This window comes from Rhinichthys klamathensis, unplaced genomic scaffold (genome assembly GCF_029890125.1).
Source record: "Rhinichthys klamathensis goyatoka isolate OS25496 unplaced genomic scaffold, OSU_Roscu_1.1 h1tg000109l_1, whole genome shotgun sequence".
NCBI classification, from domain to species: Eukaryota; Metazoa; Chordata; class Actinopteri; order Cypriniformes; family Leuciscidae; genus Rhinichthys; species Rhinichthys klamathensis.
This window is the reverse complement of record NW_026606647.1, coordinates 1948034-2008981: the sequence shown is the minus strand read 5'-3', so window position 1 is coordinate 2008981 and position 60948 is coordinate 1948034. Positions and strand designations below refer to the sequence as shown.

The following is a 60948-nucleotide window of genomic DNA, read 5'->3' as shown; positions in this document are numbered from 1 at the left end:
ATTAGTTTTTGTGAGGGTTTGTGATTCTGTGATGTGAGAGATAGTTACTGCAGTGGATTCCTCAGACACTGAATCTAAACTAAATGATGACTGTATGAAAGCAGATTCAGACCCTTCAACAGGACCAACATCATTCTTCTCACATATTTCCATCTCCTGTTCTTTAGCTCCATCTTTTGAGCTTTGTGATGTAGATTTATCTGGACTGGGTTCATCCTCCGAACTGAATGTTTCTTTCAATAAATTCACCGTATCTTCACTGTCAAGTGTCTCATTTTCATCGTGATATTCTCTTCTTTTTCTTTGCCCTGTATCTCCTCTGAGAGGTCTTCGAGTTGAGCCCATTTTCCGCTTGTGAACAATTGGACTCGATTTTGAGTGTGCCTCCTCTCTGTGAGTATCTTCAGGAATGGAGTTGGTGTCACTTTTATCAGGAATTGTGTTTGTCTCTCCTGATCCTTCAGTGGCATCATCTTGCACAAGAAGACCAGTATCAGTCACAGAAGAAACATTCTCAACATTTTCAGATACTTTCAATGTTTCCAGATTTGCAACAGTGACAGTATCATTTTGAAGGAGATCAGACTCAGTCATGTTACCCTCTACTGTAACTGAATCTACAATAAACTCAACTTCTTCAACTAAAACAGTAGCATGACGGATGCTTTCTTCTGTTCTTTCTGCTTCAGATGTCGTTAAGTCTGTTGGTTTGTTTTCTGTTTGAATTTCTGAGTGTGATTCTGTATCTCCCTCTGCTGTCCCTCTTTCAGCATCTCCAGTATTTTCCTGGGAATCTACATTCATTTTTGTGAGGGTTTGTGATTCTGTAATGTGAGAGATAGTTACTGCAGTGGATTCCTCAGACACTGAATCTAAACTAAATGATGACTGTATGAAAGCAGATTCAGATCCTTCAAAAGGACCAACATCATTCTTCTCACATATTTCCATCTCCTGTTCTTTAGCTCCATCTTTTGAGCTTTGTGATGTAGATTTATCTGGACTGGGTTCATCCTCCAAACCGAATGTTTCTTTCTCTACATTCATCGTAGCTTCACTGTCAAGTGTCTCATTTTCATCATGATATTTCATTCCCTTTCTTTGTCCTTTATTCCCTTTGAGAGGTCTTCGAGTTGAGCCCATTTTTCGCTTGTGAACAATTGGACTCGATTTTGAGTGTGCCTCCTCTCTGTGAGTATCTTCAGGAATGGTGTTGGTGTCACTTTGATCAGGAATTGTGTTTGTCTCTCCTGATCCTTCAGTGGCATCATCTTGCACAAGAAGACCAGTATCAGTCACAGAAGAAACATTCTCAATATTTTCAGACACTTTAAGTGTTTCCAGATTTACAACAGTGACAGTGTCATTTTGAAGCAGATCAGACTTATTACTCTCCACTGTAACTGAATCTACAATAAACTCAACTTCTTCAACTAAAACGGTAGCTTCACAGATGTTTTCTTCTGTTCTTTCTGCTTCCGATGTCGTTAAGTCTGTCGGTTTGTTTTCTGTTTGAATTTCTGAGTGTGATTCTGCGTCTCCCTCTGCTGTCCCTCTTTCAGCATCTCCAGTATTTTCCTGGGACTCTTCATTCATTTTTGTGAGGGTTTGTGATTCTGTGATGTGAGAGATAGTTACTGCAGTGGATTCCTCAGACACTGAATCTAAACTAAATGATGACTGTATGAAAGCAGATTCAGACCCTTCAACAGGACTAACATCATTCTTCTCACATATTTCCATCTCCTGTTCTTTAGCTCCATCTTTTGAGCTTTGTGATGTAGATTTATCTGGACTGGGTTCATTCTCCAAACTGAATGTTTCTTTCAATACATTCATCGTAGCTTCACTGTCAAGTGTCTCATTTTCATTGTGATATTCTCTTCTTTTTCTTTGTCCTTTATTCCCTTTGAGAGGCCTTCGAGTTGAGCCCATTTTCCGCTTGTGAACAATTGGACTCGATTTTGAGTGTGCCTCCTCTCTGTGAGTATCTTCAGGAATGGTGTTGGTGTCACTTTTATCAGGAATTGTGTTTGTCTCTCCTGATCCTTCAGTGGCATGATCTTGCACAAGAAGACCAGTATCAGTCACAGAAGAAACATTCTCAATATTTTCAGACACTTTAAATGTTTCCAGATTTACAACAGTGACAGTGTCATTTTGAGGCAGATCAGACTCAGTCATGTTACCCTCTACTGTAACTGAATCTACAATAAACTCAACTTCTTCAACTAAAACGGTAGCTTCACAGATGTTTTCTTCTGTTCTTTCTGCTTCCGATGTCGTTAAGTCTGTCGGTTTGATTTCTGTTTGAATTTCTGAGTGTGATTCTGTATCTCCCTCTGCTGTCCCTCTTTCAGCATCTCCAGTATTTTCCTGGGACTCTACATTCATTTTTGTAAGGGTTTGTGATTCTGTGATGTGAGAGATAGTTACTGCAGTGGATTCCTCAGACACTGAATCTAAACTAAATGATGACTGTATGAAAGCAGATTCAGATCCTTCAACAGGACCAACATCATTCTTCTCACATATTTCCATCTCCTGTTCTTTAGCTCCATCTTTTGAGCTTTGTGATGTAGATTTATCTGGACTGGGTTCATCCTCCAAACTGAATGTTTCTTTCAATAAATTCACCGTATCTTCACTGTCAAGTGTCTCATTTTCATCGTAATATTCTCTTCTTTTTCTTTGCCCTGTATCTCCTCTGAGAGGTCTTCGAGTTGAGCCCATTTTCCGCTTGTGAACAATTGGACTCGATTTTGAGTGTGCCTCCTCTCTGTGAGTATCTTCAGGAATGGAGTTGGTGTCACTTTCATCAGGAATTGTGTTTGTCTCTCCTGATCCTTCAGTGGCATCATCTTGCACAAGAAGACCAGTATCAGTCACAGAAGAAACATTCTCAATATTTTCAGATACTTTCAATGTTTCCAGATTTGCAACAGTGACAGTATCATTTTGAAGGAGATCAGACTCAGTCATGTTACCCTCTACTGTAACTGAATCTACAATAAACTCAACTTCTTCAACTAAAACAGTAGCTTCACAGATGTTTTCTTCTGTTCTTTCTGCTTCCGATGTCGTTAAGTCTGTCGGTTTGTTTTCTGTTTGAATTTCTGAGTGTGATTCTGTATCTCCCTCTGCTGTCCCTCTTTCAGCATCTCCAGTATTTTCCTGGGACTCTTTATTAATTTTTGTAAGGGTTTGTGATTCTGTGATGTGAGAGATAGTTACTGCAGTGGATTCCTCAGGCACTGAATCTAAACTAAATGATGACTGTATGAGAGCAGATTCAGATCCTTCAACAGGACCAACATCATTCTTCTCACATATTTCCAGCTGTTCTTTAGCTCCAGGTTTTTCAGATACTTTCAGTGCTTCAGAAGAGGTTTGAATAAAATATGATTTGGTAGTCCTGTTACTCTTCACTGTTACTGTCTCTCCATTAACCTCAAATTCTCTAATTTTCTCTTCTGTTCCTATAGCTTCACTGGTTGATGAGTAAAACGTTTTGTTCTGTGTTTGAATTTCTAAGTCTGTGTCTCCCCCTACTGGCAATATGTCAGCATCTCCTTCATTTTCCTGGGTCTCTGAATGAAATGTTTTAAGCTTGTAAGTTTCTTGAGAATCTTCAGGAATGACAGGGCTGATATCACTTTCTTCATTAACAGTGTCTGTCTCTTCTGAACCCACAGCTACTTGCAAAATGACACTAGAATCAATCACAGTAGAAATGTTATCTGATATTTGAAATGCTTCCAGGTTTATATCAGGGGAAGCATAATTTTGCTCTTCTGTTAATATTTTGATTTGCTCTGGATTTTCTGTTTGTAAATCTGATTCGCTATCATTAAACACTGTGCTAACATTGGTTAGAGGTTTTTCCACATCTAATATCAGGACTGCTGCATCCATCCCCTCAATTCCTTCTGTCTCTTCACTTCTTCCAACACTTTTATCAAAAGCTGCATTCTCTGATTCTGCACTGAAAAATGTTACTTGCTTTTCAATTTCCTCATACCCACTTTCACTTAAATCATATTTATCACGAGATTGCATAAACAGTTGTTGGTTTTCATGAGATCCTGTCTCTGTTGCTGAGTCTTCAAAACTAAGCATTTCCTCTGACTTTGAGGTCACATCATTAATTACAATAGTCTCAGTCTCTTCTTTGTCTTCTCTAACCTCCTTATTTTCCAGCATCTTCCCAGCATTATCTTGTGGTGGACCACTTTGTGTTCGAGATATAGTTGATGAATATTCTTGTTCTTGTTCACACGGTTCCTGATTTGAAATCAAAATTGTCTCAGTGCTCTCTCCGTCTTCTTTAATATTTCTTACTTCCATTATTATTTGAGTTACATTGTGATCTTTTGCATCACCCCGGACTGTGATTTCAAATCCATTGTCCGTTTCAGATCCTCTTTCATCTTCATCACACTCTAAATCAGTCAGAGTATCACATGTCATTGAAGCAACATCACAAACATTATTTTCATGTTGCATTTTCACATAAATCTCTTGGCTTTTTTCAACAGCATCACTCATCTCATGTGGTGAGCTGGTTGTTGTGGGTTTAGCATGGCTAATATTAGACGCAGGCACAGCAAATGTGCTATTTCCTCCATCTATAAGTTGAGCAGTAGAATGGTCAAAGTTATTATTTTGGCTTAGTGAAGGAGATTTCTCACAATTTAACACAAGTTCCTCTAATTGTGCATCCTGTCTTGGTGATAAACTACTCGTTTTATTGTTTCTAGATGGTTCCTCTTTCTGCTTTAGAACCTCCTCGCCTTCTACTGTGTTTACATCTCTACAGTTGTGAGATGTGTTTGTATCATTTCTTGTATCAGGCACATGTTGATTGTCATCACTTAAATTACTTCCTGCTTCTTCCAAAACTTTGTTTGGAACATCAAAATCCTCAGTGTTTGAACCAAATTTAAAATCCAATCCCTTGTTGAGTAATGGAGTACCATGGTGGCTAGATGTTTCAGGTAGGGGCTTTTCTGGATCAACAAGGGGAAAAACAACTGATTGGTTCATAGTTTCAGTTCCAGCCGAAACATCAGGCTTGTTCAGCTCAGCTCTCTTAGCCAATAGAGACTGATTTGAAACCAAAGATGATTCTGTGTGGGACGATGGATCATCTCTTGCCACACTATCCCACGTTTGCACCATCTCTTCTGACATGCTGAACTTTGGTTCGTCTATGACTTCTGCTTTCCTTTCATTCTCTGTCATGCTTCTCGAATGTTCTCGCAAACCTACATTTTCACTGTTTTTCCCTCCGAGAGGCCTACGGGTTGATCCCATCTTTCTTTTTTGACCTGAGGTGCTGGCTGATGGGGTTTCTTGGCGACTCAATGTCTTTAGTTCATTAAACATGACTGAATCCTCCTGCAACAAATCACTTTCAGCTACTGTAGCAGCACCAGAATAGACAGATACCCCCATTGCCTTGTCTATAGGCGTATCACTAACTACCTCATATGAATGAGAGGTTATTTCTTGATGGTGTATTGCATCTTTTTCTTCATTTTCTGAAAACACAACCATAAGAGTTGCTCGAGGCTCCCCTCCCAACCCAGAACTTTCAGTTTGAAGGGATAAATTAGAAGAAAAACTTGATGACCTTGATTGCTCGTCTTCTGTGAGAGATGGATGTTGTTCTTCAGAGGCTGATGTGTTTGATTGAGTTCCATTTTCATCTAAATCTTCAGTGGTCCTCACCTCAAGTTTCCTATCAACTTTAAACCCACCAGCACTCTTGCGAGTTGATCCCATTTTTCTTTTCCGTTCTGGCAGTTCAGTCTCCATGAGCGAATCCTTTAGACTCCTTGCATGTGGAGGACATTCTAACACAGATGTTTGTTGATCAATACTTGAGCTTGGTGGAAGATCAAACTGGGCTGAATGGTAATCAGTGATGGTGTGAAATTCATTGTGCCCATCACCACTCTCTGCAATCTGCTGAAACCCATCATCTTCATCATCATCTTTCTCAATATTTCTGTTAAGACCTTTAGGACCTCGCCGAGATGAACCAAGTCTCTGGTTCTTCTTGGATCTTCTACCTGACATGGCTATTCATATGTTCATTTAATGAGACAAACAATGGGGATAAGTCATTTCTAAAAATCTTTAACACTTTTACAACAACACGACTAAAATGGAAACCAGAGAGCATTAGTGATGCGTCATATGTATGACTCATATAACAAATGTCACGCATGTGCTCTCAAAGCACCCTAACACGCTAGATATAAGTAGATACTAGATAAATATAAGGTCAAGAGTTATATTTTCAATAAAACAATTGTGTCAAAAACAACACATTTGTCATCATTCGCCATCATGCCACTATACTCTACAACTACAGTAGTCATTAATGGCATTCTCCTTCCATTCAGCATGTGCATCATTTTACTGTTTTAGGCAGTTTTAGTAACAATATATAACAACTTATGATGCATCTCACAACCTAAAAGGAAAACAAATGCGTAATGATGAAACACCTTTCCAACTATTGTAATCATCTAAATCCAACAGGGGAAAAAAAAACTTTATATGTAAATGCACATATTGTTGGACAGATGAAAAAAAGATTCTGTCATGACATTATCACAAAAATACCAAAATGCGTGCGAGACCAACAAACTACTCAGATGGCAAGTAAACAATGTGAAAACACATTCCACTAATAACTAAAACTAAATAACATGATTAAGTATAAAACTACATAATTTTCATAAAACTTTGCATTTCCAAATGCAAATGACAGAGCCCCCCAAAACTTGTGACGCTAGGAAAGTACCATGATAAACTGATGTTACCTTCTGGTAATCCTTCAAGAATCCATCTACTTAGCAGTCTTGGAGTTTTTAGCAGAGCACACAGCTGAACACTTTAAGTTGCCTAAGTTTCTCTTTTGTAGCTTCCTTTTCGCTGCTACCCTCAACTTCCTGTATTGTTGACACAAATTGCATCGCATGTTAAGTGTGAACGGCAAGCATACATTTCATGAAGAGTTGCTGATCGTTCTTCAAGTCCAACTCAGACAAGTTTTTGTCATTCAAAATTTGATTGCACATTAAACCATTAATATTATGTTTTATTTTTCTTTATCTTTTTGTGTTTACAGTACCATATATTCTGTAATTTCTCAAAAATGTTGCAAACATGTCCAAAACAAACAGCACAGCACTCTGCTGGCTCTCCAGCACATATTTTAAAGCTCACTAATGCAACCCATTAACCTTGATACATTAAAAGGAAAATGTTCATATTAAGCTGCATTTAACTTTTTACCTAGAAATACCCTTCTGGGTTGTTCTTCAAAAAAAGTCTTTACAGTAAGGTTAAATTAATTAACATTAATGCATTGCATGAACTATTATTGGAGCATTACAGGTTAGTGTTAATTCATAAATCTATTATTCATTGTTGATTAAAAAAAATGCATTCGAACATGCGGAAATTATAATAAACAAGATTAATACATGCTGTAAAAATGTAATAGCTAGTTCATGATACCTAATGCAATAACTAATGTCGTTGCTAATCAGAGTGAATTGTTGAGCAAAGAGAAGTCATACAGTGAATTCATAAGGAACTTTTTTTTAATGGAAGTACAAACAAAAAAAGCATACAAAATTGGTTTCAAATGATCAACAGACATGAGTTACTCCATTCAGAACCTTTCACTGCCCAAACAGCATAAAATTACATTCCCGGCATTTAGGCAGGATGAAACCATTGCTACCCATTAAGCACAGATATCTTAAGTAAAAAAGGATCCTCAGAATGCTATAGGGAAAACACATTTTAAAAAGACTTTGGGGCCAAAAAAAAAAAAAACTAAAACTAAAAAAAAAAAAAAAAAATCCATTGTTTCCCATCATCCTAGTCTGTTGAGGAGGAACGCACAGACATGCTTTCTCTGACAAGGCTGGACTTGAACAATTCTCATTTCCGACCATTGGATCGTGAACGACTGAAAAGAAAAGAAACAAGACAAATTCAATGAGCATAATACTCCAGCTGGGTTACTACACAACTACTTACAAGTATAAACCTACCTGCGTGATCTTGAGAAAGACCTCGAAGGTTTAAAGTTTCTATCATTAGATAAAGACCTCTCTCTTCTCCTCTCTCTGGAAAGGGACCTATAAAAAGTAAATACACTTGAATGAGTGTTCAACATAATTACTCACATTGCTAAGGAATTGCAGAAATGAGACAAAAGATGGAGGGCAAAGTTACAGAGCTATATCCATAAGAATAGCCATAAATATAAGTGATGTCAGGAAAATGATTTTGAAAACATTTAAGTAGCTCACCTGCTCCGACTACGGCTAAAGCTCTGCCTCCTGGGAGACCTAGACATAGATGCAAGAAATACTGACAAGTCAGGGGTCAATATGGCCAAAAATATTCATGACATATGAAGCGCCACGCAATGACAATTGTAGTTTTTTTTTCCAGAACAGATAATAATCTGCCTTCAGTGAAGGTTTTAGGAAACCCATTATGGGGGAATCAATTTTTAAATCAACTAACTATCAGAAGCGACAGATCCAGATCAGCCTTTTACTTGCCAAACCTTTGTGCACTGATCAAAAAGGGTTCAGTATGAAACAGAGGGATATAAATGTAGTGTTTTGAAGGGGAGAAAGTCACTTTTTGGATATTGTAAAATACAAGTTACCATAACAAAAAAAGGTCATACCTCAAAACCACCAAATAAACAATTCAATGTCATTAAGCGGGAGGAAAAGGCATTAACTTACTATTCTGTTTTCAACAAGCTAGTTATGATGCAGTGAAGCTGAGTGCTGATCAGGAGGGCGTAATTTGCGGGGAGATTTTGCCAGATGGTTGCTAGATGTTAACAGCTATACAGTAGTGGCTGAAGATGTCAGTTAGATGAGGACTGCTGAGGATATGTTGTCATGTAGACATTTGGGGAGGGGCATAAGACCCGTTGATTGGTAGTAATTGTGGCGTGGTTGGTTTTGCCGATCAGGTTAACGTTGGAGGTGGTGAAGGAGCCTGAGAGAGGCATGCTCAGGAACCAATGGGCTGGTGGCCATGCTTGGAACATGTGAGCTGATTGGTGTACGCTGGTCACATGATGTTGAAAGAGGGCTAGTTGACTGACTCAGAGGTAGATGAGTAGAGGCTTGGTGATGTCTCTGAAAGGGGGGGGTGGGGTGGTCAGCTTCATTAATATAAATAGAAAAATGACATAAAACCCAAACAATGAGAAGATTCTTTGGAAATAAGTCATGTGATCAGCTAAAGACAAAAAAGAAGGAGCAGCTGGGCCCAGTTGCATGAAACCTCTTAGTGGTTTGAATTTAAGGGGGAAAAAAATCTCTGAGGCAAGGGATTTATTTAAGTGCGTTGCAACAAACGTCTTAAGGCCCGGGTATACTTTATTTTCCACATTCCACTCTGAGTCGTGCACAATTGAGTGTGTGAGCTTTTTAAAGTATACTCTTTTGGCCATGAGTGCAGAAAGATGGCGAGTGCCAAACTTTGTTAGTGAACTCAAGTCCCTCACACCTGCGCTGTTGTAGACGGACTGTCCATGCGGACACAAACATTGGGCAGCACGTTGACACTGTGCGTGGATGTCCCTCCTGATGACAAAAAATATGTCACAAGGACAGTGCGGAACGTGGACGGGTAGTGTAAACTTCGGGCTTTAACCATCACCCTTCCCTAAGTGTTTATATTAAGCATTTTACGATAGTTTCTGGCAAAACAGGGCAACGGAGAAGCGGTTGCTATAGTTCCAAAATCTTCCACAATAAACAGAACAAAACAGACAACTGACTTTTTAACATTTAATAAACTATACAGCTACAATTACAACTACAATATGTTATGGAGATTATTAAAGGGGGTCTGACGGACAACACAGAGCATCCTAAAATTCGAGCACATTGTTTCTATGGGTGTACGCACACAGGCGGTGTCCAGCTACGTCACCGGTGGATGCTCTAAATCCTGCTGTGCAAATCACATAGTTTTCCATTTAATTACATTATATTTGTCCACCTCCTTGTTACTTTACCCATGCATCGACACCACTTTGTCTGTATAGTTATTAAATTGACTGATTTTACCGCCTTGAACTGAAGCACGAAAGTACAGAATGATGCGTCCAGTGTCTTAGCCGCATCACGGCTTGGCGCCTAGTCCTGTGTGTTAACCGCTTTAAAGTACTAGTAACAAGATATCAAAATCAAACTGGACCAAAGACAAAAAAGCTATCCTGTTTTGGTCCCTTATTTTTTTTAAGGTGAAATTATCACTAAGGACTTTGTTGCAATGCATAACAGAACTTAAGGGAACACTTAAGTAATTAAGGGAAATAATACTTTATGACAGCCTTAATGTTCCTTAAGTGGACCCTTATTTTTTGCCTGCAACCCATGATTCACTAAGGGTATTATAAATTTGGGTTTTCTTAACTAATTTCATGCAACCGGGCCCTGACCCCCACAGCAATTATTATTATTAATTTTTTTCTATCAAATTAATAAAGAAATATCTTACTATTGCAATAATACCTACTATTGCAATGTAAAATAAAAAAGTACTATTTATTAAGAATAATATTATTATATTATAGAACAACGTTAAAATAAAAATATGAATAAAATTGTAATTATTATTATAATATTTTACAGCACAACAGAAAAATACTAACATTTATGGTGGTCCTAATTTTTTGGCTTTCAAACGTTAAACCATTGAGCTTTTATTTTGAAGGAAAACCGCAGGAAGACCTTGTAGACAACAGATTTATAAACGATTCTTATTACAAATTTGAGAAGATGGTTGGCGCATGTTGCCTTAATTGCAAATTAGCATTTAGTGTGAATCGAAACTTAAAATGAACACAGTGCCGTGCTTTGGCTTTACTCTGAAACATGCAGCACAACTGTTGTGATTTGTTGATCGCATTAAGCCATATCACATTCTCACAGCCATGCATTGTCAAAATTCATTAAAAAAAGGTTACCAGGCAACTGCCAAGTAACACCGTTTCAATGCTTATTTTTCCTTGCATTTGACGCTTTGAACCCCCGGCTAACATGCTATGACTCGCAGATGGTGCCGCCAGCTCGTGCAGCGCTGTCAGAATCAATCCGTGCATTTTATAAATGGGGTTAGAAAATGTAACATTTTGCAGTTTATTTAGTATTTGTTTAAGGCTATTTCGCAATTTCAATCATCAATGTAACCAGCCACAATTTTTTTATTTAAGGAATTCATGTGGGTCCTACTTTTCAGGATGGAAAAATCTTATAAATAGGGGAAAATAATATTCCAGGAAATGTCCGTGACTACAATTTAAGTAAATGAATATCCCTGATCAAAAACTCAATGCAGTCAATTAGAATAATGGACATCAGTTAGGGAGAATGAAGCATTGGTTAACCAAAACAACCATTGAAAACTTATCAGGGCAAGCATAGCAAGGGGAAGGTTTCGAACAACTCCCAAATTTATGAAAAGATGCTGGTTTGTCAGTTTCCACACCTAGGCTCATCATTCTGCCCATAACTAAGCTTGTGGTGAATGGGTTTTGTCAAAGGTAGCTCAAAGTGATCAAGACAAGATCAAAACTGTACCGGCGTCTAGCGGGTGGGCTGCGGCGTCTAGAATCATCACGTGGGCGGCGATTCCAAGAAGGGGGTGGTCCTCGATACCTTGATCGTTTTTCACCACTGGACATTTCAACTCGCACACGACAACCACATAGTGTTCTGAAGACAAACAAAGGGTTATAAAAATACTTTGTGGACAAAGCATGCCACATATTTCAAGACCATGCAGTCCAACCACTGAGAAAACAAAGCAATAAATAGCAATTAGCTGTTATATTGGTGAAATTTTTAAAACAACATTTACTACTCAGTGTTTTTTTAGTATCAGTAATATAAAATAAAATCTGATTAAAAATATTAAAACTACAATTGTTTATGTAATGTATATATTTTATATACTGTTTTCATTTTAGTTGAAGTAATTTTGTTGTGTGTTTGTCATTTTCAATGTTTTCTTATTATGTCTATATAGTTTTTATTAAGTTTTAGGTTAGGTTATTGTAGTACTTGAAAATAAATGAAAAACGAACTTAACCTAAACAAAAATGAGAAATGTTGCTTTGGAAACTAGCTGAAATATTTTTATTTCAACAAGTACAAAAAATGGTTTTAGCGTTAGTTAATGATAACCCTGTTACGTCTATATACATTTTTGTCGGTTTTCAAACACACAATACTATTCTTTAATCCTTTCCTTAAAGGGTTAGTTCACCCAAAAATGAAAATTGTCATTTACTCACCATCATGTTGTTCCAAATCTGTCCGAGTTTCTTTCTTCTGAATCACACTACCATCTTAGAATCTTCTATCATCACAAGAAAGATGGTATTTTAAAGAATGTTGGTAAACAGACAGTTGATGGTAGCCATTGACTTATTTTTTTTCCTACTATGAAAGTCAATGGCTACCATCAACTGTCTGTTTACCAGCATTCTTTAAAATATCTTTTGTGTTCGTTCGACAGAAGAAAGAAACTCATAAGTGATCAAATTTTAATTTTTGGGTGAACTATCCCTTTGATCAGTATAATCTAATCTTTTGTCTGTTCTAGAGGACTTTGTTCCCGAATTTAAACAGATATTCTTACCTTCCGTCAAGTTCCCTCACAGCATCAGCCGCATCTCTGGCGTCCTCAAACTCCACAAAAGCAAAGCCAGGAGGATTTCTGGCCACCCATACGCTCCTCAGTGGACCATAGTAGCCAAATGCTCTCTCCAACTCAGTCTTGTTACCAGTGTTGCCCAAATTACCAACATAGACCTTACAATCCAGTGGACAGTCACGGCTTAGGGAAGGGTCTATGGAGGGAAAAAGGTTTAGTTAAGTAATTTCTATGTTCTGTATTTAGTTGTCATACGTCTATCCCACCTTTTTTTAAGAACTTTAAAATGGGTCATAGCTAGGGTGGATTTTAGAAAAATGTAATAAAGACGTAAGTTACCTCCCATGTCTTCACCAATTCCGAACTCAACTCAACACCTAAAAAACTGCAAGAAATAAGACCATAGCACCGATATTATGAATACGCAGTAAAAACTGGTTGATAAAAGTATCAACTGTTACTTTTAATATGTAGCACAATCAAAATTGTAACTAAAGAGGCTGTAAATTTGGAAACAATGAAAACACTAGCATGCAACACTGGATCACTCACAGGAGTTCTGAAGCTAATTAAAATGTGTATATTTATAGGAAAAATAAAATACAAACATACAAACGATAGTAAAACTGTTTAAAATGAGCTAGTGTTTTAACATTCAAATTCTAGTTCAATATAAAGCAAGCAGATTTGCTACACATTACATTCATGTACCAAGCTAAAAGGCTAACATAAGCGTTTACAGGCCTACACACGACATTAAAGCAATAACAGCATATCATACTGATTTAAATGAGGAAACCCGACTACATTATAAGTTATACGCACATTATACATTTATTCGAGGTAACTTAATAATTGAGGTTTCGTTTTCTTACCGGTAAATCTGCTTTGTTTGCGTTAGCGAAATCGAAAACGCGCCACTGCTACTAAACACCTCGTTGCTAACGCGCGCTAATAGTAACCACAGGCCCTCGCGAGCAAATCTACATCTGAAGCACTTCCGGTTCTCTTCACCTTCATCAACACGGACGTCAAATGAAAAGCTCTCATGCCTCAACAATATGGGATGTGCGCTACATGTCTTCTCTTTAAACAGCCATCACACACCTGAGATAACAATATTTAAATGCTACATGGAAGTGTCTAAGGATGAATATTGATGAATAGGTCAAGCACAGTTATAAATAGCTTACCACACCGTACATTTTCTTCCCTTGGATAATGAATGAACCCTCCTTTCTATTTCAGGTCTACTCAGCAGAATACTCAACAACATTGTTTTTATTAGTTGATAACATTTACTAATAACTTAAATATTTTTATTCATAAATACATTTGTGTATGTATATATGCCGTTTATATATATTTTTTTTCTATATTGTTTTATACAATATAGCCTACTTGATAAAAATAATTAGGTTACATATTTTGATAAAAATAAACAAAATGATATATATATATATATATATATATATATATATATATATATATATATATATATATATATATATATATATATATATATATAATAAATATAGACTAGTGCTGTCCAATCGGTTAATTATGATATACACACATACACATATTATTATTATTTTGTATGTTATTTTGGTGGTATGAGCTGTAATAGATATTATGACCCTTTAATTAGCTAAATATGGGGTCATACGTGTGTCAGATCCTCAACAACTCATTTAGGCGAAATCTTGGGGGCAATAGTTCAGCGCAGCCTTTGTTTTGGATTAAGTAAACACCAGGGGAGTTATGTAACATGACTGCCTCGTATTCAAATAAAGAGCATTACGCTGCCTGCCTTTATTTTTGTCTCACTAGGCACAGGCAGGTCAGTAAGCATGCATATGTTTACATCTACCTCACCCTTTTCATACTCCAACTCTTCTGGGGTTTTGTCATTTATATTTATTGTTGTAGGCCTACTTACGTAATTTCGAAACGAAAAGAGCATCCCATTGAGAAACCAACATATATTTTCCTCATTCTTATGTTCCATGTATATTTGTCTGCAAGACAATGTGAATTGGTCTGTTACCACACACGGCACAGAATGTTTTTTTCCGCCCAGATTAGTACTGCACATTCTGTTCTGTTTTTCTTCCTGATGACTGGTTAGCCTCTCATGAACCCTCCCTCTCACTCTCCATAAAAGCAAGATATACATACAGACTAAAGCACACACACACACACACACACACACACCTTTGGTTTGGCATTGCTTGGATGTTGATAAATTAATTTTACTCACATACAATGAAATTACACTGATACTAAATTTCATGGATTTAATGGAAAGCTTATTTTTAAAACATTTAATCCAAAATTCACATCTTACAGATAGAGAATACTTCTATACATTTCTGTGATGTTTCATTAGAGCATGTAAGAGCACCATGACAAGAAGACCTTGGAATGCAGACTGGCAATGGGAAGAACCACAAGAAAGGGTTCACTCTTCTTCTTTGTGTATTAGACATGGTTCAATACAATTCAAGATCTTACATAGACTTCACCTATCTAACTAAAGCTCAAGATGTTTTCTTCTGTGAACTAGATGCAGCCAAACTCCAGCATCAGGACATATGTTTTGGAAGTGTCCTAATATTCATAATTATTGGAATTCAGTTTTTCATTATTGTCAGAGTTGTTGGGAAAACCATTGGACCCAGACCCAATTTTGGCTATTTTTGGTGTCAGCGTTGACAGTGCGGAGCTGTCTAAAAGTCAGTGTTGTGCTTGGAGTTGTTGATTGATTGATTTTGCTCAATTGGAAACAAAAAAACACTTTTTGTTAATTATTTTAATAAGACAGCAATAATTGAACCCTAAAACCCTACCCCCCCATCCCCCCCCCCCCCGCCCATTTAAAAAAAATATATTTTACCCCCCTAAATGTATCATTATTTGTGTCAAAATATAATTTGTTTGCATATGGAAGGATATTATTGCACACTGTACCTGCAAAGTGAATTTTGTTGGAATTTTTCTTTGTGCCAATGTCGAAAACTTAATAAAGAGAATGTTCTAAAAGAAAAGATAACGTATTTGTAAGACTCGCTCTGCAGAAGACAAGACACGTTGTCACGACAACAGCAAAAGCTGCATCATTTAATTAACATAGAACCAAAGTGAAAGAAAAAACACAACCTTGCATAAAACTATAATTCTTATACAGCTCGCAAGGATAAGCAAATGCAGGCTATTCCATCTTTTTTTTTTATATATATTTTTTTATTACCCAACCTCTTAATGAAATACATCATATTTCTAAGTTACACAAACATTTCCTGTTTTTGTCAAAGTTCCCTTATAGAATGCAGATACAGAAGGTTATAAAAGACTGTTACCTCTCGCTTTTTCCTATGAGCAGGTCTATACATTCGGGCGAATAAAGACAGTAACACATGCAATGTTAAATCCACTTCCCAGACGTTTGTATTAGTTGTAGGCTGAAAACAGACGACGCGTTTGTCAACCAGGTTTGTCAAGTTCAGTACCATTTCTTACCTCCGTTGCGCAGATGAGTCAGTCAAGTCTCCACCAGAGTCTCCACCGCACGTGCCACTGTGAACTAGAACATTTAGTTCTTGACGCGCGGACCTATTGATCCGAGAATCCAGTGGATAAGCGGACAGGATTATTCTCTTGACTGTTACCAAAAAACAAAAAAATCGACATTATTTGACGACAAGGTGAAGCTCCTATAATCACGCTTTATTGCATGCAGTTCTTTTAATCGCTTTCCAGGCACAATCCCCAATATCCTAGCCTATATGTTGTTTAATGTTAACATTTATAGCCTATCATTGCCGTGGAGCCATAAATGCCTCATGTTTGTAACTGCTAAAAGTGTAGGCTATAGCCTAATTTTGTTAAATTTGGTCATATCTTCCGTAATTTGTAGATTATATAGCCTACAAAAATAGGAATTATTTGAACAACTTTCATTTTGTGCCATTATAATTTATACATTTGCCAAATAATCATGGGACCTCTTGAGTGTTTTGCATCACAGTGCAGATTATTGATATTCTCTCTACACATCTAAATCAGCGTGGTGTAATAATAGGCTACACTGCCCTTCAGCAAGGGGTGGAAAAAGAACAGAGAAGTTGTACTTATGAAAGTATAGGGTTTGTGAAAGTGTGATGCTCAATTTAAAGTCAGAGTATCTAACCAAAAATTATCCAAGTTTAATTGCAGGCCTACTTAAATATTTAAGTAAAAAAGTAAAAAAGTAAAAAAAAATATTATTATTATTTAGTTTAAATCATGATGTACCCTAGAACACACCAGATGTTTATTTAATTGAACTGAAACCAATACCCTAAAAACTGTCATTTTACATGTTTGGACTATTACTACTAAAATGTGCTCTGCAGATAATGGACAAGTGTAGGCCTATACGTATAACAGTATACATTTTTTGGACATATTCTACCACTTAAAGTAAATTGTGGAGGTCTCTGATATTACAGCATTACGACTTTGATTTATTTGACGCACTAATTATTTAGTAGCTAATTTAAATCTCACATTGTCACAATTCCCCTGTCCTTGTTCATGAACTTTTATTTTGATATTCTTTTGTCTTGTATTGCCTGTGTTCAGTTCCTGTGTGTTTAGCTCCTGTTTCCTTGGTTACCTTAGTTATTCATTGATTAGTGTCTTACCTGTTCCTCATCATCCTGTTCTTTGTTTTGTGTTGACATTTTGTGCTACTTGATTTAATCGTTCATCTGCATCAAGCCTCCTTGAATCTGGATTATAAAGTCAAGCCAGCATGCAACACACATACAAAATAGGATATGATAGTAAGCTAATAATTTTTTTTTTTAAATCTCCAATCTTTCAACTATGCTAATAAATTAAATCTGATTAATGCAAACATACCAGGAATTAAGTGACTGGTTGTGATGGGCCAACACCATTCATTAATTCCTTAATTGCTCTGTAAATGCATTTTTTGTTCTTTTTTACGGAGTGGGGATGAGTCAAAATTCTATTCAGTGGTTAATAAACCACAAGCTACTGAGGTTTTAATAGATCTAAATCTCTACCTAAAAATATTGCTTAAATGAAGTACATTTGTTAAAGGACTGTAACACTTTAAGAGTAAATTAACTTTTCCTGAATGAAATTTACAAACTATTTTCATTTAATCGTTTCATTTCATCTTTTCTATGCAAATGAAACCACAACGGGCTGTTTACCTCTGACAGAAGAAAACCTTAATCATATTCTGAATCACCACAAAGCCTTTAGTCAAGAATGTCATTTTTTTATCACCAAATGCCAGTATATTGAAAACATGACCACAAGTGGGGTTTTTTAACCTTTAATTTCCATGTCAGAATCGTGGGGGAAAAAATGCTGATGATGAATTAAATTTTAACAGAGTGATTTTGATCTGCTATGATCACTGAACACGAACAGGAAACAAGTTTACATGGAGTGTCCCCACTTGGACCTTGTTGGCAGCGTGACATCCTGGTCTGAATCCTTATCCTTGAAAACCCCCCACTTGTTTTTTTGTACCATCAGTACTGAGCAGTTTCACATTATAAGCTCTGTCGCAGATTCCTGCTGCTAAGATACCAAACGGAGGTAGCATTTTGTTCTACTCCTTTCCATGCTTAAATACTTTAATAATCATAGAAAAGCTAAAGGTCTGCTGACATAATATTAGAGATATGTGATTTTAATTCATTAAATTTTTGGCACATTTGACAATGTGTGTATTCTATTTCAATATTACAAATCAATCAACTAAATGAGCTAAATAGCATTTCTCTGGAATGGATTAACATATCTGCAGAGAATCTTTAATAAACAGAGCCCATCTGTTCTGACACTCATACTCTGGATTAACTATCCATCTGAAATGATTGTTTAAAAAAAAAATCAGGCTTGAAAAGGGAAGTCAATCCCTTTAAATGCAGATAATCACATATGCCATTGTGTTCCTGCTGACACCTCTTGTTGTTCTGGTGAATGAATCGGGAACATTTTGTTACAGTTCCAGGCTGATAGGTTTTTGAGGCAGGTAACATGTTGCCCAGTGCTGCTGTTATTCAACATTTGGCATACTAACTTTAAAGGCTGGATTTGATTATGAATTTAATAATTTATTAATTATTATTTACATTTAATCATTCTGTGTAAATAAAATCCAAATATCATTTATTGAAGATACTGCATAGCTTTAAATGTCCAATGTTACAACTGTCTGGCCTACAATGTATCTTAAACAGTAAAACATTTCTTTAGACACTTTAGAAATTAGTTTTGACTTTAAACGAAAATGAATACAAATATTCTTCAGTAAAAACTGTTAAATGGTAAAGTTACCTTACAATACAAAGTGAAATATATTTATTTAGCGGACAATAAATGTAATTTTACTGTAAAATACTATAATGGATGGAAGTCAAAAGTAGGCATATTACTTAATGATTTGAAAATGACATTGAAATGTGAAAATATGATGTGAAAATCTATATTAGGCTACATTCAAGAAAACAATGCATGTAGGTTAACATTTACAGTATGTTTAAAAACAAACAAACAAGTTTCCTTAAAAATGAAAGTAAAAGGACATTCCCAAAGATCCCTGCATGGGGCATAACATTTGATTATATTTTATTTAAATAATAAAGTTTGATTTTGGTAACCAGTTATGTAAACCCCCCCCCCAACAAAAAAATGTGGTCTTATGTAGGCTATTACCCTGATGGTGTTTGACACTATTCTGATGAACATTAATTCATCATGTGTTTTTTAATCATTAGCTATATTATTATGGTAATTGTAAAATATATGGAGAGCAAAATGCCATCCAGTAAACGTCTTCATTGTATTTTCCCAGTAAATTTCTTTCAGCTTTCAATTTCACCGTATCTTTTCTTTCTTTTTTTTTTTTTTGCAATGCATCATATCACTTTAAACCTCCGCGTTTTTAAAAATAATATAGTCGTGTTGTTCTTTCCGCGTATCGCTGTGCTCTGACTGTGTGGTTGTACATGCTGTTCCCAACTTGAGCTGTTCAGTCAGCACACAACGGGTTACGGGTCAGGGTGTCTACTAGGACACTGTGTTCTCATCAGCGCGAGCTACAGTACAGCCGGAACATTGTGTTACTTTGTGGACAGTTTCCAAGGCCTGCCCTTAATTTTTACACTACATTGCCCTCCCCCCGCGTTTACTCCTCCTCCTGTAGTTTCATTTCATTTCCCCTGTCCAAATGTCTCGTAGAGGCGTATCGTGTTGATGATTATTGGTGTGGAGAAGTGTAAAACACTGTCGGTAGAACATCTAGTACTCTCGCGCTGAGAGGGCGGGCTTATTCTTCTTTAAGCCGCTAGGCACAGGTTGTATTCGCCGGTAAGACTGAAGTTGCATACGGACGGATATATGGTCAAACATATGAGAGGAACGGGCAACAAAAGGGAAATATTGTAAGTCTAGATTTCATGCTTGTTTTGTTTCTTTCTTTATCCATCACATTTACTACCTTTTATACTTAAGACAGCTTTCTATGGTGACTACAATAGAAAAAGCCTGCATTTGCTATGATTTTTCTCCTTAAATCAAGTAAAATATCGCCTTGTGACCCTTTATTGTAAAAATAAAATGAATGGATAAATACTAATGCTGGAAAGAAAACTGTAGCTATAATTTAATTTGCATATTGCAATGTGTTTAGCAGCCTGTAGTTGCGTCTGAGATGTATGGAGCTAACTGAGAGGAAACGAAGCGATAGAACGAACTCATTGAATTTATATTTCTTTATTTTGTATACACACTTTTCCTTACCATTTCAGAGTCTCTTTCTTATGAATCCATCAAAGCCACAAAGACAGAAAATGAGAAATAGGCCTATATGCTTATGGATTGAAAATGTTTCTACCTTTCCCTTTTTTACTTTGAGATGTGACTCCTCAGGTTTTCATATTTTTGTAAGTTATGTCTTTTCATGTCCCCTACGAACCGTTATACCTACTATCACTGACCAGATACGGCTCAGATCTTTGCGCTTCTCTGCTTCAACCATATATTCATAGAATCTGTTTAGATTATAACTTTTTTATTTTTTTATTGTAAATGGCAAGTTGATTCTTGTGGCTTTAACAAGCACAGAAAATCCCTTTTTGTTGTGGCATAACCACGTATTTAGGTCTGGGAGGGCCAATTATGATGATTTTAGAATTTACCATTGTCCAGAATGAACGTTAACCATCATCTGAATATTGGGGTTAGATTGATTTCCTTCATTGTCTACGTGGGTCACACCCTTGATTTCAGTGTCAGAGATGTTTTCAAGAGTTGAAAACCCAAACCCACCATTCTCTTCAGATAATTACATTTTGATGTTTACAGTTTACGACAGTGTGTATGTCATCAGTACAGAAAGAGTTTGAGTGTCTGACAAGGTGATTAGCTAGGAATCTGTGAGTGCACGGTGTGCTTGAATGCGGACGGTATGTTCAAGGATGGAATGAGTCAACTGTCTCTGAAAGCTCATCTTTGTAACAGGAATGCCTGTTGCAATCTCCCCACACTGCGGACATCTGAGACGGAGCTCCAATAAGAGCTTAGAAAAGTCACACCACCTTTAATGAGTCGATCACTGGAGAGAAAGACTTGAGGACAGTTGGCTGGAAAAGCATGAAGAGATAGCCAGGCATAGAGACAAACACAGTGAGACAAACAGACAATGACAGACCAGATTGAATTGAGATATAGACAGATGAGTTATCAAATGAGTGGTCACTCAGTGAATAAAACAGACACAAAGTTAATAAATACAACAATTAGTGAAGAACAGTACAAAATATCAGGCTTTTTATGCAAGTGCACATAATCTTTACGTTTTATGGCTGATTTTTAAGTAAGATCTATTAGAGGAACTTCATAAAATTTGATTCCAAGAAAGATTTTTTTAGAAGCACTCAGTTGTTAGAATTTAGGATCAGAATTTAGTTAAATTTGTTAACAGGTAAAGCAGAAAAAACACACTAACAAAACCAGAGACGTTTTTACTTCGCATTTTTTGTAGTTAGATTTTTAACAACATCAAATTTGAATGTTAATTCTGTTTCAATTACAGTGAAAAGGCTTCCAGCGCTGTTTAATCAAATTGCAATTGTATTTGTGACTCTTGTTGACTTACATGTTCACGGCCTTCATCTTGGGTTTTTAGACTAACTCGTGCTCAAAGAATGATACATTTCCTCAGCAATGCTGTTAGCTAGGATGGTAGCAGACTATTTCTGTAGATGCGTCACATAGCCTGGACTCTTAATTTTCACTCTGCCATATTCCCTTTCCAAGACATAAACCCTAAACTCACATGCAGTAAGGTGAATATTTGTGATGAATATATTATACTTTCAATGCAAAAAATATGTTAGTTACAATGATCAGTTTGGCACAGAGCTGTCTGCTTAAGTTAAGTCCCTGAAACAATAGACATGGATATTTCTGTTGTTGTCTTTATTTAGGCATGTGCGGATATCTGCTCTGATGCATTAATAGAACTTTTCTTGAAATGTATACATTTCCTGTAACCTTTAGTGTTCTGTGTATAGAAACAAAAGGAAGGTCTTGGATTGAGAGCCTTGAGTCATTGTAGTATCTCATCGCCTCAAGTAACGTGGACCGGACTGAATGTTCCCTTCTCCGCTCTGTTTTCTTCCCGTGCCTTTTTACTAGGTTTACTGACATAAATCTCACAAGACATCCTTCTCTAGAATCTGAACTTGTTCCAGGAACATAGAATAAAAGGAACATAGTGTTTCGTCGCACTCGTACACAAGATTTAGTGTGTACACACACACACACACACACACACACAGGGGCCAACTAACAATTTTTCTAGGAAGAAAAACAAAACAGTTAAGGCAATCTTGTGAAAAATGTCACAAACACAACGAAACAAGCCTATGTGCACACTCACATTTGATTTGCTTGTACAGTATACAGTATTTAAGCTCGTGCTATATTAACCTTTGAGAGGTTATAATGTCTAAATAGATTTTTTAGGTTTGATAAAAGAAAAAAACATGCCAGCATCACATAAGAAGGATTACAACATATTTTGTACGAAAATACCCCGTTATGAGGAAATTTAACTGCAAACATTTGAATTTGTCTGAAGATAGCAGTGCCTTATAATATTTGTTTAAGATAAAAAAAGTCAAATATTGTATGTTTGTTGTTTTTAGGGGAACACGGGTATGTATGAGTGGCGAGATGTCATCTTTAGAGGATATCTTTTCCACTAACCAGTGCCCAACTGCTGTCTTTACCTCCCAAGGCACAGATGTCACTCCAAACGGTGACCGTGGAGTATGTAAGGTAATCCAGTCATTACTAACTCTGTATCACAGCTGTTAGTTTACAATTTCTGTATTGTTACTGTAGTCGTCAACGATTCAGTGGGGTCAAAATGTCTGCAACCACTAGTAAAAAAACAACAACTAACCCTTTAATTTAAAATAAATATGAGGTATAGTGTAAGGATGGATTGTTCACTTTTTCTCTCTACAGATTGTGAAACAGCATGGTGTGGAGGGGGAAATGCCGATGATTGGGGACAAGGTGTTTGTCCACTACACAGGCAGACTCCTCAATGGAAAGAAGTTTGACTCTAGTCTAGACCGCAAGGAGCCTTTTGTTTTCAATGTGGGAAAAGGTAATTTTATAGATTTATTTTACATATTTATTTTTTTATTTTTTTCATATTTAATTTTTTTTAATTAAAAATTAATGTGTTTTTATTGAAACAAATACTGTGTTGCAAGAGAGAAATGTATTCTTTAATGAAAGAAATCCATTGTGACAACTGGATAGGCAGATAAATCATTATATGTGCTATGCTATTATATGTATATTAGGCTAGCATATACATTAATTATAATATTGGCCACTGTTTAGCGTGCAATTATTTGGCTCAACTTAATGCAGTTGTGGACAGTTCCAAGCATTGAATTTTGATAGATTTGCTAACCTTAAATTAAACTGCCAACTCTACTCAAATACCTGAAGTAGAAACCCAAACTTAACTGAGTAAGCCTTAATAAAATTAGACATTAGTCACATTAAACCACACACGCACACACACACACACACACACACACACACACACACACACACACACACACACACACACACACACACACACACACACACACACACACACACACACACACACACACACACACACACACACACACACACACACACACTATACTTAATTTAAACATTTGCATTATCCAGTCCCATGCAAAGCATCTTGAATTATCTGCCAGTTACTGCAACAAAACATTCAGTATATCAATTATTAATGTAGTAAGTAAGCTTTTATTTTGCACTTTAAATCAACTACAACTACAAATTAAGTTCAAGAATTGGGCTGTATTAGTTCATTTTGAAGTAAATTAAGAAAGCGGCAAATCAAATATAATTTGTACGTTTTGTAATAGATGACATAATGTTTTATTAAAAAAGAAAATCTAATCTAAATGTCTCATTTGTATTTTTATATGTATGAGTTGCACATGCAAATAGTTTGTATTACACTGACATGTCAATATTTCATTAGTACTCTGTCATAAGTGTTTGTTAAATGGAACAGTCATGGAACCTGCCAATTTCATTCAACATTTCTCAAGAGCAGGGCTGAAAATCCTGTTTAATGATGTTTGCGGTTTAAGGGGTGTATAACTGGTGTTGTTTAGACGTGTGGTGCCTCCCTTATTATCTGCTTTTTCATTCCCAAAGAGACAATTTGTCGTAAAGATGTTAACATAAATGATTTGCTATGAAAATGAGCCACAAATTATTTTTTTGTTCAGTTTTTGAAATTAGTGTTTTTCAGTATTTGTGGATTATGAAGTTTTACTTATTAAATATTTATTTATAATAAGTAATATAAATAAAACAGATATATAAAAAATAAGAAGTATTTACGGTTACACTTTATTTTAAGGTGTCTGTGTTACAGTGTAAGTATACATTTAAGTACTGAGTAATAATAATAAACTACAAGTATTTACTATAGGGTTAGGGTTAGGATTGGGGTTTGATTTAGGGTTAGTTGCATTATGCATAATTTATAGTTATTACTACTGTAACTACATGTAACGTGTAACAAGGACACTGTAAAATAAAGTGTTACCGCATTTTACTTATAAAGTTATTTAAGTTACTTATATTTATCTTATAATGGCAAAACATTCACAATAGTATTGAATTCATAAGTAGTGTCTTCACACAGGTCAGGTCATCAAGGCGTGGGATATTGGTGTGTGTTCCATGCAGAAAGGAGAGGTGTGCTTGATGCTCTGTAAGCCTGAATATGCGTACGGTTCAGCTGGCAGCCCACCAAAGGTTCCTCCCAATGCCACACTTGTGTTTGAGGTAGGAACATCAAGCACTTAAAGTGTAACTTCGACGATTTTTTAACCCGCTTTGGTTTTTTCGGGGTCGGCAGAGGGTTATTAACAGAACAGTTATTAGGGGTAGGTTTATCACTGAAAAATGCATCACACTTTGTCTACTTTTTAAACAGCATTATGGTAAAAGTGAAACACTATGGCAACAGCTTACTTACCTGTACGCTACAGCGTTTTGCTTCGGGGCAGAACTGACAGAACGACAGTTTTTCCCCTCCTTTTGGCATAAAACACTGTGTTTGTAGTCATCCAGATTCAAATGTTAAAGGAGAACTCCGGCGCAAAATGAACCTTTGGTCTAATTACACATTGTTACCTACTCAACCGTTATCTGAGATTTGTTTTCATGATTATCGAATGTAAATAGTTTTATCTCTAAAAACAGTTTAGCCTATAACGCTAGTATATTGGGCATAGATCAATGACAAATAAAAATCGCTTGTTAATACCACTAACAAGGCTCAAAATAGCCCCACACTAACACGGTATCATAATGAGGGTCCCTACCTTCAAACCGAAGCATTGAGAACTTTGTCAGTGTCCAGACAGTTTAATAAGAAGATATTTTTAACATACAGTCAACTTCGCGTATACAGGCAGAAGCCATCTTTGAAAAACAGTCTCTACCAGTTGATCTACGAACGCCGATCCAAGTGCGCTGGTGAGATGTGAACGAGCTATAAGTTGTGATAAGGTGAGCGCGAACAGTAGGCTTGGATCGGCGTTCGTAGATCGACTGGTAGAGACTGTTTTTCAAAGATGGCTTCTGCCTGTATACGCGAAGTTGACTGTATGTAAAAAATATCTTCTTATTAAACTGTCTGGACACTGACAAAGTTCTCAATGCTTCGGTTTGAAGGTAGGGACCCTCATTATGATACCGTGTTAGTGTGGGGCTATTTTGAGCCTTGTTAGTGGTATTAACAAGCGATTTTTATTTGTCATTACACTATGCCCAATATACTAGCGTTATACTAGCTTTTATAGGCTAAACTGTTTTTAGAGATAAAACTATTTACATTCGATAATCATGAAAACAAATCTCAGATAACGGTTGACTAGGTAACAATGTGTAATTAGACCAAAGGTTCATTTTGCGCCGGAGTTCTCCTTTAACTACAAACACTTCAGATTTTCCGTCGTGGCGTTCTCTCCATATTTAAGATTCTTTGCAGCCTTTAGCCACTGCCTACAACGGACTGGAAACTGAAAGTAACTCACTCCCGCTAGACCTTTACTCTTTGTATTCTTGCATCCGGGAACAATACAAGTCGACACCATTATGACCAAAAGTTTACTAAGAAGTATTTCCTACAAAAGCAAGGCAGTATTTGACTCTGGTGAGCGTATCCAACAGCAGACTGGTGGGAGTGGCCTTGTGCATTATGGGTGTTGAAAATTTTCTAACTATTTGGAAAAAGGGAAGACAACAGCTTTTTTTCTCTGTTTTCTAGTCAGGTAGCACTGATTTCACACTTTTTTTGTTGCCTTTCTACTGCATAGGCAGCCAAGTTTTATTGAAAGCCAGCTGTGAAGTACAACGGTGAAGTACCCCTTTAAATAAACTTTGGTTTTCATGAATTAATTGTGAAAATATCTTGAAGAGTTTGTAGAGAATACATTATTGGTGTTTCTTCTTCAGCCCTGGATACTTCTTGAAATGTGGTATTTTTTATTAAAAATCATCCTCTGGGACATAAAAGTGCCTGAAGTTGAAGAAACACACGGTTATATTTGTCTCAAAGTGGTGTATACAATGATCCAGAACACAAAAAGCCTCTTTTGGTTTGTTACATTTAAAAGTACAAATGGTTCTACTTCCCACAATTAGATTGAGCTGCTGAGCTTCAGAGGGGAGAAGATTACAGAAGATGGTGGGATCATGAAGAGAATAAAGGTCAAAGGTGAAGGCTATAACAGTCCTAATGAAGGCGCCACAGTCCATGGTAAGTCTGAGAATTATGAATATTCGTAATGTGGTTGTAATTCTTAGACAATGCGTTTGGATACAATATTAATTTGGATTACAATTCTGTTTGGTCTCTGTGCCTTAGTACACTTGGAGGGGTGGTGTGGAGGTCGGTTATTTGAGTCTCGGGATGTCACCTTTGTTGTGGGTGAATCAGAGGACGTGGGTGTTCCTTTAGGAGTCGACAGGGCCATGGAGAAAATCCAAAAGGGCGAATGCTGTTTATTATACTTAAAGCCCAAGTAAGAATTGCCATTCTGTTCAGATTTTTAAATATTTACTAAATATTTAATTTTTTATTAAGAGCTGGATTATTTGTTTGGAAAAAACAGTTTATATAATATAATATAACTATCACCATCTTAACTCAGTTTGTGTTATGCTTTCAGGTACGGTTATGGCAAAGAGGGTAAAAAAGAATATGACATTGGATCAAATGCAGAACTAGTATATGAAGTGACACTGAAGGACTTTGAAAAGGTGAGATATTTCATTTTAGACCCATAGTATTTAGTAAAAGCTTTCTGAATGATCCCAAAGCTCAATGAATGATAGAATGATCATATACAGTATAGGGCCGCAAAAAAACACACACAAAAAAACAGAAGCTGCGTTAATTGCATTATATATTTTTTATGCATTAAACTGTAAAACAAATGTATGTATAAAGTATATAAAATATATATATATAAAATAAAGTATTTAATCATTGTTTTATTGCATTAATACGGAATATAATAAACAGGATTAGCCAGGTTAAAAATTAAGTTTTCAAACATGCATATCTTCGAAAAAGGAGTGGAAAATACCAGAATACAGTTAAAGTGTGCCCTCTAATGGTCATAGACAGAACTGACAGAAAACCTAAAAATACTACTTTGACAATTCCTCATGTTTCAGGCCAAAGAATCCTGGGAAATGGACCTTAATCAGAAATTGGAACGTGCTGGTTTAGTCAAACAAAAAGGGACACAGTATTTCAAGGTTTGTCTACACTTTTGTTTTTACTATATAGTTACATGCCTATTCTTGCCTACTGAGTTGCTTTTTATATTATAGACATGCATCCTGCATTTAGTAATTACTTTTATAATACTAAATATATAAAACTAATAATAATTGTTATTAGTAAGATTAATATATACAGTGCTGGTCAGGATTATTTGCCCACTTGGTAAATATGATCAAAGATGGCTGTAAAAAATAAATCTGCATTGTTTATCCTTTTGATATTTTATTAAAAAAAAAAAGAAGCAAAAATCTAACCTTTTATTGAAGTAAAATAATTGAAAGTGGGGGGAAAATCACATTATGAAATAAACTGTTTTTCTCCAAAACACATTGGGAAGAATTATTTGCCCCCTTTTATTAAATACTTTTTGCAACCTCCTTTTTCCAAGATAGCAGCTCTGAGTCTTCTCCTATAATGCCGGATGAGTTTGGAGAACACCTGACAAGAGACCAGAGACCATTCCTCCATACAGAATCTCTCCAGATCCTTCAGATTCCCAGATCCATGTCGGCGCTGCTTCTCTTCAGTTCAGCCCACTCATTTTCTATAGGGTTCAGGTCAGGGACTGGGATGGCCATTGCAGATGCTTGGTTTTGTGCTCAGTGACCCATTTCTGTTTTGATTTTGATGTTTGTTTTTGGATCACTGTCCTGTTGGAAGATCCAACCACGGCCCATTATAAGATTTCAAGCAGAGGCTGTCAGGTTTTGATTTTTTTATCTGTTGGTATTTGATCGAATCCATGATGCCATGTATCTGAACAAGATGTCCAGGACCTCTGGCAGAAAATTAGACCCACAGCATTAAAGATACAGCAGAGTATTTCATTTTACACATGGGGTACATTTTTATCCCTGTGCACCAAACCCATCTTAAGTGTTTGCTGCCAAAAAGCTATTTTTTGTTTCATCTGTTTCATCAGATAGGGAATCTGGAGAGATTCTGTATGGAGGAATGGTCTCTGGTCTCTTGTCAGGTGTTCTCCAAACTCATCCGGCATTATAGGAGAAGACTCAGAGCTGCTATCTTGGAAAAAGGAGGTTGCAAAAAGTATTTAATAAAAGGGGGCAAATAATTGTTCCCAATGTGTTTTGGAGAAAAACATTTATTTCATAATGTGATTTTCCCCCCACTTTCAATTATTTTACTTCAATTAAAGATTAGATTTTTGCATTTTTTTAAACAATGCAGATTTATTTTTTACAGCCATCTTTGATCATATTTACCAAGGGGGCAAATAATACTGACCAGCACTGTATATATATATATCTATATACAGTATATATATTTTTCTAATTAACCAATTTTATTATAAATAAACACTAAGAATTCAAGATGTTATACATTTTTTTAATTTGAGCTCAAATGCTTTCCGCGATCATCATATGTTCTTGTTTTTAAGGCAGCAGTCGGGTAATTAACATCTTTCTTTATACTGTGCATTCAGACTGGACTGTACAACCATGCTGTAATTCAGTACCAGCAGATTGTAAACTGGTTAGAGATGGAGTGTGGTACAGATAAGGAGCAGCAACAAGCCATCCAGTCTTTCCTCTTAGTGGCCCATCTGAATCTGGCTTTGTGCTATCTGCGGTTGCGAGAGTATTCTCAAACAGTGGATAACTGCAACAAGGTAGAGTAAGATAACAGTGAACAAAAAATCATCTACAGTATGTGTCTCAAATTTTTTTTCCCTTACCGTACCGTGTCGTGTCATACTGGTTTTCATTACTAGGTAATGGAGCTGGACCCAGAAAATGAGAAAGCTCTATATCGGAGAGGTGAAGCGCGTCTGTTGCGCAACGAGTTCAGCCTGGCCCTGGCGGACTTCAGGAAAGTTTTGCAAGTTAACTCCTTCAACCGCGCTGCCCGCAGCCAGATTGCCATCTGTCAGCGCAGGATTCGTGAGCACCATGAGCGTGACAAGAAGATCTATGCAAACATGTTCCAGAGGTTTGCTGAACACGATGCAAAGGTATTACACTAGCCAGAAGGAAAAGTTTATTCTTGACAAATTCACTCATGTTGCTGTACTTTTATGAATGCAGCATTAGGAAATGCTTGATTCTTTACTTGAATAAACAATGCCCTTGGTTGTACTCAACAAAGCTAATCTCTCATTCAGAAAAACTAATAATGCAGAGAGGCTCAGACATAATCTTGTGGTAAAGCTTATTGACATTTGGCAAAGTATTAGTCAAGTTAACGAATAAAATCAGTGCGTTTCATGATGACTTTAAAGCAAAATAAATGCAGTATGACTTTGGTGCTAAGTCTGCCAAAGGCCTGCAATATTTTTGTGTGAGGTAAAGACTAAAATTTAATTTGTTAATGACTTCCCCTTTTCTGTAGATCTATAAATCAGTGGTTCTCAAACGCTTTGACTCGAAAACGTCCCATTGAACTGTGTTCTTCAATAAAATTATTGTTATTGAGGTAAAAAGAAAAAGAAATAGTTTTAATTTAGATTAGATTATTTTAGTGAATTAATAATAATGCATTCATTTAAATACTTAAATCATCCTGTGGCCCCCTTGGAAATTTGCTGAGCCCCCCTGATTGAGAACCACTGCTTTAAATGTAATTTGTGTATTTTGAAAATGTGCATATTCACAGTTTTAGTTTTTTAATCTTATTATAGTTTTATTCATATTTTAATTTAGCTTTTATTTATTTTAGTTGTCATGCTAAGTTTAGTTTAATTTTGTCATTTTATTAGTTTTATTTATTTATTTTATTTTTATATAGCTATTTATTTTTTTATTTCAGTTTTAGTTTTTTCTAGTTAATAATTGTAGTGCTTCAACTTTCGGTTTATTGCCAAGTCAGCATTTCTAATTTATGTTTAAGTTAATTAACTAATATTTATATTTCAGCTTTATATTTTCAATAATTTCCCAATATTTTTAATAGTTTTAGTTTTAGATAATAACAACCCTGTTAAGCATCGCAATTATTTTCAACTTAATTCTCTTATTATCTCAACTTAATCTCAATTATTAATGAGAAAAACAAGAACCCGTAATGTTCACATTAAACCTATTTTAATAGTGTTTTTTTTTTTGTGTGTGCCACTTTTGGAACCGTCCTTGATCACTATTCTGCATAGGAAAAAAAATCATACCTGTTTGTAACAACATGATTGCAAGTAAATCATTTTTGGGCAAACTATCCTTTTAATAATTGCCATCTTTATTGTTTGAAGAAAATACTATTACTTTAGCATCTAAAAATGTTGTCTCTGTTTGTAGGTGGGCCGATTAAAAAGGAAAAAAGAAGAGAGTGGAATTTCAGATCAGAATAAACAGGGACTAAAGAGACCACGTCTCAGTCAGGACAGCTCCTAAACCTCCAGATGCTATTCAGGAGGCCCAAGTAAGGAGGTCAGGCTGTGGGGATGGCTGGCTCGTCCTCGACTACGTCATAAGAGAGGCAATGGGTTGGGGGCTGGATGAGCCCTCTATAAGCCTTGACCTCTGACCTCATCATCTCCCAGACTGAAAACAAATGCTGGGAAATATTCTAATAATTAGGTTTAAGGATATTGAGGAGCTGCAAACCTTAATGCCATTCCTACAAGAACAGAAAACAAACAACAACAACAAAAACCAAAGCGCATAATTCAATGACCACCTGTAAACCTCTACGGTGCACGCCTCAGCTCTCAGAAAGGCATTCATCCGCTGCATTAATGCGAAAGCATAAGGTTTAATATTATATTGCATTATAGACTTGAATACAACCTAGTACCTTACCATGTACTGTAACTGTGCAGTATTCAGTGTAATTGCATCGACTTTGTGCATAATCAGATTAGGAGTTTACGTTTGCAGTGGTGGGGTGTGCACTGGAGGCTTGATGTTTTTTGTATTATATTTGTAAAAGTGTGTATGACATTTAGATGCAAGTGACCATAGTGGATAGCTGGACCTAAAAGTGCAATCCTCCTTTTGGAGAAAACCTATTTTGTGACTCTCCCAGCTGTATTCTTTGGGGAGTCACAGCAGGCCCACATTCACAAACACACTTTTGATACTTCTGAGAGACTTGTGCATGCTTCTTTACTGCATCCTGGGAACGTCCTAGATTTGGAACTACATTTGAAAATATTTACAGGTTAGTTTCAACCTGAAACCCGGTAGATATACTTGTCTGAAGTTCAATAGCTATATTTTGAGCTGAGTTTCCATTACAGTTTGAAGCTTAAATGCTTTTTAGGCAAATTTTTACAAGATAGGAATATTTCAAATAACTGTTCTCTTAAAACCCACTTGTTCATTTGATCAAATACTAACTTGTGTGGTTTGCATGTTTTTCAGTATGTTCCCCATGTTTCAGACAGTTTTAATAATATTAATAATAAACAGTTTGTTAACTTTTTTCTGTTTACCGTTTGATGCAGTACAGCAGGCCTGTCAATAAATATTCAAAGAAAACTGCTCAACTGTCTTGTTTTTGTTGTCGTTTACACTCAATGTATGACTTTAGACTCACATTTACACACTCAGATATAGAAGAGGCAAGTCTAAAATGAACAATCAGAAAATACATGTGTTCACGACCGGTCAAATTTAAGGTCAGTACCATTTCATTTTTTAAACAAATTAATACTTTTATTTAGCAAATTGATCAAAATCAGAGTGAAGACCGATATAAACAGATATATGCAGATTTCTATTTCAAATAAATGCTGTTCTTTTGAATTTTCTATTCAGCAAAGAATCCTGGAGAAACGTATCAGTTTCCACAAATGTTTCTTGAGCACCAAATCAGCATTTTAAAATGATTTGATGAAGGATCATGTGACACTGAAGAGTAACAGCTTTCAATGAAAATTTCATTTTAAACTGCATTAAAATAGGGGGGGAAAGTACTTTTTAATATTATTACTGTTTTTACTGTATTTATTATCAGCCTTGGTGAGGATAAGAAACTTTTTTAAAAACTCTTAAGACTCCAAAATCTTTACTTAAGCCCTTTTTGAGCAGGCCTATTTGTAGACGTTTAAGAGGCTGTTGTGTCAACCTTGATTTATTGCAATATTGAGGTGTTGAGTTTTATTTTGATTTTAGAAAATAAACGTGATAAACTTCTCACAAATCTACTGTTTCTTGTTTTCATTGGCACGCCATTTAGGCGTTGAAGAACAGTGCAGTGAGATACTTTTTAACTCAAGTGGAATTGGAACTATTGACTTGTAACTTGTAATTGAGTCATGTAAGGTATCTCTACATTTATTTAAGTATGGCTTTCAGGTACTCTTTACACATTTTGTGTAAATGTTCCCTCTAGCTGCCTTTACAATATGTATTTTTTAATCAAAACAAAACTCTTGTACCATTTCCTTTTAGACAAGTTGTTGCTCCAGTAATAGCCTCAATAAAAGTTGAATAGTTCATCATACATTTTGAAATGTAAATTTTTCTCACTCATTGCCTGTGTAATCATTTTCCGTTCTAAGACACAAATAGCTTGTGTTGAGTAAAATGAAACAGTCAAAGCCTATTTGCACTGGATATACTGGTGTCGGCTGCAGTCATGTCCTCATGTCATATGAAACATCAGCAACTACCTGCTAATGCACTTACATTCTCGTAAAGTAGCCCTGTTGAGGCGAGTAAGGGTAAAACGCACAGTACCTTCAATGTCCTGTAGATGGCGATATCGCTGGGTTTTGTAGCAGAAATTAACTGCTGCAGAAAAAAGTAACGAATGAATCGAATTCGGAACCTCACACTAACATACTACTCTTAAGCTGCGTCCCAATGTGCATACTATGCCCTAAATAGTATTGAAAATTACTAATGTCACATACTATTTAGGATGGATAGTATGCACTATGCCATAGAAAGATATGGGAAAAATAGTTAAGTAGACAGTATATAATAGCCTACTCAAAGTAGCCAAAAAAGAGGTGAAGATACTTAAGTAGGCAACATTGACTTTACACCACGGCTAGAGACTATAGTGATATAGTGCAAATATGCAGGGTCAATAATTGAAATGGCAAAAATGTTGTTATATGCTATACTTTGAAATAACAAAATATTTAAAGTAGCCTACAATAGAAGTAAATGCTACTTATTTCAAACCAACCACCAACAAATAGTATAGAAATGTTGTTTATTTAATTATTTTGTCATTTCATTACTCCTATATTTTTAGAACCCAAACGCAAGTAACAAAATTAGTACAGCCAAAATTCACAAATTAATTTACATTGTAACTGGCCCACTTTACAAATCCATAGGGAAAGCATTTCCCTCTGTACCCTGGAACACATTTTTTTTTTGTAGTGCAAATATTCTGCTTTTTCATCCTCAGCAGTGTGGGTGGCCTTTTTGGTGTATTTGCAAATAGAGGCCTTTAGCCTTTAACCCAGTTGTACACTAAAGAAGGGCACCATCACTGACTCATCATTCCTGAGAATGATAAACACTTTCAAACTAACTTTACAAATGCATCTTGTTACCACTATATAAACTTCCCTATTCACTATCATTAAGATCCCCCCAACCCAACCCTCAAATTACTTTAATCTCCAATGGTCACTGTGCAAATTAAATGGCAGTTCAAAATGTTGGATTATCATTATATAAACTACATACTAATGTAATCTAATCAATTGCATGAATAAAAATCACATTGACACAGTAAAACAGCAGTACAGTATATAACTAACAGTCTGTCATGCCTGACAGCACTGCATGTCTAACGTTATTCTCTAACCATTTAATCCTAGAATTCCTCCTTTCCCCTTTCACCTAGTTGTCTAATATTTGCTTGAGTGATTCAAAACAATACTTAAAGCAAAAACAAGCTGCTGTCACCAACCCATTTCAACCAGCAAACATTTTCAGTCATTTAACTGTTGATTTGAACAAAGCATTTATTAAAACATTATTAACCACTGGCCTTTCTAGTGCATCAGTTATAAAAATGACCTACAGATATTCTCTTAAATTATGCATTTCACTAACAATATAGACAGACTGAACATCTAAGCAGATTTAAGTAGCAAAATATGATTCTATTTTCTTGAGAAAATGCTGAGTGAATGTTGTAACATGTGTACTATAATTACCCCCAACATAATTTACTTTCTTAATACTTTCTTAAAACACAAGCACTTGCCTATAGGCACAAAATAGCAAAGGGCTGCATGATTGACCCACAAAAACGTGAGAAATTTTTATATTCTAAAATACTTTTACATTGTGACATTTGACTGATATGACTCCTTTTACAACGCACAAAGTCTGTCATAGTGAGCAGCACTAATCATATACCAACTGTACTGAACATTGGTCTATCCACAATGGGGCTGGTCCCTTATGATAATAAATTATTTTTTCTTCCACTTTCTTCTTCAGAAGAACTGATATCTTCTGACTGTTTAAGATACAGCAAAGCTGGTGGCGCTATCACACTTAAAGATGACGTCAAACTGAGTTTCCCTCAGCTGTACGCGGAAGTTATGCGTATATTGTCCATTTCCAGTTTAAAGCGATCAACTTTTAGATGCTTGCAACTGAGAAACGTAGATAGTAATGTTCAATAACTTAATAAACACAGTCATGTACAGTTTGTGTTGCCTTCTTGAAATCTCATGAGATCTTTAAAGGCATTATTGGTATAGAAAGTTGTCCAAAATACAGCCCAAGGATGTCCCCCCCCCCCATTAGTCATGGGACATGTTGTACTTTGTGTTGCGGTCACAGGGTTTCTTTTTGTCTTTCTGATGTCAAAGGTAGATCACTTGCTGGAGTGCAAAGGACACATAGTCTCTAAAAAATGGCAAAGCATATAGTTGCAAAAGATTAAAAAAGTGCTTTAAACATTGCTTATTTGTACATTTAAACGTAATTAAGTGTGTTAAATCATGCATGGAATTACCTCTTTCAGTGTACCAGGAGTGATAAGGATAACATAGATCATCCATAAAGGAACCAACAATGTTGAAGAGAGAGTGAACCACCAACCAACAGCATAGCCCCACCAGGGGTATTCGAATGTGTTATTAAACTTTAAAGGAGTGAATTTGACCAAAGAGAAGATAAATGTACCCTAAAGAAGCAAAGACATTAATTGAATTAATGCTGAAGACATAATAAAGACCTTTGATATTCTTCTATAAAAGTATTACTTCCTAATGATCGACTGATAAAAGAATACTTCCTGATTTTAACACTGAAACTGTATTTTCAGTGAAGCTACATTAAAAAGGAAAGTGCTATACAAATAAACTTGAATTTGAATTAATAATGGTGAAGAACTAGAATAACACTGCAATTTATGACCTAATATGATCATACCACCTTGAATCAGAGTAAAACGTGCACTTACTATACACACAACAGGAGTGACATACTTCCAACAGTATTTCATTAGCGTCAAAGGACGATAACCAATCATGTCTACAATGTTTTCATATAGACGATCAGCACCTGGAAAACCAGAGACAAACCAAGTCTTAGGGGAGATTATACACAAAACAAATAAGGAAGAAATGACCACGGCTGCATCCAAAATCTTGTGTAGGTACTTGTTTTGAATAAGTAATTACTTGTTATTACTGCGGCCGCTAAAAAGTATGTTCTATAGTATGAATGTGTGTAGTACGAATCTAATCCGGATGTACTACATTCACCCTTGTTGCCATTGCCATGTGACCTACCAGCGACAGTCACAAATCTTTTCCTGTGGCCTCAAGGGATAGTAAAGTGTCCATCACATGCACACTTCAGAATTTCACTGGAAGTAATAGGTCATACGGGTACTTTTTGTCTACTCTTTTATGAGTACTGTGAATTCAGAATATTTTGTCACATACCGTTTTTGCCAAATATAATAGGAGAGTATGCGATTTCGGATGCAACTAAGGTAAATTACCTATACATATTAAAAGACTGCCCACCAGTTTTGTGCTCAGTTCTTATTGTTTATGATTCATGACATGATCAACCTTTACTATAAACAGTGCAGCACTATGGTGGTGGCTTTGCTTGAAAATCTGGGCTAACAACAAAAAAGCTGCTGGTTACCCTAATCCCACTATTGTCCTTGGTGAAGGCACTTAATGCACCAGTCGCTCTGATAGAGTTGTCCCTGAATAGTATAATTGTATAGTACGATAGTAGTTCAGCATATCACAAGGGTTGTTCTAACTTTGGCACAGTGTTTTAGCAACACAACCTTCAATTCGGTTTAATCAAGCACCATACACATTTAAATTAAGCTATTCTCAAATATTCTTCCTTTATATGTAAATCGAGTTTATTTAGGGCCCTATGATTTCCACGATGCAAAAAACACAGATTGAATCACGTAATCCAGTAATAAAAATGAAATTTACTGTATAACATAGATGACTAAAAAGTAGGGCTGTAAACATTTAAATCACGATATGGACTGGTGTTTGTTAAAAATTAAAGTGCAAAAAGACTATTTAAATATGAAGTCCTACATATTTAAAAAAATAAAACTGAATTTCATAGGGCCCTATGTATTAAATTGGATTGTGTCGTTTAAAAAAAATACATTTGTGCAAATTTTCTATTGATCGTGGCTGCAGTAATTCATCAAATGATGATCAAAAAGTGGAGAAGAGAATTATAATCAGGCATACTGTATATTCAGTTGTGCAGGGTAGACAGACAGTACTTTCTGCATTTTAAAGAGGCGATTTAGTATTATAACTCACCATAAAACCAGCCAATACATATTGACTGTGCAATGGCAAATAGCAGGAGGGTCATTCCACTGCAGGAATAGTAATCAAATAACTGGAAGATATACAGGCCACCCTATTGAGTCAATGCAAAAAATACAACAAAACATGATTAGCACTCAAAACTCAGATTTTCTCATTGATTATTACGTGGTCTGATTTAGACAGCATGAATCAGGAAAGTACAAATATCAAATAACCAAATAATCCCAGTCAGTGTAATAACTAAATTATGAACATAATCACCTCTGTTACCATCAGGAGGCCAATGAGGAAGCAGCTCACACAGATGATGAGGAGGAAGAGTTTACGACGGTGTCCTTGGAGGAAGAAAGTGGGGTTCATGTCTGTTATGGCTGTCATGAGAGCCTCCAAACCCACAAACTGAAAAAGAGAATGAGGTGTAATGACAGTTTTTGTTTTTTAATGCAGTCCTGTCCTGAAGAACTTGCATAACACATTTACTGTAAGTATATTGCATGCACAAAACTCTTTATGAGAATATTAAGAATATGTATAATAATTTACACATTTACACACATTGGGTCTCATTCATGAAACACGAGCAGAACGAATTTTTGTGTAAATCGTGTGTAAAGTGGTTCTGGCGTAAATTTTCGGATTCATTAAAATGTTCGTATTTTCCAAATGTTAGTTGGTACACAAGAAATCTACACCTGCTCCCAGCCACGCGTAAATAGTGCGCTTAACACCCGAACGTTTTGCTCATTCATAAGGCTGCATTTTAATTCACCTTAATCGAGTACATATTTGCACAGCATTTTGAAAAAATATTATATATAGTAATTACATACGGTTTTTCTTATTATGAGAGCCAGTAATAGCATCTGCGATGGTGGTCCTTCTCCAGTTTGAATACTATTTTTCCAAAGTGAACTAATTCGTTTTTTGCTCTCAAGCTTAATGTCGAACCATTTTCTTCTCACTTCTGGGAATGTTCGATTAACAGATGAAACTCCATTAACTGCATCTGTAATATGCTGCCAAGCTTCCTTTTTTTTAGGACCCGATACGCCACTATGTACGCTTGAAAATAAAATGTGGCGTTTTGAATGAACTTCTGATAATAAAACTATATTTTTATATTTTTTGCCCATATATAGTTGTCAGTCGGATTTAATGGGCGGGATTTATGGTAATTGAGAATGAACGTGCACGCGCATCCCATTTACGACTGATTAGAATTCATTAACACACACACACACACATTTCACTATCACATCTGACGTTTACGAAGTATTTGTGAATCAGGAGAAGAGTTTTCGGGAAGGTCTCTTTACACGCAAATCACTCGCATATTTACTCGTATATTTACGAATGTTTCATGAATGAGACCCAATGTATGAAACATCTGCTACTTTGTCAAATAGCTTTATAAAAAGTCACCTCAAGTCACTTTCATATTTATAGAGCTTTATACAATAGAAATTGTTTCAAAGTAGCTTCACAGTAATAAACAGGAAAGTAACAGTTCATTCATTATGAAAAAAAGTTCAATTCTTCTGTAAAGCAGTTCTACAGAAGACCATAATATTATTATTCAGCTTCATCCGATAGTGTCAGTGGAGTCAAAACTAAATGTAATTTTCACAGTCAAACGCATCATGTACTTGAGAGACAATGTGTTCTCACCTCACTGTCAAGGCCCAGTAGAATAATCATGAGGAAGAAACATATGGACCACAGCTGAGGCATAGGCATCATTGCTACAGCTCGTGGATATGCAATGAAAGCCAAACCAGGGCCTGGCAAAAGAAGTGAAATGTGAATTAATGTGTGGGAAATGTATAGAAAACATTAGTTTGAATGAAAGTGTCAGGAAAACTGACATAAAGAAGCCGCTGTTGTTTAAGTTACCTGACTCTGCCACCATCGAGATATCAACCCCCTGTTCCAAGGCCATGAAGCCTAAAACAGAAAAGATGGCAAAGCCAGCCACAAAGCTGGTTCCACTGTTCAGCAGGCACAGATAAATACAGTCTCTACAAGCAGAAACAAAGCAAGCAGTCAAAACCCATCACAGCAATCTGTCTATTATACAGTCATTAGCTGTTCTTACCCAATTTATATATACAACTCTAAAAATATATCTAAAAGTATATCTGTATTTAAATTTACTTTAATGTGGTTTCTCATGACATAAGTTATCTCACTTGTAGCAGTTGTTGTTGTACTTATTGTAGCTTCCCAAAGCTGTAAGGCACCCAATGCAAAGAGCGTAGGAGTAAAATATTTGTGTTCCGGCATCCATCCACACCTAAAGACATGAGAGAGCAAGTTCACAACTGCTGACCAACCGATTGGGTATTTAGCAATACATGACACATGAAGGGTCAGGTGCGGTTCCACTGAGAAATATCCAAGTTACGTTTTTTAATGCTTTGGTGTCACTGATTATTTAGCGATTGTTTAAAAAAAAAAAAAAAGCTTAATCATTTGTTTTGGCTTTCGTCTGTAGAGACTGTGATTAAGCAAAAAATAATAAACAACATCCTATCTAAGGAGCTCTAAGAATTTTTATTTGTCCCTGGCTGATAAAACAATGTTCTTGTAACTTATATTGACACTGACTATCAGATTGAATGCATCATCACATAAAAGCAGAACTTTTAGGCTTTTTCAGATGTTACCGTAGAAATACACTATTCACCATTATAATTCCTTCGACTGAAAAGGTCCAAATAATAAAGCTGTGGAATAAGAAAGTGTGATCTCATTCTCAACATTGCGCCCATCATGAAAGGGGAACTTTTGGGTAGAATAAAAGTTTCTAGGTCACTGATATGACTGGCCTGATGGTCACGTGGGTGTACATCATTTTAAACAAAAGCACCAACCAAAGTAATTTTAACTCTTCAGTTGCAAATGTCTTTTCAAATAGAAAAAAAATACTTCATCTACTACTACTATCACTCATGTGTCTCCGGATTTGTATACCTGTGGGTCTGCAAGGCGTGTTGGATTTGGGTAGAGGTAGAAGGAGATGCCATCAATGGCTCCAGGCAACGTAAGACCTCGAATCAGAAGCACCAGTAGCATAGCATATGGAAATGTAGCAGTAAAATATACAACCTAAAGATAAAGAACAAGGGCACTCCCATTTTGAGATCTAGCATACCTATTTTGAAGTTAATATTCATGACAGACAGACCGAGCAAACATGCAGACAGATGTAATCTGTATCAGATTTACATTTCTACTGAGCCATATTTTATATATGATAATGGTCTTTTTTTCAATTAGCTCTTACCTTGCCTGTGGACTTCACTCCCTTCCACACACAGAAGTAGCAGATGATCCAGGCCAACAGGAGACACAAAGCCAGCTCCCATCTCACACTGCCCAGCTCATTCACACTTCCAGTTATATTCAATACTCGCCTCCTACAAGAAACACTTTTTGTAATTCTAATTTAACTATTTTTTTATTTCTAAATTCATGCATCTACACAATAATTACACTTGAAAGTTGTGCTTGCATTAAGTGTTAGTATACATTTAAGTTATTTAAATGATTATACTACTTTAAATTATTATAACTGAGATTTGAATATGCCCCCCGAAGCAGCACATTTTGCATATAATTACAGCATTTTATATTAACTATAAAAAAATCTTTCAGGACTTTTGAAGATTTGATTAATTTAATTATTATTAGTTAAAAAAAAAATTCTTTCAGGTTTTCCATTACTATTGCATTCAAAAATACAAAACAAATGTTCAAACCTGATAAAAATGACTAAACTTACGAGGCTTCATCTTTTTTTATAATATAAATAATAATTATATATACAGTATTGGTCAAAATTGATGTCCGGAGGGGATATTTGCTTGAACCTACAAGTTTGATAAAACCATCAAAATGAGGAAAATATTTTATATTGTTTAAATATTTTAAATATGAGGAAAGAACAAAACACTGAACTTGGTAAAGGTATTTATCTAATTTATCAATTATTTGAGGGGAAAAAGCAAACAACAGCAACAAGTTTTATTTTACTATGCAAAAAAGAATGCATAGAAAAACAAAAAGCTCACAGGAAAGAGCATATATTGACTACAACCTAATCAGTTATTAATATTTCATTTGTCCTCTTTTGTTTTTGCATGTCTTCATAATTTCTTTGTATAACAGCCTGGCCAAAAATGATGTCCGCACAATTTGGCATGTTTCATTACATTATCACATATAAAACAACTAACTCCAATAACAACTATGCAATATGCTTACAAAATCTTTAATTCATTTCTTTAATTAATTTTTTATATTTGAGTAAAGGGTGAAGATGCCAATTTTTCTTAGGCCGGACATCACTTTTGGCCTCTACTGTAGTTTAAACTTTTGGTTATTTTATAAACTCACTCCCAAAATTCTTTAACAGGTGATGATGCGTTCTCCATTAAGCTCAGGTTTCTCGTTCCTCCCATTCGATCAAACTCGACACAGTTCTCTGAAAGGGTAAAGGAAAAAACATGATCTATTAAACAAAAAAACAAAACAAAACAAATTCAAAGTAACTAGTATTATAACACACCTGAATTCCACCAGTTCTTGCAGCTAGCCCATGGTAGTTCACTACTAAAAGAAGAGAAGAGATAGAAGAAAGCCCAGGCCAAAATGATGATGTAGTAGGCACTGGAATAGAAGATGACCACCTGACTCCCATAACCCAGACCTAAAGAAAAGCAAACCACAAAAATTACCCCCTTTCAGATGTTTCTTATGTTGACAGCCTTTAAATTCAATACCAGTTCGCTTTGAATGTGCTGGAGAGATCCATATGTATAAATCACATACTATAACAGAGGTTAAATTGCTGAATTAATAATGCATTTGTATTGATTATTTATGATGAATCATTATGAATTTACACTTATAGTTTATAGTATGAAATATACTATAAGTAATTTAGGGCTTTGGAGTTTGACTTGAAACATGAAATTATGAAACTGTTATATTATTAATGGGTGACTTTAATGGGAATGTGATTGAGAGGTGAAAGGGTGGTGTGGATCTCATACAGATGAACATAAAAAGCATGTATTTGTGAAGCTTAACTTTGGATAAGTATCCGTAATCCATTTTTGAGAATTATTATTGCATTCTGTATATGTGTAAATCTCTTAATCTAAATCGCCTTAATTTTTGCAACCTTACACATATTCAAAATATGCTATTTTACAAGTATTGATTTATCATGAGATTATATATTTAGAAATAACCGCAGCTTTTAAAAACTGCAATAAATTGGGAAATTCAACAAGTTAAGTGACGTGAGTGTTGTTTTCATCTTCATGTGACATTTTCGGTAAACATGGAGTCATGAGATAATGCTTAATGAAACCAAAAGCAAAACCAATTTTGAAAGCAAGTCAGACTAATAGAGGATCCTGACTCATTAGAAGAGAAATCTGCTGATATGGCATTTAAACAATCACATGATCAACCGTTTTTCAAACTGATTATTACAAAAGTAACTTCTCACATTTCAGACCATTATTGTTCACTATTGCAGTGTACAGTGTTTACTAACTACAACCATCTAATTTTATCAGCAAACAAACATACATCACTATGGTTGACATATAACATGCACTATATTGTACATTCAAAGGTGCTCTAAGCGATGTCACGCGTTTTTTAGGCCAAAACTTTTTTTGTCACATACAGCAAACATCTCCTCACTAACCGCTGGCTGCCTGTCCCCCGAACACACTGTTAAGAAACGCGATCTCTGTAGACAGCCCAGGCTCCACAAACAGCAACAAAAACAAACTGGGCTAACCCGCTCCACGAAACATGACAAACAGTTCCAGCCAATCACCGACAAGAAGGACTTGGGGGCGGGGTTTGGGGTGTTAGTGCGTGGATGAGGAGGAGGGAGGGTCTAGCTTGCCTCCGTTTTGTTTGACAATACTTTAAACGTCAACCAGAAGTGACGTCACCCGACATCGCTTAGAGAACCTTTAAAGGAGAACTCCGGCGCAAAATGAACCTTTGGTCTAATTACACATTGTTACCTAGTCAACCGTTATCTGAGATTTGTTTTCATGATTACCGAATATAAACAGTTTTATCTCTAAAAACAGTTTAGCCTATAACGCTAGTATAACGCTAGTATATTGGGCATAGAGTAATGACAAATAAAAATCGCTTGTTAATACCACTAACAAGGCTCAAAATAGCCCCACACTAACACGGTAGCATAATGAGGGTCCCTACCTTCAAACCGAAGCATTGAGAACTTTGTCCGTGTCCAGACAGTTTAATAAAAAGATATTTTATACATACAGTCAACTTCGCGTATACAGGCAGAAGCCATCTTTGAAAAACAGTCTCGACCAGTCAATCTACGAACGCCGATCCAAGCCTAATGTTCGCGCTCACCTTATCACAACTTATAGCTCGTTCACATCTCACCAGCGCACTTGGATCGGCGTTCGTAGGTTGACTGGTAGAGACTGTTTTCAAAGATGGCTTCTGCCTGTATACGCGAAGTTGACTGTATGTATAAAATATCTTCTTATTAAACTGTCTGGACACGGACAAAGTTCTCAATGCTTCGGTTTGAAGGTAGGGACCCTCATTATGCTACCGTGTTAGTGTGGGGCTATTTTGAGCCTTGTTAGTGGTATTAACAAGCGATTTTTATTTGTCATTACTCTATGCCCAATATACTAGCGTTATACTAGCGTTATAGGCTAAACTGTTTTTAGAGATAAAACTGTTTACATTCGATAATCATGAAAACAAATCTCAGATAACGGTTGACTAGGTAACAATGTGTAATTAGACCAAAGGTTCGTTTTGCGCCGGAGTTCTCCTTTAATACTGACATTAGAAATGAACAATGAAAACTCACCTTCAAATAGTGGGCAGATCTTCCTCCAGCAGGTGACAGACCCTTGGCTGGTGTACTGACCCAGAGCAGTCTCCATAAGAAAAAGAGGAATGCCACAGGCAAAGAGAAAGACCAAATATGGAATGAAAAACACTCCTAAAAAAAAGAAATACAGCTGTTCTTAGTATAAGACACAAGAAAAAATAAATAAAAAACAGAACTGGTTGAACTGAATTGTTTAAAAAGAGTTCACAGTTATACTCAAACAAACCTCCTCCATTCTTGTAACACAAATATGGAAACCTCCATACATTTCCCAAACCAATGATCTGGCCAGCAACAGCTAAGATAAACTCCACTTTACTGGACCACTGGCCCCTCACTCGGATTTTGAGGCCCGTGTCAACTTTTTCTGAATCTGGATAAGCCAGTTTAAACTGCAAATCTGGATCATGCTGCATCTCCATGTCACTGCAAAAAAGCAAACATCTGTCAAAACATTGATGCCAGAGAGGCACAAACAAAGTTTAGAACAGAGTGGTGATTGAAACATGTAAAGGTCAAAAACAGCAATGAGTCTTTGTTCAGTGCCATCTGGTTGTTCCAGCTCTTACACTGGCAGCTAGGCATTCAAATAATGACGTTCAAAGTTTCCCAAAGCAGAGTAAAAGACATCAACCACACAATATCTAAATAAATACATTTTTGTACTTCCCTAATAGTGTGATGTAGCTGCATGAGAACATACTCGGATTTGTCACTGTTTGAAAACAGTTTCATCAATTACTTTTGAAGACCTTGGTACTTATTGGTAAGAATTGTCTTTAATAGAAACTAATAGTAAAAATATCATTGTACAAATCAGATATAATTCATCTTTGTTACAGCTACAAAAGTGATTTTCTTTTTGCATTTTGTTGTTTGATAACAGCAGGGCTATTAGGCTGCTATCACTTTAAGACCGAATACACGGATCCATATTCTTTCTCAATTGTTAAAGTTCATGTAAGCCATAAGCAATTGTGTTTACGAGTGTAACGGAAGCAAGCTAGTAAGAGCTGTGTGTGTAAACCTCACTCCCCTTAATAAGGCATCTTTGAGTAAACTTCGAGTGTCATTTGAGTATCTGTTTGCCGGGCCGAGTGTCCTGGTTTTTGGTAATCAAAATATGGTCACCCTATGCAGTGTAGAGTGTACATATACAATCTAAAAGCATTTGAATTGTTTTGAAGTCTTGAGTGTTTTGCACAAATGTTCTCAATAAGAATTTGTTGGTAGAATTTACAAAAAAAAGTCTACTTAAGATTTTTATTTAAATGTAGAGTGCAGTAAGTACATGCTGTTTGTGCAACTCTTCACAGCTGAAATAATCTTGTGTCCCTAAAACAGGAGACACTGCAGGGTGCTTAGACACATTCCCTTCTCTGCCCTTCATTTCTTGTGCTGTGACCCTTATAATATGCAAATAAAAATGAAACAGAACGATATAGTTTCTTAATGATCCCATGGACCCCTGGGGTTAGTGAAGGTACTCCAGGGGGTCCGTGGAGAACATATATAAATCATATATTTTCAAGACATTCCTAACTATTAAATAACTTTTGAAATAATAATCTATTAAGCTAATATGGTGTAGCATAGCATTGTTATTTAATGAAGTTATGATTTTGCTTACATTTTGATATTTTTAGGTGGTGTAACTGCTTGGAGAACGTAAAAAAGAAAGAAGTCAAATTCTTTATTATTTCTATATACATCCACTAAATCAAAGTCAGTAACATAGATGCCTTTTTTGTTGTCATGTGACAAGACATTCAGACCCTCATAACGGTGTCAAGGTCATTATTTTTGATCACATTGTTTATGAAAATGCACATTTTAAACATGTCAAATGGAACAATGTTAAGGAAATGACTTATGTGAGACTTTTGATATTTCTTATATATATATATATATATATATATATATAGAAAATTCTAATAATAAAAAGAAAATCAAACATTTAGCCTAAGTATTTGTACAAAATGGTAAAATTCCTTATCAAAAATGGATGAAACAAACATGAATACAAATATAACGTTCCTGTTAGTTTTACACCTTAAAACTACATTTTAAAACGACTACTACTATTTCATCCTAGACATCATTATTTTTTATTGACTCTTGTATAATTTAATTTGATTGTGTCAGGTGGCATGTTAAGGCGAGGTAGGTAAAAAAAAAAGAGACGTTTTCATTTATTAACTAACTTACTGTACTGTACATGCCTAATTGTACTGTACATCCCTAATTGTAACCATAAACAGCACTTGTATCTGACGCACGAACTGGAGCACAGATTGTCCGTGATGATCTGAATACAGAGGAGGAAACTCAGTCAGTTATTGCGCTTTTGTTCATGCCCTTTGGCCTACATTCAGCAGCCGAAGCCGAACACTTGTGCTGTTCAAACCCACGCGGAGGAGACGCCGGGTGCCAAGTGAAATACTTCTATAAACAAAAGCCAGATAGAAAACTGCTCAACTACGCAGTTAATCTCAGAGCTCAATTGAACCCCTTCAGTGAATTAGAATGCACTGGAAACAATAGAAAACAAAAGCCATACGTTAGAGGTGTTACCTGATGCAGACGACCAGTCAAAAGTTCAGGAAGTCTAGCGCATACACACTGGCCACGAAAGTTACGTTTAAATCAGCATGCTTCGGTCGTTATAATACAGTCGCTGAAGCTCACCCCTCTCATTCTCCCCTCCTCTCGGAAGGAGAAACGAGCCCATACAGAACTGAGAGTGTATATCGCGCGCGCGTGTGTGTGTGTGTCTCAACTCAAAGGCGGGACTTAGCTCAACAGCTTGTAGTCTACCTAGATCAGGGATGGGCAACTTCAGTCCTGGAGGGCCATTGTCCTACAGAGTTTAGCTTCAACCCTAATCAAACACACCTGAACAAACTAATCAAGGTCTTCAGGATTACTAGAAAGTTACAGGCAGGTGATTTTTTCAGAGTTGGAGCTAATCTGTAGGACAGCTAGTGGCCCTCCAGGACCGACGTTGCCCATCCCTGGCCTAGATCAATAAATGACAACATTTCTAAATACGGTCATCTATGATCTTGACATTTTTGTTGCCAAATTGTGAAATATCTGTTAATTACATTATATTAAACGTGCTACTTTATTGAACATGACATGAGTAAACAATATTTAAGCAATAGGCCTATCACACAAGCATGACTGTGATTCAATAACCGTTCTAGAGTTTTTCTTTGTGTGTATATTATGTTTTCGCAAAAGGAGCAAAGCATCAAACTTTGTCACCAAGCAACAGACATATTCATCCGGTCTGGAACAGGTTGTGTGAAAGCGTTTTGTAATCGGCTTCTGCTCCACTCCGGGTTTTCCAGTTATCCATTTACCACTAGAGGAACCTGCTCCGACTAAAGGCTCCGACAGGGGTCATATCTAGTTAGTAAACCTGGTTCTACACAATGTTAGAGATGGATACGATACCTACAAAAATCAATCATAAAAATAAGCAGGGAATCGATTTTCATTATAATTGGCTATTATTAACATCTTGGTGTGGGGGAAACAGCTGGTAGTTTAAGGCAACGAAGAAAGTGACATATTTTGACTAACAATAACTATATGACACAGACACTATATGACATAAATAATAACATTTCTCTAGCTGAACAGGATCAGTATAGGCTGTAAAATAAAGCGCCACGTCAAGTAACCTATGCTTTGCAGTATGTTGTTACGTTCCGTCTCTCTTCCAGAGACAAAACCTCTCCCCCATATTATTTTTGTCTCCCCCTTAATAACTGTTAATAACATGCATTCACACGTTTTTGCTACCTCAAGAGTTTCAACCCTATCAAAGCGATTACAGCGATTACCGTAGTCATTTGACAGCTTAAATGCGCATGCTCAAAATCAAATATCTTCTTCTTCTTCTTCTGTGGCTTTTATTGGCAGTTTGCAATCTATGTGCATTACCGCCATCTACTGGAATAAGGTGTGATCACATTGGGAGGTGAACCCCCCCCCCCCAGAGAATTAGAGCCCAAGCTTCAGCTGGCGCTACGTGTTTAGCTCCTCCAGCTTCAACCTCAACTCACTCAACCTCCATAGAAAATAAAATAAAAATACAATAAGACTAAAGTCTTCTTGCTAACTGTGTTTTTTAAAAGAAATTCTATCACTGCTTTTAGTGTGTTCCTGGTAGTTTCAACAGGTTGCTTAAATTAACAGACTTCTTTGTTACCCTCTTAATTTTCTCTCTCTTAAGGTACTGCCTATATCTAAAGTATGCTTCACAGTTTCAGTTTCCGTACAATGGGCACATTCCTGTCTCATGTTTCCCTATTATAGGTTCAGTCCTGTATGTCCCTTAGCCTAGTGAACCATGTTTCCTCCTGTCGTGATAATGAACTCATTTTTTTAACTGTTACATTTTGTTGAATACTATATAAATGCCTACCTTTTCCCCCCTTATCCCATTTATTTTGCCAGAGTTTATGAATACCATCTTTAATTATTGTTTTAATTTCTGATTTGCTGAGTAGAACCTGTATTTCTACTTGTTCTGCTTTAAGTGCTTCTTTTGCCAACTCGTCTGCCTTCATTCCCCTCAATACCTGTGTGCGCTGGAACCCAAGTGAACTGTATTATTAGCTTCTGTTGCGTTATTCTGAATATCATCTGATGAACTTCGTCTAAAAGATCCTGCCTGCATTCAGATTTCCCAGTCTGGATGCTAAGGAGGACATAGAGTCTGAACAAATAACCGATTTATATGGCTTCACTTCTTCTGTAGTGCCATTATGACCGTCATTTCTGCAGAGAAGATTGAGAGGTGGTTTGAGGTTCTTTTTTGTATTGTGACTTTATATTTAGGAATACAGCCACCCCCGTTTTACCTGCTGGTTCTTTGGATGCATCTGTAAATATTTGTACTGTATCATTCTATCTTACTTAGCCTATACTGTTGTAGGCCTACACTTTGATACAATCCCGTCTTAACTATGTTTTTAGTTTCTATATTAACTAGAGGAAAGCAGAAAAACTACTAGGTTACTATCGTGACCTCAGTTCCCTGAGAGAGGGAACGAGTATTGCGTAGCTATACGCAGTGGGGAAACTCCTTTTCCTCGATTTACTGAAGCCTATATGTAAAACGCATTTGCAGCTGCACAGCTAGCACACTGAGCGTCTGAAACGCTCATAGGCTGTGTTGCAGCAACTGCACATCCAATGGCTCGGGCGACTCTGACGCGCGACCAATGAGCTAGCCCAACGTCAGAGCCCACCAAGGGGGCGTGACCCAGCCTATATAGACCCCCGAATTCGCCATTATAGCAGGTTTATACGACTGAAGCGACAACTTCACCAGTTACTATAGTGCGGCCGGCTATGCAATACTCGTTCCCTCTCTCAGGGAACTGAGGTTACGATAGTAACCGAGTAGTTCCCTTTCGAACGGTCACTTCGTATTGCGTAGCTCGTATTGGGGACGCCATGCAAAACACCGCACCCTAAGTAACTGGTTGCACTGCAACTCAGGACCCCTGAGTTAACAGAACAAGCCAGAACCCAATAATATATGCATATACGTATATATATAACAGACCAGACACTGTCGGGTCTGAATAATATATATAAGTCAGTAACAACTAACAGAATATACTAACAAAACCAGACACCGTCGGGATTATTAGTATAACTTTATTACCGGCCGAAGCGGGTTTATATAAATATGTATGTGATTATGCACAGTAATTTTTGTAGACAAGACCAGACACCGTCAGGTCTCAATCATACCGAAAGCACCTTCGCCTGCAGGGAAGGTACCTCCATATTATAGAACTTCATAAATGTGGAAGGCGAGGACCAGCCGGCCGCATCACAAATATCTTGAATGGGAAAACCAGATGACCAAGCCCACGACGAGGCCATGCCTCTGGTCGAATGGGCCTTGACACCTATGGGGCAAACCTGACCCACTGAGGTGTAGGCCTGTGAGGAAATAACAGCAGGATGCAGTATGCAAGTAAACTCAGTTTAATGGATAATATTGAATAAACAATGAAGAAGGCACAAGTCGGGGACAACACTCAGATGGACAGTGAAGCAGGGACGAGATGGCGATCCGGTGGAAAACAGGTGATGAAGTGCTCGAGTGAATCCCGGGGGAAGTGAACATCCAGATGACACGACGAACTGACGAACATCCAGACGACACGAGGAACAGACGAACTCCAGACTAGGAACAGCAGACGAGGCACGAGCACAGGAAACACACCGGGGAACAACCACAACGATCTGACAACAAGGGAGAGAATTGCTGGGTATATAAAGGGAACTGAAATGGATGACAGCTGGTGACACTAATCAGCACAACGAGTAACCACACCCACACAATACACTCACGCAGACACATCAGCGTGAGACAGCCGATTCATAAACCGTGACAGTACCCCTCCTCCTAAGAACGCCTCCTGGCGTTCTCAGACTCCCTTACCTGTCGATTGTAATCATCGATAAGGGAATGATCCAGGATGTCTCTAGCCGGTACCCAACTTCTCTCCTCCGGACCGTAACCCTCCCAGTCCACCAAGTACTGAAATCCGCGTCCCCTCCGTCTCGAGTCCAGAATGCGGTTAACCGAATATGTGGGTTCCCCATCTACGAGTCGCGGCGGGGGGGGAACCGGGGCAGGCGGATTAATGTGAGAATGAAACACGGGTTTGATTTTAGACACATGGAAGGCGGGGTGAATTCTCCTGTACGCAGGAGGGAGTTTGAGTCGGACTGTCACCGGACTAATAATCTTGGTGACAGGAAACGGGCCAATAAATTTAGGAGCTAGCTTGTTAGACACGGAGCGGAGAGGAATATTCTTGGTAGAAAGCCACACTTTTTGACCCACGACGTAAACGGGAGGCTTTGACCGGTGGCGATCGGCCTTGGCCTTCATGCGCCTCCCTGCTTGGAGTAGAGTCTCACGGGCTCTAGTCCAAGTACGGTGGCACCTCTGGACGAATGCGTGAGCGGAGGGGACCGCGACCTCGGATTCCAGACTCGGAAAAATTGGTGGCTGGTAACCTAAACTACACTTAAACGGCGAGAGGCCCGTGGATGACACTGGTAATGAATTGTGGGCGTACTCCACCATAGAAAGCTGTTGGCTCCAGGACGACGGATTCTTGGCAACCAAACATCGCAACATTCTTTCGAGGTCCTGATTGGCTCGCTCAGACTGGCCATTACTCTGGGGATGATAGCCCGAGGACAGACTGACCGTGGCCCCCAGTAATTTACAAAATTCCTGCCAAAATCTGGATACGAATTGGGAACCCCTGTCAGAAACCACGTCCATCGGGAGGCCATGTAACCGAAAAACGTGATCTATGACAGTGACCGCTGTCTCCTTGGCTGAAGGTAATTTGGGCAAGGGAATGAAATGTGCCGCCTTCGAGAACCGGTCCACTACGGTTAAAACAACCGTCATGCCATTGGAAGGCGGGAGGGCGGTGACAAAATCTAGAGCGATGTGGGACCAGGGTCTCGAAGGGACAGACAGCGGTCGAAGTAACCCGTCTGGGGGTTGGTTAGATGTCTTACTAGTGGCACAGACTGAGCAAGCCAAAACAAAATCGTGAATGTCGCGAGCCATCAATGGCCACCAAAATCGTTGTTTAACTAGAAACCTGGTGCGAGTCACTCCTGGATGACAAGCCACGTTGGAGCAATGACCCCATCTAATAACGTCGGACCGTAACCCCTCCGGAACAAATAATCGGCTCGGTGGACAACCAGGCGGAGGCGTTACCCCTTCTAAGGCTGTCTTGACCTTCGATTCGACCTCCCATACCAGAGTGGAGATGACAACTTTCTCAGGTAAAATACACTCGGGAGTCACCGGGCGTTCGGATGGATCAAAAATACGAGATAAAGAGTCGGGTTTGATGTTTTTGGACCCGGGGCGGTACGAGAGAACAAAATCAAAACGACCGAAAAAAAGAGCCCACCGAGCCTGCCTGGAGTTGAGTCTTTTAGCAGATCTGATATATTCCAGATTCTTATGGTCGGTCCAAACGATAAAGGGAACCCCCGAACCCTCTAACCAATGACGCCACTCCTCCAACGCTAGTTTAACTGCCAACAACTCTCTATTACCAATGTCATAATTACGTTCGGCAGACGATAGTCGATGAGAAAGAAACGCGCAGGGATGCATCTTGTCGTCTGAGGAAGCGCGTTGTGAAAGCACTGCTCCTACTCCCACCTCTGACGCGTCGACCTCCACCACGAACTGACGTGTGGGATCAGGGGTGACAAGAATGGGAGCCGAATCGAAGCGACTTTTGAGGTTGTTGAACACTGCCTCGGTAGTGTTCGACCACCTGAACGTCGTTCGGGGGGAGGTCAAGGCAGTCAGAGGTGCGACTAGTTGGCTGAAATTACGAATGAAACGTCGGTAAAAATTGGCGAATCCCAGAAACCGCTGTAGGGCCTTACGGGAATCTGGACTTGGCCAATCTACCACAGCCTTAACCTTGTCAGGATCCATGCGCACTCCCTCAGAAGAGATGATGTACCCTAAGAAGGGAACAGACTGTGCATGAAACGAGCATTTCTCCGCCTTGACAAAAAGCCCATTCTCTAACAACCTCTGGAGCACTCGCCTGACGTGTTGAACGTGTTCCTGGAGAGACGAAGAAAAAATCAATATATCATCCAGGTAAACATATATGAACTGATCTACCATGTCTCTCAACACGTCATTCACGAGTGCTTGAAAAACCGCTGGGGAGTTGGAAAGCCCGAACGGCATAACCAAATATTCAAAGTGCCCCCTAGGGGTATTAAAAGCGGTTTTCCATTCATCCCCCTTCCTGATGCGAACCAAATGATATGCATTACGTAAGTCCAGTTTCGTGAAAATGGATGCTCCCTGCAACCTCTCGAAAGCTGAAGACATCAACGGCAAAGGGTAAGAGTTCTTTACCGTGATGTTATTCAGCTCTCGGTAATCAATGCAAGGTCGCAGAGAACCATCCTTCTTCCCAACGAAAAAGAACCCCGCCCCCGCAGGAGAAGAGGAAGGTTGGATGAACCCAGAGGCCAGAGAATCAGAAATATATTTCTCCATGGCCTCCCTCTCGGGAACAGAAAGAGAGTAAAGTTTGCCCTTGGGCGGAGATTTACCTGGCAGTAGATCTATCGCACAGTCATAGGAACGATGCGGAGGAAGAGAAGCAGCGCGAGACTTACTGAACACCTCCTTCAGGTCTTGGTACTCCGCGGGCACGTTAGACAAATCCGCTGCCTCACTCTGAAACACAGAACCGGACACAGAAGGACAGGCAGACACTAAACAAGACTCATGACAGTGGTTACTCCATGTGGAAACAGTGTTAGTGCACCAATCGATCCGGGGGTTGTGCCTGGAAAGCCACGGGTGTCCCAAAACCACTGGTGCAAGTGGTGAGTCCATGAGAAAAAATGAAATGAGTTCTGTGTGATTTCCAGAAGTGATTAGGGTAATGTCTTCAGTAGCATGTGTAATTAGGGGAAGTTCTTGACCATTGAGTGCGTTGACTGTAATCTGGTGCGAGAGAGGAGTGACGGGAATCTGAAGCTTAAGTGCAAGTTTGAAGTCCATGAAATTACCCTCCGCTCCCGAATCCAGTAGTGCGTTGGTGCAGTGCGTCGACTGTCGCCATCTCAGTCTTACCGGGAGGAGGGTTGATGATGGTGATGAGGTCTTCTCGGCGGAGATCCCACCCGATAGTAGCCTCATACTTACTACCGGGCTTGCTCTTTTACCGGGCAGGAGTGGATGAAGTGACCTGCCCGGCCACAGTAGAGACAGAGTCCCTGGGATCTCCGCCTCTCCCTCTCCTCCCGGGAAAGCCGAGCTCTCCCCACCTGCATGGGTTCGTGGTCGAATACGGGGCTGACCGCGCTCGCGCCACCGGGCTGGTGGTCTTCCGGGCTGGACTGGGAACGGCTGGGGCGCGTCAGTCTGGTCACACGATTCAGGCGAGAGTCCACTCTCAGCGCAAGTTCCACCAGTCCGTTCAGTCTCTCTGGTAAGTCCATCGCGTAAATTTCCTTCTGAACGCGGTCAGCCAACCCATGCAGGAACATATCCCACTGCGCCTCCTCGTTCCAACGGCACTCTGCGGCCAGGGTGCGGAACCGGATGGAGTAGTCCGCCACCGAGCCTTCTCCCTGTCGCAGTTCGGCGAGTAATCTGGCCGCCTCCTTACCCGCCACTGCACGGTCGAAAACCCTCTTCATCTCCTCGGAGAGTGCCTGGAACGAGGTGCAGCAGTCGTCTCCGTTCTCCCACACCGCCGTCCCCCAAAGTGCTGCTTTCCCTGACAGCAGGGTTAGCACGAAGGCTACTTTGGCCTGTTCGCTCAGAAAAGTGCGTGGCTGTAAGGCAAAATGCATAGAACATCTTGTGAGGAATGCTCTGCAATACTCCGGTTCACCGGAATATCCCTCTGGTGTGGGTAGGCGTGGCTCTGGTCTCTCAACTGCTGCAGGCATCGGTGGTGGGGGAACGGGCGGTGTGGGGGGCGCAGTGGGAGTCTGTAAAAGTTGTACCTGTTGGGTGAGCTCGGACACCTGCTTCACGAGTGCTTGCACCGCACGACCTGTGCCCGAGATGCTCTCTGCTTGTTGGTCCATACGTGAGATACTGTGAGCGATGAAGTCGTTGAGCTGTGATGAACTTGCTGCATCCATGGTTGGTCAGATCGTTCTGTGAGGAAATAACAGCAGGATGCAGTATGCAAGTAAACTCAGTTTAATGGATAATATTGAATAAACAATGAAGAAGGCACAAGTCGGGGACAACACTCAGATGGACAGTGAAGCAGGGACGAGATGGCGATCCGGTGGAAAACAGGTGATGAAGTGCTCGAGTGAATCCCGGGGGAAGTGAACATCCAGATGACACGACGAACTGACGAACATCCAGACGACACGAGGAACAGACGAACTCCAGACTAGGAACAGCAGACGAGGCACGAGCACAGGAAACACACCGGGGAACAACCACAACGATCTGACAACAAGGGAGAGAATTGCTGGGTATATAAAGGGAACTGAAATGGATGACAGCTGGTGACACTAATCAGCACAACGAGTAACCACACCCACACAATACACTCACGCAGACACATCAGCGTGAGACAGCCGATTCATAAACCGTGACAAGGCCAAAGAAATGGCATCCACTATCCATCTAGACAGTCTTTGCTTAGTGACTGGATCACCCTTAGATCGACCACCAAAGCAGACAAACAGCTGTTCTGACTGTCTAAAAGACGCAGAACGCTCCAGATAGATTCTCAACGCCCTGACAGGGCAGAGAAGATTAACCTCCCCATCCTTGGCAGAAGGGGGAAGGGCTAACAGCGTAATAACTTGTGCTCTAAACGGCGTTGAGAGCACCTTGGGTATGTAACCATGCCTGGGTTTGAGAATGACTCTGGAGTCATCCGTTCCAAACTCCAAACATGCAGGACTCACAGAGAGGGCCTGCAGATCTCCCACTCGCTTGATAGATGCCAATGCCAACAGGAGAGCAGTCTTTAGCGAAAGTGGTTTTAGATCAACCGACTGGAGCGGCTCAAAAGGTGGTCCCTTCAGGGCCCTAAGGACCATGGAGAGGTCCCAAGGCGGCACCGAAGGGGGCCTGGAGGGGTTAATCCTCCTAGCACCTTTCAGAAACTTTACCACCAGGTCATTCCTTCCTAGTGATTGGCCAGCCACCAAAGCATGATGCGCTGCGATGGCTGCCACGTACACTTTGAGCGTGGACGGGGTGCGGCCCGCGTCCAGTAGCTCCTGCAGGAAGGAGAGCACCACAGAAACCTCACATGACTCTGGGTCAATACGATTTCTCGAGCACCAGCTGGAAAAACACGACCACTTTAAAGCATAAAGGCGCTGAGTAGACGGGGCCCTTGCTTCAGAGATAGTGCTTAAGACCCTGTCAGGAATGTCCCCGGGTACCCGTTTAGGGGCCACAAATGGAGGGCCCATAAATCGGGTCGGGGATGCCATATCGTTCCGTTGGCCTGTGTGAGGAGATCCTCCCTCATCGGAACAGGCCAGGGGATCGTGTCTGACAACTGAACCAGTTCCGGAAACCATGGTCTGGATTTCCAGAGAGGAGCCACCAGAAGGACTGGGCATCCGCTCTCCCTGACCCGCTCGATAACTTGTGGGATCATCGACACGGGGGGAAAAGCGTAAAGGGGGCGGCTGGGCCAGAGATGAGCCAGCGCGTCCCTGTTTTTCGAGAAGAACACCCTGCAGTGGGTGTTGGCTCTCGAGGCGAAAAGGTCGACTTCGGCCTCGCCAAACATCTCCCATATTAGACTGACCGTCTGAGGGTTCAGGGACCACTCGCCTAGGGGATTGTTGCCCCGTGAGAGCATATCCGCGCCCACATTCTGGACGCCCGGGATATGCGCTGCTCTCAGAGAGCTCAGATTGGCCTGTGCCCACATGAGGAGGTCCCTCGCCATAGCATACAGGTTGCCTGACCTGATGCCGCCCTGGCGATTTATGTAGGCCACCACAGACATGTTGTCTGTATGGAGCAGGACGTGGTGACCCCTGAGGTTTGACAGAAAAGCTTCCAGGGCCAAACCAACTGCTTTCATTTCCAGACAGTTGATATGTAAGCTCTGCTCCGTGCTCGACCAGAGGCCGGAGGCAGGCTTGCCCTCGTGCAGCGCTCCCCAACCCAGGTTGGACGCATCTGTAAAAACCACCTTCCTTCTGGAAACTACCCCCATGGTCACCCCATTGTGGTACCAGTCCTGAGCCCCCCAGGGAATCAGTGTTCTTAAACACCCGTGATTCACCATAATGCGCAGGCTGCCTGACTGCCATGCATGGGTTGGCACACAGTGCTGCAGCGGGCGCATGCGCAGTAATCCCAAGCGGAGTACTGATGATGCAGCTGCCATTAGACCAAGTAGTTTCTGAAATTTCTTCAGAGGCGCGCGCTCGCGCGCCCTGAACACAGCTGCCAGTGTCTGTACAGAGAGCGCGCGCTCTTGAGTGAGCCGCGCTTTCATTGTCACCGAGTCTAAAACCGTGCCCAGAAAGATTACAGTCTGGCTGGGGGGCAGTTTGCTCTTGGTAACATTGATTGAACATTGAATGGAAATCATGATTGTGAGCCCCAGGCATTTTACCGGTTTGGCTGGATGAGGCTAAGGCGGTGGTTTGGGCTTGCTGGTCGAGGAGCTCGAGCGTTTCGGCAAGAAGTGTCGCATAGCCTGGGACGCTTTCTGTGCCTCTGTGTACCTCTCCGAGAATCCTTTCACCGCCGGGCTGAAGAGACCGGAGCTGGAAACCGGGGCGTCGAGGAATCTAGTCCTGTCGGCTTCTTTGATCTCGGTGAGGTTGAGCCAAAGATGGCGCTCGAGCATGACCAAATTCGCCATGTTCCTTCCGATGGTCTCCTACGAACAGGACCGGTGATGGCGTGTGAGTAGGAGAAAGAGAAGCACGCGGAGACGCGGCCGGCGTGCATTCACTAGCTTCCATACCCTCCGGTTGCCGTTGGCTGCGACGCTTCTTCTTCCTTGGAACAGAAAGCGTGGTTGAAGCGGCATCGCCGTCTCGGGAGAGAGCTAGCCGATTGCGCAACACGGAGATAGGCATGCTTTCGCAGGCCACACATCCGCCGGCAGAGAGTGCATTTTCCACGTGGTCGATCCCCAGGCAGGAAATGCAGCTCGAGTAGTGGTCTGCCTCGTGCAGACGGCCTCCGCACGTGGCGCAGGATGAACGAGGCATCTGAAAATAATCACAATTGCTTAAAAGGATATAGGCTGTCGCCGGATAGCCACAGGTGAGACGGCGTCAGGAGACAATCGACGTGCAGGCGAAGTCTGCTGAAGAGAAGCACGCTCAGGCTGAAAGGCTTGTTCGACGGCGAATAGTCAGTAGAAGCTCAGGGACATGTGTACTGTCGCTGAAGGAGTAAAAATCTGCTATAATGGCGAATTCGGGGGTCTATATAGGCTGGGCCACGCCCCCTTGGCGGGCACTGACGTTGGGCTAGCTCATTGGTCGCGCGTCAGAGTCGCCCGCGCCATTGGATGTGCAGTTGCTGCAGCACAGCCTATGAGCGTTTCAGACGCTCAGTGTGCTAGCTGTGCAGCTGCAAATGCGTTTTACATAGGCTTCAGTAAATCGAGGAAAAGGAGTTTCCCCACTGCGTATAGCTACGCAATACGAAGTGACCGTTCGAAAGGGAACCAAGGTGGATTTATGCTCAAGTTAATAGTTTTGCTGCAGGATAACTGATTCCCATTTCATCTGCCTCTTTTTTACTACTCCATCCAAAACTATTTTCCACAATGCGACCATATTCCCAGCATTCCTCTAACACCAATTTTGTAGGATGTATATTCTCATGCTCTTGTAAGTTTACCCAGTATGCTAGAGAGAGCTTTAACCTCCTAAGATCTAAAGGCATTTCCCCTACTTCCACCTGCAGGGCTAAGATAGGTGATGTTCGGAAAGCTCCACTACACAGCCGGAGAGCTTTGGCCTGCAGCCTGTCCAATTCAGCCAATGTAGTTTTAGCTGCTGTTGTATATAGCCTACTGTACATCCATAATCAAACACTGATCGGATTATTGCTATATAAATTCGCTCAAATATCGCATGACGCTGGTTACCATCTACTGCCAGATCTACTGCCGAGTTCGGGATTTTTTCCCCACAATTTTATTTAAATCATTAAGTTTAGCTATTTATGTAGAAATCTTCTGCAAACAAGAGACAGCATTATAAATGCTTGTTATTACGACCGTAGGCCTAGTTGAAATAGAAAGCAGCGTGGTATTTTATGCCTGGTATGGCCTATTAATGCTCTCTCTCAATCAAAATAGAGCCACGCTGAATAAACGATTGAAAAATGTAACACAAAATTTACATTTAAAGTGATGCTAAAAAGTCAAACACATATATAGAGACTAGTTTCGATAGACAAAGGCAGATCTCAGAGGACACCACAAGAGGACACTGTTGAGCTTTAATGGCGTTTCCACAACCCGTCTACGGCTACAATGTTTTGAAAGTACTGAGTGATAGTCTACTGAAATAGGCTAAATAATGCCAGATATTAACCAGCAGTTGTCTCCAGCAGTTGTCTCTCCTGAAATGAAAGAAAAACTATAAGAATGTGATCAGTTTCAGAATTGATACTCTTCCATGTTCCACCTCCCACCAAGTTTTATAGGCCTATCCTGCAGGACTGATGGGAGAATGGCATTTGCCATGAAATGTGCAGCAATTACTGATTTCTTAATGGAGCACATACAGAACACATTTGATTCAGGTATTTCAGCATTCTTTCCTTTCTGAATGCTTTTGACAATGCAGACGGAAAGGTGTCCAGTTACTACTAATTCAGCTTGAGGGAGAACTGCTGAAAGTAGAATGTATTTTTTCAGGAAGCTATTGCTATATTGTCAGACAGGCTTAAAGATGGAGAAAGATCTAGAAAAAGCCAGAGTTGGGGGAGAGAAAGAAACCAATTGGATGCCAGTTACTCCACTGATAAGACATTTCTGTTTTATCTCTAAGAAAACATACCATTAAACAGGCCAGGGGACACACACATGTTGGTATGGTTGTATTTACTTGTAAAGCAGAGAATAATAAACCTGGTCAGCAGTCCTTGTTCAGGAGCTCATGAAGCAGGTTTGGCCACTCCTCAGTCATTCTCTTTGAGGACATTATTTTGAACTGCTAACCTAGATACAAGCACTGCATTAAGGGGACATACAAAACGGATTCGTCACGATTCACAGGTATTCTGATTACTATTTTTTTGCATTATTACATTACACTTTATTGTTGTAAAACACAGCAGCAGTGCTGTAGTAAAAAAAAAAAAAAAAAGATTCTGGCATGGTGTCGGCTGTATGTTCTAAGCAAAACCATGCCCACAACAGGTAAGCACCTTTCTTATGCATTTTTATACAATTATTTTTTTAAGCATATAAGAATCAATTGTTATGCAATCTTATTTAGGGCTGAGCTGAATATCTTCATAATATACGCATGTGAGGGTGACCAAACCTTAGGTATAAAAATACTTTTACTGTGGGTGTC

At 38.7% G+C, this 60948-nt stretch overlaps 4 protein-coding genes across 4 annotated transcripts in view; 2 read left to right on the top strand and 2 right to left on the bottom strand.

Moving 5' to 3' along the window:
* Positions 1–7604: 7604 nt before the first annotated feature.
* srsf3a (serine and arginine rich splicing factor 3a) lies at positions 7605–13703 on the bottom strand. The gene is made up of 7 exons (XM_056253793.1): positions 13605–13703; positions 13069–13114; positions 12715–12925; positions 11652–11786; positions 8343–8381; positions 8082–8168; positions 7605–7996 (listed from the first exon to the last, which is right to left on the bottom strand). Exons 2-7 carry the CDS (start codon positions 13073–13075, stop codon positions 7969–7971), a joined length of 507 nt encoding a protein of 168 aa, XP_056109768.1. The 5' UTR covers positions 13076–13114; positions 13605–13703; the 3' UTR covers positions 7605–7968.
* A 6280-nt stretch (positions 13704–19983) lies between these two features.
* Positions 19984–32563, top strand: fkbp5 (FKBP prolyl isomerase 5). The gene is made up of 11 exons (XM_056253792.1): positions 19984–20201; positions 22971–23103; positions 23296–23440; positions 25025–25167; positions 27034–27148; positions 27257–27413; positions 27561–27651; positions 28072–28155; positions 29631–29816; positions 29919–30158; positions 31435–32563. The coding sequence occupies exons 1-11, from the start codon at positions 20158–20160 to the stop codon at positions 31528–31530; spliced, it is 1434 nt and encodes a 477-aa protein (XP_056109767.1). The 5' UTR covers positions 19984–20157; the 3' UTR covers positions 31531–32563.
* Positions 32564–35864: 3301 nt separating this feature from the next.
* slc6a22.1 (solute carrier family 6 member 22, tandem duplicate 1) lies at positions 35865–47574 on the bottom strand. The gene is made up of 15 exons (XM_056253790.1): positions 47395–47574; positions 45047–45246; positions 44797–44931; positions 42469–42609; positions 42297–42384; positions 41185–41317; positions 40872–41006; positions 40088–40191; positions 39792–39916; positions 39567–39679; positions 38160–38297; positions 37887–37989; positions 36530–36630; positions 36080–36250; positions 35865–35970 (listed from the first exon to the last, which is right to left on the bottom strand). The coding sequence occupies exons 2-15, from the start codon at positions 45240–45242 to the stop codon at positions 35899–35901; spliced, it is 1755 nt and encodes a 584-aa protein (XP_056109765.1). The 5' UTR covers positions 45243–45246; positions 47395–47574; the 3' UTR covers positions 35865–35898.
* A 12879-nt stretch (positions 47575–60453) lies between these two features.
* Positions 60454–60948, top strand: part of slc6a22.2 (solute carrier family 6 member 22, tandem duplicate 2) — a 7659-nt gene continuing 7164 nt past the window's right edge. Inside the window, exon 1 of the mRNA XM_056253789.1 lies at positions 60454–60644. The gene's annotated coding sequence lies outside the window, so the exon portion shown is untranslated. The remainder of the gene's footprint in view (positions 60645–60948) is intronic.

What these genes read in the sequence shown, in the direction of transcription:
- srsf3a (XM_056253793.1), bottom strand. An exon ending in TTTAGCCGTAGTCGGAGCAG is followed by an intron (nt 8,169 to 8,342) that starts GTGAGCTACTTA and finishes TACTTTTTATAG; the next exon opens with GTCCCTTTCCAGAGAGAGGA. An exon ending in TCTTTCTCAAGATCACGCAG is followed by an intron (nt 7,997 to 8,081) that starts GTAGGTTTATAC and finishes TTTTCTTTTCAG; the next exon opens with TCGTTCACGATCCAATGGTC.
- fkbp5 (XM_056253792.1), top strand. Translation starts at nt 20,158, where the DNA reads ATGGTCAAACATATGAGAGGAACGGGCAACAAAAGGGAAATATT. An exon ending in GGCAACAAAAGGGAAATATT is followed by an intron (nt 20,202 to 22,970) that starts GTAAGTCTAGAT and finishes TGTTGTTTTTAG; the next exon opens with GGGAACACGGGTATGTATGA. An exon ending in TTATTATACTTAAAGCCCAA is followed by an intron (nt 27,414 to 27,560) that starts GTAAGAATTGCC and finishes TTATGCTTTCAG; the next exon opens with GTACGGTTATGGCAAAGAGG.
- slc6a22.1 (XM_056253790.1), bottom strand. Translation starts at nt 45,242, where the DNA reads ATGGAGATGCAGCATGATCCAGATTTGCAGTTTAAACTGGCTTATCCA. An exon ending in CTCGATGGTGGCAGAGTCAG is followed by an intron (nt 39,680 to 39,791) that starts GTAACTTAAACA and finishes TTCTTTTGCCAG; the next exon opens with GCCCTGGTTTGGCTTTCATT. An exon ending in TCACTCCTGTTGTGTGTATA is followed by an intron (nt 36,251 to 36,529) that starts GTAAGTGCACGT and finishes TTGCTTCTTTAG; the next exon opens with GGTACATTTATCTTCTCTTT.